The following is a 59,153-nucleotide window of genomic DNA, read 5'->3' as shown; positions in this document are numbered from 1 at the left end:
GTGCGGTGCGGTGGCGCTGCCCGCGGCAGCGCCATGGCCACGCCGGCCGGCAGAGCACAGCGCAGGGAGCCCAGGCCTCAGGCGTCCAGAGCTCCTCCAGACCGCACGATTCAATGGTCCGGCGCAGCGGCGCCTGACGTGCGCGCAGCGGCGCAGGCATGCCGCTGATGCTGATGCATGCGCCACTCGCTCCACGCCCGCTGTTACGCTGCACGGTTACTGTTTCGCTGCAGAAAGAGAGCGGCCGTCTACGCACGCGGTGGGCCTGCTCTCACTGAGCTAGTATGATCTACTGCATCTACCGTGATAACTGCCTGTATTTTGCATGTTTGAGCACCGGCCTGGTGCGTGTGGTACTGTACATTCTGCTGGATTGGTTTGGCAAAGTAGGCGTTTTAATTTAATCCCTCAGTTTTGTCCCGAGATCAAATCTGTTTCTCAACTTTCAGCGCGATCAATCTAGTTTCTTAAATTTTTTTCAAGCTCATCCTTGTATTAATGCAGCGCTCCATGTTAACATTGGACTAATTTTATATATTTGAATGTTGCCGCCTCCTCCTCCTCAATTTTCACCGTCAGGAATATAATCTAAAATGAGTATAAGCATATGTACAGTATGAATACGAGTATGTGAGCATATGTCAATTTTAGAGTATTTATGCGTACATCGACTTGTATACTCCCTCCATCCTTTAATATATGATGTTGGCTAACTTAAAAATGAACTAACCAATGTCATATATTAGCGGACGGAGGTAGTACGTACTAAAAGAGCTTGAGTACCCTCTTAGTTTGACAGCACATGCATGATTTTTAAGGAGTACTTGTGCATATATATTTTAGAAAAAACATGTTTTCTGTGTATATTTCAAGAGAGTATGAGCACGTAGATATTTGAACCACATTAGTCTCGAAAGAAACTTTTCATGTCAGTCCGAAAGAAACTTTTCATGTTAGTCCGTACCGTACCATCATGGAGCAGTATTAGGATAAGAATGAGGTCGATCTAAAATTAAAAATTGAGAAACTTTTCATGTTAGTCCGTACCATCATGGAGCAGCATCAGGATAAGAATAAGTGGCGTTTGATTCTCTTTACTTATTTTTAGTACGTGTCACATCGAATGTTAGCACGTGTCACATCGAATGTTTAGATACTAATTAGGAGTATTAAACGTAGATTATTTATAAAACTCATTACATAAGTGGAGGCTAAACGGCGAGACGAATCTATTAAGCTTAATTAATCTATCATTAGTAAATGTTTACTGTAGCAACACGTTGTCAAATCATGGACTAATTAGGTTTAATAGATTCGTCTCGTCGTTTATCCTCCACTTATGTAATTAGTTTTGTAAATAGTCTACATTTAATACTTCTAATTAGTATCTAAACATTCGATGTGACGGATGCTTAAATTTAAGTTAGTGAACCAAACCAGGCCTAAGGTCGATCTAAAAATAAAAGTTGAGAGACTAAGTTAACAATCTAATATAAAGTGATGAACTTGATTCGAGGGTAAAGTTCAGAATCAAAACGCTATTTTACCGATTGGTCATGACTGAATGCCATCCTTCAGAGTTCAGATACAAGCAATCACAAACACATCGATTAAAAAAAAAACTCATCTATGAACGAGCTGAATCTTCGAACGTCATCCATTTCCACACAGAACACACAGTAGCAAGCGAGGAACAACCGGCTGTCCGGCTCAGCCGGGGGGACCGGATGTCGCTGGATAATATAAATATAATAAATATAAAAAAATAAACAGACTAGATTCTACCACTACCACCGTGACACTGATGGACAAGAGAGAGAGGGAGAGGCAGGCCGGGACGGTGAACTGGTGACGGTGACGAGCAGCGCGACAAGAAAGGACGGGACAAAATCAAAGGCGGGCATGTGACTCGCCAGTGCCCAGCAAAGCCTTTTTTACCTTCATCCCCCCCTCTCCGCTCGCCCTTTTCTATATTCCCCATCATTCTCTTCTTTATATTACCTAGATAGCCGTGCGCGCAGTACGCCTCGGCTTCGTAGACTAGTTCATGACAAACATGCGCCCTGTCATTACCGCTGTCGTTGCGCAGATGATGACAACCAGAGAGAACACCGGTGAAAGATTGATGAAATCCTATGCTAACAGGCAGGCAGATGGGGGGGTTTATCTTTGCTAAACGCGCACAGCTGCCGGTAACATGCACTAACTCCTAGTACCGGTATATAGTACGAGTAAATTTTAGCATATTGCTAGCAGCAGCGGTACATTATGATTCCCGATGAGAGTGCATTAGCACTACTGCTTGTTCGCCTCTCGAATTGCAGGCGTTGGAGCATCTGCCGTCTTTTCTTGAACACAAGGCCGTCCATGCCCTTGGAAAGCTGTGAAAAATACCAAATTCACGGAGTTCAAGTGTCCAACCAAACAAAAAGATGAAAAGAGATTAACAAAGATTCTAGGGAGATGGCAAATCCAGCAAGAACATTTTTTTGGAAACTTAAGCAAGAACATTTCCTTTTTTCTGAAAACGTATGCACCTTTTTCGGAAAATCTAGGGGATGGAAAGGAACACACCATTTTGGTCCCGCAACTTTAACGTCCCTCAACATTTAGATAGGCCAATTTGATCCCTCAACTTCTGTTTTTAATCAAACTCGTCCTTGTGCTGACATGGTGCACTTTGTTGGTACGAGACTAATGTGAAAATTCCTTTTTACCCTTGGCTCATGTAGGCTAAGCATGTATGTGTTATTATGCTCATATTCTCTTGACATATACACGCAAAAATATATTGGTTAACTAACACATAATACGGTTTTAAAAAAATGTATGTACCAAAACTCTTTAAAGTCATGCATGTGCTCGTACGAATTAAATATGAAAAATTTATGTACCCAAACAAATATTTATTCATACTCTTTTGGTATACAACTCAATATATGTACTCATACTTTAAAATCTAAAATCAACATGTGCTCACATAGGTATATGTATTCATACTTTCTCAGTAAATATGTATAAATATTTATGTGCTCGTACTTGATTTGGATCATACTGTTATTGTACTTAATGACGGAAATTGAGGATAAATATTTATGTGCTCGTACTTGATTTGGATCATACTGTTATTGTACTTAATGACGGAAATTGAGGAGAGGAAGAAAGAGCTAAGGGTAAAAATGACCTTTTGTATTAGTTTTGTATTAAAATGGGACTCTCACAAGACGAGTTTTAAGAAATAAAAGATGAGGGACCGACCGATTTTAAAGTTGAGGGACGAATTTGATCCTTAAAAGAAAGTTGAGGGACCAAAATGGACATTTTGCCGGAAAGGAAGGAGGAGGTCAGGAGCATGCGCGCCCGTGGCAGGTCAGGCCGGTTTGGGGGAAAAGCGCTTGTCGGTTTGCAGCGGCGTGGAGCGGGTGGGGAGCATCAGCGGCGTCAGCGGACAGCGGCCGCGGCAGCCAGCCAGCACCAGCAGCATGGTGGTGGATTGATAGGTGGGGAAGGGGCCTGCCGCTGCTGCTGCTGCCGCTGCCGCTGCTCGTTGGCGTTTCCCTTCCCCTCTTGCCCCCACTACCCACCCCCACCATCTTCCTCTCGGGCGGTCGCGTGAACTCCCCCTCTCCCCTCGCTTTCGCGCTGCGTGCGCGGTGGCATCATTGGCTATCTGGATTGGTCCGGGTTGGGTAGTAGAGAGGCCGGCCTTCTTCTGCTTCTTCCCTGCTGCTGGCGGCGGCGGAGCGGAATTGTGGTGTGGAGCTGTGGGGGGACTGGCGTGCAGCGTGCTCCTCCTCTTCTTGCAGATCATCGTTTGCCGAATTGAATCTGCGGGGCTGTGCGGGCGATGTGGGTGCCGGTGGCGCCGATGTGGATGCGGTGGTGGGTGGTGGTTGCTGGCCTGCTCGCCGTGATCCTGCCGCCATCCACCGCCACGCTCTCCCCGGCCGGCATCAACTACGAAGGTACCTAACATTCTCTCCTCCCATGTCTTCTCGAAAATCTTAACAAAAGGCCATGGCCGACCTTTTCCTATTTTGGAAAAATAAAAGGACGAAAGGCCAACTTTTTCCATTCAGCCAACAGAGGATTTTCAGGAATTTGTTGAAAACATTCCCCTCCTGCAATCAATCGCTGGTTTGAAGTGGGGGTAAAAGATCTCATTTTGGTGAAGGACACTAAAGGAAATGCAGCTGCTGTACCTATACTTCCTCATCAGTCCTCTACTCATCTTGCTTGTCGAGTTCTAGCTGTTTCTTGGCATTACGAATTTGGCGAAGTTGAACCTGCCTGCCTGTGGCTGTACTGCAGTGGTGGCTCTGATGGCCATCAAGACGGAGCTGGAGGACCCCCATAACGTGCTTGACAACTGGGATATCAACTCCGTCGACCCCTGCAGCTGGAGGATGGTCACCTGCTCCTCCGACGGCTACGTCTCCGCCTTGTACGTTATGCTACCTTGTTCATGCCCATTCCCCGGAGCACCAACGGGCTCTGCTTTGGGCTGATCTTCTTACATGTTCTTCTTCACTTGCAGAGGATTGCCCAGCCAGAGCTTGTCCGGGAAATTGTCACCCGGCATCGGCAACCTCACCAGGCTGCAATCTGTGTAAGTTTACTGATCCCCTGTTGTTTACCTCTGGCACTTCAAAATTCAAATTTGAGGTTTCTTGAGTGGACCAATCTGGTTGAAGAAATGACTGAAAGTACTCGGCTTTGCGGATCAACAGGCTGTTACAGAACAATGCGATTTCTGGCTCCATTCCCGGCACCATAGGAAGGTTGGGGATGCTAAAGACTCTTGACATGTCAGATAACCAGCTCACGGGGAGCATCCCAAGTTCACTTGGGAATCTCAGGAACCTGAACTATCTGTAAGATTTTTCCTTCCCCATTCTTGATTTTCAACAGCGTTGTCATTGTACACGGTGATTTCATTTTTGCTCATTGTCTAGTTCTCTTGTTGCCGCCAGGAAATTGAATAATAATAGCTTGTCTGGAGTTCTACCTGATTCACTTGCCACCATTGATGGCCTCGCTCTCGTGTATGCTCTGCAATCCCTTTTTGTTGTTCGTTTTTCTCTTCCCCTACTTTTGTACTAATTCCCGAAGTGTTTTGTTTTATAGAGACCTTTCATTTAATAACCTTAGTGGTCCATTGCCCAAGATCTCTGCAAGAACTTTCATGTAAGTAATTTCAACTTATTCCTTTTCATGGGTATTTTTATTTCGGCCCGAACACTACCACTACTGTAACTACATGTTATGCCATGGACTAATGTTCACTTAATCAAGCTTTCATTTTTACTGTTTGTTCATACAGCATTGCTGGAAATCCAATGATTTGCGGTCCTAAGTCAGGAGATAACTGCTCTTCTGTGTCACTTGACCCACTCTCTTACCCACCAGATGATCTGAAGAGTGAGTTGTTTTTCTCATCATTCATTTTCGGGAAATATGCATTTATTACAGAGGAATTGGCTTGCCTTTTCTTCTGCGTGACACTCACATATGTCTCCTTTTCCTCAGCTCAGCCACAACAAGGCATTGTAAAAGGCCGCCGTATTGCTACAATATGTGGAGCAACTGTAGGGTCAGTAGCTTTTGCCACTATTGTAGTTGGTATGCTTCTATGGTGGCGTCATAGGAGAAATCAGCAGATCTTCTTTGATGTAAACGGTAATATTCTATTCAAACCCGTTCTTATGTGATCATGATATTAACCACCTAGATATGAATTGTATTAGATCAATGTAGTAATTGTAGCAATGGCTATGGCTAGCAGTTTATAATTTATGATCTTAGAGCTTTTTCCTTCTGATCTTCCACAGTAAATTTACATGGATGTAAAGATATGCATACTGTCTAAGTGTTCTATGTCAGTTTGAGCTACTGAGGTTTCAATAAGCAGGCTAATTAGGCTTTGACATGTTTCCTCAATAGCAATTAAGCATTGCTCTAATATTCTGCCATATGATCTCCGTTAGGAGTTTTGAAACCACTGATGAATTTGAAGATACAATAGACGCATCTCTCAACATTAGTTCTATGTGGTTACCATCAATAATGCGAGTATACAACAAAAAAACTTTTTGTTTCTTTTAAGTTTTTTTACTAGTATGATCTTCCAATTACTTTTGGTATGTGGGTTATTTCACAATCATGATGTCCCCGTTACTTTCTGTGCTTTTCTTAGCCTTCCAACAATCATGAGCTATTCTTTTTACCCTTCTAGGACTTTCTTCGATATCTTTAGCATGCTTTTTTACTTTCTTTCTCTTGCGTGCTATGGTAATTGAACCTGATACATTCTTCAATGTGCAGACCAATATGACCCAGAAGTTTGTTTAGGTCATCTGAAGCGGTATGCCTTCAAGGAGCTCCGTGCAGCTACTAACAACTTTAACTCAAAGAACATCTTAGGTGAAGGTGGATATGGGATAGTATACAAAGGTTATTTGCGTGATGGCTCTGTTGTTGCTGTTAAAAGGCTGAAGGATTATAATGCTGTTGGTGGGGAAGTTCAATTCCAAACTGAAGTTGAAGTCATAAGCTTGGCTGTTCATCGGAATCTCCTCCGTCTTATTGGATTCTGCACAACAGAATGCGAGAGATTACTTGTTTACCCTTATATGCCAAATGGAAGCGTTGCTTCTCAATTGCGGGGTTTGTCTCTCTCTTCTTGCTCGTGACTTCCATGTGCATATTTTGCTGCCAGTTGACCCAATTTCTTTGAAGCACACAAGTCCCGCTTCTTTTTTTTTTTAAAAAAGAAGCACTTTGTTACAAGAGGGAAAAAATGACTATCAACGTTGATCAAAATTTTGTATGCGTAAAATATTAACACCTTGGCATTTTTGCTCAATCCAATATGAAATATTTACCCTATTTTTCGATGTATCATAGTTGATGTGAAATGTCTGTGTTCCAACATTTGATTAGTGTTGCTGCACAGAGTTACTGAATGTAGTTTTATGTTGTCTGACATACCTTAGGTTTAGTGCAAACGGGCAAGCTAGCATGTTTTCTTGTATTGTAGCTGATCTTGTTGCACTGCACAGACAGTCACCACACGCTCAATTTACTGTTGAAATCATAATAAGTACATGTGGTTCTGTGCGTGGTCTAATGTGAAAAATCAGATGAGTGATCTGGATATTGCAGTCTAAAAATCTATTAGCCTTATTTAGTTATTTATACACTGATTTGAATACCCGGCTGCTTTCAGTCATATTATGCCAGGCAAACAGCTTGGCTTCTCCATTCTGGTGTCCTTTTATTGAAAACATAATGGTGGTGTTAACTGTTGAGTTATGTTGGTCAAATTAAATCCTACTCCCATACTTGTTGTGGAATTCTGCAGTAATATGGCCATGCTATATATTGCATTCAAGCCTAGTTTTGGAATATAAACTGAAGAAATTCAAACATCACATATCCAGCTATCTTTAACTCATAACATGGGGGTATCAATAACAGCAAACACCATATGAGCATCGTCCAAGTATATTATCCACTATGCATGCAAATTAACTTTCTTTCGCTTTTCTTCAGAACATGTAAATGGCAAGCCAGCTCTAGATTGGTCGAGGAGAAAGAGAATAGCACTAGGCACAGCACGAGGTCTGCTGTACCTGCATGAGCAGTGCGATCCAAAAATAATCCATCGTGACGTAAAAGCCTCCAATGTGCTTCTTGATGAATATTTCGAAGCAATTGTGGGAGATTTTGGATTGGCAAAACTTTTGGATCACCAGGAATCTCATGTTACCACTGCAGTGCGTGGGACTGTTGGACATATAGCACCGGAGTATCTGTCAACTGGCCAGTCATCAGAGAAGACTGATGTGTTTGGATTTGGAGTTCTCTTAGTTGAGTTGATCACTGGTCAGAAGGCATTGGATTTTGGAAGAGTAGCAAATCAGAAGGGTGGCGTGCTGGATTGGGTAAGTGTGCGTCTTATGGTTTACTATTCTGATTTGCATATTTGATTCAAAGCTTTAAACAAAAAGAAGTCTACCTTTGCTTTTATACCTTCTTTGGCTCTGCCCTTCAGTTCAGTCTTGCAGAGTTTTTTTTCGTTATTACAGGCTCATTTGTTTGTATTTCCATGAACATATTTCCTCTTTACTTTTGTCTGGTTACAGGTTAAGAAACTTCATCAAGAAAAGCAGCTAAGCATGATGGTGGACAAAGACCTGGGTAGCAACTACGACAGGGTTGAGTTGGAGGAAATGGTCCAGGTGGCTTTGTTATGCACACAATACTACCCATCTCACCGCCCTCGAATGTCTGAGGTAATCAGGATGCTGGAAGGTGACGGGCTCGCAGAGAAATGGGAAGCATCACAGAATGTGGACACGCCAAAGTCCGTCTCATCGGAGCTCCTGCCTCCAAAGTACATGGATTTCGCCGCGGACGAGTCCTCGCTCGGCCTAGAAGCCATGGAGCTCTCGGGACCGAGGTGACAGCCCGATCGGTCATCATAGACTTGCCATATGAAGCACGTTGCTGTATTACATTGGATTTGTTTAGGTGTAGAGCCCCTCAGGCCCCCCACAGGGGGAGGCGAAAATTTTTTCCGGTCGATGTAGGGCGTGTGATGTGTTCCTGTGTGTCTATAGCTGTGGTGGAATTCATTTGTACATACAGCAGGATTGTGTGAGGTGAGCCCATCCTTGTTGCGCATCCACTTGGTAGCAAAAGAGATGAGATGAATGAGAGTATATATAGAAATGAAAATTTTCCAGTGCAGTCTGTGCCTGCGTGTGGTTTTGCCTGCTGAAAGTCCTCTGCAGTTGATATGCTGATACTTCTCCGTTTCACCCATCAGTTCATCAGCTGCTTGACATACTGATACTTCTCTGTCAAACGGAACATATGTTTTTTTCAGAGAGAGTGACATATAGACAGAGAGTTGTAACAGGGATATGTTACACCAGAAAGAATATTTGTTACAGACATACGGTGACCGAGTCTGTGTGCACCTGCGAAATGTCGATCTAGCATTGCTGGTGGCATGTGCTTGCACAGTAGATGGGGGAACAGGGAAGAGGGAACTATGATGGGAGAATGTGTAGTGGAAACCATTTGCTACCACCATAGACCGTCAGATTGAAGATGTGTGGTGCATCGTGAAACAACCAGTCATGTAATCCATTTTGCATTTTAACGCCCGCACACTGTTCAAATTAACAACTCATGGTCGTAGTAGGTGGCATACAATATTTGCAACTCGGAGTGTAGATCGATTGCAACTCGAATGATTGGTTGATTGCAACTCTAGTTGCAACCACGCGGGTCGTATTTATTAAACTGAGATAGAAATAGCCCAATTTAATGTGACCAAAGAAGGGGTGGCCTACAGTATTTGCAACTGCAAGGTTGAATTTATTACACTGAGATAGTACTGTCAAAAAGTAGGTGACGTACAGTATAACATGGGGTCATGTGAAAAATGATACGAGGGACTGTACCTAGTAGATGATGGTGGGAGTTTTCAGTGTGTTTTCCACTGCAGCGTGCCAAGCGTCGGTGCAGAGCCGCTGCAAGCCTGCCAAACTAGGCAGCGGCAGCTACATGGAGTAGGGACTAGGATGTGCGTGCGGCGAGCGTCAACAAAAAATGTGATGCGATGGAACCGGTCGATGAAAGTGTTGCTGCTGCTGTATACTAGGGGGTAGCCGCAGCCAGCAGATCAGCACCATCGCCATCGCACAAACTGTTCTCAAGTCTCTGAACTTGTGATGACTCACTGGACGATGAGCGGTCACACAGACGCAGCGCATGCCTTACAATCACCGAAGCAAGCGGATGCAGTTTTGGGCGGATCGGGTGGGTAAAGGTTGGTTTTATAGTAGTAGCAAATGGAACAGATCTTTAGCGATCCCGATGGGCGATAACGGCGCGCCCTGGAGGCCTGGACTGGACTGTCTCAGACCAAAAGGCTCGTCGAGTTTCAGAGTAGCGTTTGAGGCGTTGTCTTGCCTTGGGAACGCTCTGACAAACAGAGTGGATGGCTGCGTAGGATCAGCCCAAAACGTCCGTCAGATATGACAAGATCCTGCGTGCACCTCACATGCCCGTGGGACACGGCCCGGGTCGCACTCGCTACTCAGACGATGCCCTTGCGACGAGCGAGCGCGCGGCACGGCGGCAGGCGGCGTCATGGGCGGGAGCGGCCGGCCGGCAGCCGCTGGAGGCGGTCAAGCGGTGGCATCATGGGGCTCCCCTGCCTCGCCCGGTCAAATCGATGCCGAGCGCGCGCGCGCGCGGCACGGCTCGGTGGCCACACCCACACGCCGTGGCTGCGGCCCTTTCGACAGGCTGACAGGCAAGCGAACAAGTCGACAGCGACGCGGACAGACGCCGGCAGGCAGAGGCAGCCAGGCGACGGAACGACGAGCGAGCCCATCACTCATTGCGCCTTTGTCCGCCTCCCGCGCACGTCAAATCGCCCCGCCCTCGGCCCTCCTCCCGTTTCGTCTCGCTCGCGTCGTTACCTCGCATCATTGCCGGCGGCGATCATTGCACGTCGCCGTCCTTCTCCAGACACCGCGCGTCCACTCTACTACATCTTGGAGCCCATCATCTCCCCCTCGCTCGCAGCCAGCCTAGTGCCGTTATCTCCTCACACCCGTGGTCAGCGCGCGTCCTGTCTGTCACCCGTGGTCCTCGTCGTGGCCAAGAGGGAGCTTAGATATGAGCGCCAGCAGGTGCGTCAAGCTCCTGCTGCTGGTGACGCTGCTCCCGCTGGCGCTCAGGGCCGCCTCGCTGCTCCTCGCAGGCCACGCCGTGCCGGCGTCGTCGTCGTCCCACCGGCACTCCTCGATCAGGAGCAGCGCCACCGGCGACGCTCCCACCACCGCCTCGGCTGCTGGTTCGGCGCGCGGCCGGCCGATTCGCCAGCCGCGGCACCGGCGGAGGACCGAGGGCGCCCTCGCCGCCCTCAACGGCGCGAGGCGGCTCCGGCAGGCCGACGCCGACGGCGGCGGCGTGTGGTTCGAGGACGACAAGAGGCTGGCGCCCACGGGGTCCAACCCGCTGCACAACCTTCGATGACGCCGGCCGGTCGGCCGGGGATGCCGTCGCCCGTCGCTTACTCGCTTCTCTCGGCTCGTGGATGAATCTTATTGCGGGAGGGCAGGAATGGCGACCAGATTTTGCTCCCGGTAACGCCTACGATCTCAGTCCGTGATTATTTCTTTGATCGATACCAGCGTGCATACTTACTCTTGAGGCTCCTCCATGTACATACGACTTTGAATACTTGAATTGAATTGGTGTGAAGAAATCTTTTGCGTTCTGCATTTCCTTCCATTAGTTCGCATATATGCTCCAACCATTATTGCGTATCTAGGTACACTACGAAATTCATCAAATCCTCATGGACAAAAATGTTAAGACAGCTTTGCATGTTCAGCACTTCTGCACACTCTGAATTTCCAGCTCCCTCGGAAAGTGCGCTTAGGCTATGATTTCAGGAGCCAACCATAATTTCGCAGAGACATTGAACCTCTCCAGTTTTCCCACATACTAGTAACTTTTGCGAAGTAAAGATAAATAAAAGAATATCAAGCACTCACTCCAGGCGTTTGAGTCATTGAGTGCATAGACGTACATGCCATGATCACAGGCTTGGGACGAAGCTTCATAGTAGCCTGTAGACTCGACTATTCAGTTTTACTCTGGCACAGAGACGTCCATGGAGTCACTGTTACCGGACGGGTTCCCTTGGTTCTTACGCATTGCACATTTTTTCCTTTCTCCAAAAGAGAAGAAATGAAACAGAGAAAAAAAAAACCCGGCACCAATGAAGAAATTAAACAAGGAAGGTCACATCCTTGGCTGTGTACTAGTAACTCAGATTCTCCAAATTTAGCAGCCTCTCCTGCAATCATGGTGTCCCTGAATCATGCCGGCACGGCATGCGGAGACCGAGACCGAGACCGAATTGATGTGAAGGGAAGGAACCTAATCTCTGCAACTAGAGACAAGCGCCGCAGTACAGCACTAATCACAGTGCTTGCTTTGCTAATCTATCCATTCCAACCTGGAATTCTAGAAGCATTATATATATATTTTTTTCTTTTCTGAACCTGTCCTCTTTGGAGAAATTAAAAGAGCAGACAGATCGTAAAACCTTCATCGTACGAAGCAGATTCACCATCATGATTCATGAGTGGCAATAGCATACTGTCAACAAGTGACATGATCAGAGGTGACGACAAAGCAAACTACTGACGAGAGTGCACTGAACTGATGAATAAAGTGGCATGCCAAATTAAACAACATGCATTCTGGAGGTCAGCTAGCACGGCGATGAGCTACCGAACTGCTGAAGCGTGCGCACCGTCAGTCGTCGGCTCCGGTGCGCGGCGGCTCGTCGGCGACGACGGTGATCTTGCCCTGGTCGAGCAGGCTGTAGAACTCGCGGGTGCGGCGCTGGTTGCTCCAGTGGTGCAGCTTCCACAGGTAACCCGCGAAGAGGCCCAGGCCCATGCCGTACGCGATCTCCCTCAGCACGCTCGGCGGCCGCCTCCCCGCCGTCTTCGTCCTCGCCGCCGCGTGCGTCGCCACCTTGTGCGCCGTCGTCGACATGGCTGGTAGCTGGTTGTCCCTTCTTCTTGGTAGCTATCCCTGCGCGCACAGATGGTGTCAGATAGCAAGCTGTGCCTGTGCGTCAAGACGAAGACTATGCAGTGATGGAGGTGGGCGCCGGTAAGATTACCCGTCCGAGGTTGAGGATGGAATGGGAACGGAGAGGAATGCCAGACGATAGATGACGGTGAGATCCGAGTGAGATACGAGTTGTGAGAGAACTCCGGTTACACTCCGTAGGGTGAAGAAGCTGGAGGTAAACAAGCAACGGTAGGCGGCATGCGGTGGAGCGCACCGTGTCAGCTTCGACGGCGACGCGTGGCCGTGTCGTGGCAGCCACGCGCGTGAGTGGCAAACGGCCTGCGTCGATCTGCGTGTCTTGGTGGCGGGCTGGCGGCCACCGTGCCACTTTGGACTACACGTTTCAACGTTGGGGCCTGTTTAGCTCCCACCTGTTAAAGTTTAACACCCGTCACATCGGATGTTTGGATGCTAATTAGAAATATTAAATATAGATTAATTACAAAACTAATTGCACAGTTGGAGTGTAATTCGCGAGACGAATCTATTAAGCCTAATTAGTCCATGATTTGACAATGTGGTGCTACAGTCCCCATTTGCTAAGGGTGGATTAATTAGGCTTAATAGATTCGTCTCGCGAATTAGCATAGGATTCTGCAATTAATTTTATAATTAGCTCATGTTTAGTTCTCCTAATTAGCATCTGAACATCCGATATGACACTGTTAAAGTTTAGCACCTCGTATCCAAACACCCCAAGTGTTCTTTGTAACAGCGTGGCCTGTCCTCTGTGCATCCATGAACGATTCAGGGCACTGCATCTGTTCTGTACTTCGGTGGTCTGTGGCTGTAAATTGGGAAGCGTTAAACCCTTTGGGGGCCGCACTTTGTTAATATAGTCGGGAAGAACCCACGGCGTGGTTTACAATCCAAGCAATCTCAAGATATCTTAAGCCTAACTAATCTCCTAAATATAATCTGAATTTGTTACGACAGAAGCTATCTATATCTACAACATGGCTGAGTTATCTTGAGTTGCACGGTTGAACTGATTTACATCATATCTTAACATTCCTCCTCAATCACAACTTTCTAGATTGAGATTGACATTTCTAACTGATGAATAGGAGGTGGCTTTGTGAAACCATTAGCTATCTGATCTCCAGTAGATATGAATCGAATGGACAGCAGCTTTTGTGCTACTTTTTCACGAACAAAATGGTAATCTACCTCAATATATTTTGTTCTTGCAACATGATTTGCCAAAAGATATGTCGTCCCAATATTATCACACCACAGTTGCACAGCCTTTGGAGATGTGATCTCAAGTTCTTCAAGAAGTTTCTGAACCCACATGACCTCAGCAGTAGCATTGGCTAATGATTTATACTTTGCTTCAGTAGAAGATCTTGAAACCGTGGCTTGTTTCCTTGCACTCCATGATATGAGATTGGACCCTAGAAATACAGCAAAACCCACCTGTGGATCGCCTGTCTTCTAGACTTCCTGCCCAATCAGCATCTAAGAAAGCACCGACAAGAGTTGACAAAGACCGGTTTAGCTTTAACCCAATGCAACTAGTATAACTTAGATACCTCAAAATTCGTTTTACTACTGTCATGTGAATTGTGGTTGGCGAATTCAGATATTGACAAACTTTATTGACAGAGAAGGAGATGTCAGGTCGCGTGAGGGTAACACAATGAAGTGCTCCAACGATACTTCTGTATTTTGTTGAGTCATCAGGTCCAAGAATATCTCCCTCATAGGCTGACAACTTCTCTGACGTGGACATGGGTGTGTTTACTGGCTTGCAGTTCATCATCCCAGCCCTCTTCAGGAGATTAGATATATACTTCTTTTGTGACAGTAAAATACCATCCTTGATCTTTTTAACTTCAATACCTAGGAAATAATGCAGCTCGTCTAAATCTTTTAATGCAAATTCTGCTTTTAAATCTGAAAGTAAAGCATGTGTTGCTTTCTCTGAAGAATTGACAATGTTTTTCAACTATAATGTCATCAACATATATAAGAAAAAATATTGTAATGTTTCCTCTATGAAAGTAAAACAATGAGATATCAGCTTTAGAGGATCGAAAACCAAGAGACTGCAACTTTGTACTTAACTTCAAATACCAGGCTCGTGGTGCTTGTTTCAGACCATATATAGCTTTATCCAATTTACAAATGAACTGAGGTTTAGAGTGATCCTCGTATCCTGGCGGCTGCCTCATATACACTTCTTCCCCAAGAACATCATGAAAAAATGCGTACTGAACGTCCAGTTGGCGTAGATACCACCCTTTTGATACTGCAAGTGACAGAACCAATCTGATAGTTGTAGCTTTAACAACAGGACTAAATGTGTCCTCATAATCAATGCCATAACTTTGCTTGAAACCCTTTGCAACTAAACGAGCCTTGTACCTATCAATTGAACCATCTGGTTTCCTTTTGATTTTGTATACCCATTTGTAGCCAATGATATTCTTGCTATGAGTAGGAGGTACTAAGTGCCAAGTTTTGTTTTTGAGCAATGCTGTAAACTCATGATCCATAGCTTGTTTCCGATCTTCATTAGTAGCAAGGGCATCATCTAAATTATTTGGTTCTCCATTAGCATCCAGAAAACTGTACCTGACAGTACCATCAGTGTAGGTCTTTAGCTTGCAAATTCCATGTTGTGATCGTGCTGTCGGATGAACAACAAGAGCTACAGCTGCAGCGGCTGGATCAGTCACAACTGCGTCGGCCATATCTGATCCTGCACCCAATCCCAAGGTGGATCCGACGGCAGGTTTCTCAATGGAGGTGTGAACCGGTGCGATTGTCATCTGGTTGCCAGCAGCGCCCCCGGCAGATGGATTCTCCCTTGGTTCACGCAGAGGAGTCCCGGACGGACGCGTGGAGGAGACTGGCTTGGGTGGAGATGGCGCGTGGCCGACAAGCGGTGGCGTGACCGCGCTGGACTGGCCAGTAGCGAATCCCGGAGTTGCTGCATCTGGGACGTCTGTGCCGCCCACAGGCAAATCTTCCTTAGGAGCCGCGCTCGGGGATACCTACATGAAATCATGTCCAAACTATCTATGTTGTGCACCATTGGACTCCAAATTTTCTGCAGATGACGATGGAACATTAGTAGCATCTGTATGAGAATTAGCCACATGATCAAGTAAAGTAAATGAGAAGGAAGAAGCAACAGCTCAGATCGAAACCATGCACCAGCATTATCATGCAATTCAGCAAAGGAAAGACAGTCTCATCAAATACGACATCACGAGAGATGAATAAGTGGCCAGTAGCTATGTCAAGGCACATATATCCTTTGTGCAGATTGCTATAGATAGAAAAAACCACATCTTTTGGATCGAAATTCTAGTTTTCTAGAATTGTAGGGGCGAAGGTTGGGCCAGCATGCACAACCAAAGGTTCTCAACACTGAATAATCTGGTTTCACCTTGAACAAGGTCTCATAAGGCGTGCTAAATTGGAGGATTTTGGTGGTAGTGTGGTTAATGAGGTGAGTGGCAGTAAGAAAAGCCTCGTCCCAATATTTCGGAGGCATGTGTGCATGAGCGAGAAGCGATAGGCCAACTTCTACTATATGTCTATGCTTGCGCTCGGCATCACTGTTTTGTTAATGAGCATGGGGGCATGAGACTAGATAGGTAATGCCAATTTGGCAAAAGAAAGAATTCAAGCGCACATATTCCCCACCCGAGTCAGATTGAACTGAAATAATCTTTCAATTGAAGAGACGCTCGACTAAGGTTTGAAATTCATGGAAACATTTGAAAACTTCAAATTTGTACCGCAGCAAGTATATCCAAGTAAACTTGCTAAAATCATCTATAAAGCTCACATAGTAATTCTTCATGCCAAAAGAATCAAGCGTTGGGCCCCATACATCAGAAAAAATAAGATCCAAAGGTGCTTTGGAGACACTTGTAGACACAGAATAAGGAAGTTGATGACTTTTAGCTTACTGGCAAGCATCACATATGGTCTCAGCATTATTATTACTTGAAACAGGCAAATTGTTTTGACTAAGAACATGATGAACAATTTGAAAAGAAGGATGTCCTAATCTTACATGCCTGAAAATTGCTTTATTGCACCTAGCGCTTGTCTTCTGGAACTATGTGCTGCGACAGGAAGTGGATAGAGACCTCCTCTACATCTGCCGTGAAGGAGGGTTTTCTTCGTTGCCTGATCCTTGATTAAGAAAAAATTAGGATGAAACTCAAGGTAAGCATTATTATCTGAGGCAAGGCGATGAAGAGAAACCATGTTTTTGCAAGTATCAGGTACACGAAGGACATTCTTAAGATGTAGATTATGACATGGGGTAGGAACAATAGCTTAACCAATGTGGTTAGTAATCATACCTGCACCATTTGTTGTTTTGATCTGGTCATTGCCGTTGTAGAGATCATGCACGGCCAGCTTGTTCAAGTCCCCAGTGATGTGATCAGTCGCGTCCATGTCGGTGTACCAGTTGGAGTCAGCACCATAGTTGTACGCAGCAGAGGCACTCTTGTTTTTTGACACATAGCCTTCATCAAATCTATACCAGCAATCTAAGGCGGTATGGCCTACCTTCAAGCACACTTAACATCTAGGTTTAGATGTACCGCCATTGTTGGTGTAGTTGCCCTTGTTCCCATTTCCGGCAGGAGGACCGCGGCCACGGTCTGGATTGCCATTACCGCCACCGCCACGATTCCCTCCATGCCCTCGAAAATTGCCCCACCTACCACCGCGGCCACCACGGGAGGCAGAGTTCACCGAGGAGTGTGCGCCACCAGATTGGGTGCCGCCATGGAGCAGATCAAGACAATGATCAAAGGAGAGGCATTGTGTGTAGAGCTCACCAACGGTGATGGGTTTGACTCGTGCAGCGACAGCCGTGACCAGTGGGTTGTAGTCAAGGGTAGACCAGTGAGGATGTGACCAACCAGCTCCTCGTCATCGAGCGGCTTGCTAGCAGCCACCATATCGTCTGCAAGCAACTTCATCTTGGTGAGGTAGTCCGCCATGGACATGTTGCCCTTCTTCATCGTTGCGAGGGCAATGCGCGTGTTGATGGAACACGCACGGGTCTAGGATGTTAGCATCTCTTGGATGCCCTTCCAAATGTTGGTTGTCGTCTCCTTGTCGGCGACCTGGGTGAGAACGTCCTTTGAGATGGACGTGAGGAGGTAACTCATGACCTGCTGGTCACGAGCAACCCACTTGCCGTACTCCTCGTTGGGCTTGCTAACAATTTTCGCATCAACAATGGCGGCGATCTCCTTCGGTGGCATGACGTCTGTTCCATCAAGGAGGCCTTCAAGTTGGTCTCCTCGGATGGCCAGCATCACCTATGCCTTCCAAAAGTTGAAGTTATTCCTGGTGAGCTTCTTCGTGATAGGAAGCACCAGGGGTGCAGCGAAGGGATTAGATGAGCTCGCCATGGATGTGTTTGAGGGATGCTCTAGGTACCATGTAAATTGTGAAGCGTTGAACCCCTTTGGGGGGCCGCACCTTTGTTAATATAGCCGGGAAGAGCCCCACGGCGTGGCTTACAATCCAAGAAATCTCAAGATATCTCAAGCCAAACTAATCTCCTAGATACAATCTAAGTTTGTTACAATAGAAGCTATCTATATCTACAACATGACTGAGTTATATTGAGTTGCATGGTTGAACTGATTTACATCATATCTTAACAGTGGTAGCGTGGCCTGACCTCTGTGGAGTGTGACTTCTCCACGATGTGTTTTGCCCTGCGACCGCTTGTCTGACGACCTTCGCACCCGGCCATGTCAAAGGACAATTGCCAACGATGCGCGCGCCACCACAACGCCGTGCTCCAGCAGACGTTGCAGTTGCAGGTGTTCTGAGCCAAAGTACCCACCCACAGGCCATGATCATGCAGGCCGGGAGACCTGAGCATTTGTCAGGTTAGGCTGGGCTTGGGCCACGCCGAAAAAAGCCCGATTCATTTCGGGCTGGAAAATCGTGCTCATGACCGCTCCATGAATGTTGCCGGGCTCGACTAGACCGTTCTTTTTTAGTTGAAAAATAAATCAAAATTGTTTGGGCGGGCTCGGGCCGGTCTGATTTTTTTCGAGCTTGATTTTCGTTGACCACGCCTAGTCCCACAGCAAGTTGGGCACGACAAATCCCAGCGAGCTCAGGTTGGGCCCGCGTGCCTTTTTAGTTGAAAATAAATCAAATTAATTGTTTGGGCGGGTTCGGGCCAGTCCGTTTTTTTCGAGCTTGGTTTTTGCTGACCACGCCTAATCCCCCAACAAGTATGGGCGAGCCAAATCCCAACGAGCTCAGCTAGCTACTACTGTGCCCGTGCGCAGCCACGCCCTTTCCAAGAATCCTCAAGGTCAAAGGCCTCAACATTAGTTCAGTGCGTATTCTGCGACTGCTGAGGAAACCGATGGTAAGCTAAGCAATCTAGGATGACATAAATTTGTTCATCAACCTTTTTTTAGGTAAATCTATTCATCAACAAATCAGCAAGACTGGAACTGACAAGAGAATGGACACTATACTTGAACATGGATTTTTCACACACATGTGGCGACATAAGCCATACAAGCCATTCATTTTTAAATCAATGGTAAGATGGATCGGGGAAGAAGTACATGAATAGGTAATGGATCAAGAGTTGGATGGAGAGAAATTAATGGTTGAGATAAGCCATGTGGTCACATATACATATGTTTTTGCATTTTCCTACTGTACTTAGCTAGAGAGCGGCGGCCTGCCATTCGAATTGGGCCAAAACATACTCCCTCCACATTTCAATATAGAGCATATATATTAGGATTAGTTCCTCAAAAAAATATATTAGGATTAAAATAGAAACAATCCTATTAAGGAGAACTAAGTAAGTGCCTGACTGTAAAAGTGAATTAATCCAACTGATCTACCTAGTGGAAAAATCCTCATGATGCAACACTTGTAGAATCACTTATCTTAACAAAGATATTTTCAAAATCAAGCTTTAGAGTCACTATTTCTCGTTTAAATTGATGACAGATGTGTACAAACTAGAAAATTCATGCCAAGCAGTCATGTATAAATATCCCCTTAGTAAACTAGTATCCACTACCTATTAAAACAGTTTGGTAATATAAGAGCTTGATTGAATAACTCAAAAGAGAAATTGGCCTTTAGTCATTTATAGTTTGTGGATTATCCTATTTAGGGATGAGGGTAGTCAAAAGACCCATTTTCCTAATTTGTGAGATCCAGATTACCACAATGTCTCAGCACAACCTAAAAAATCATCTTTGATGACAGACTAACACTTCTTATTGAATAAGCCATAAAAACTATCTGGAATAGGAGCATGATCTGCATGCATATCTTTAAGTACATTTTGTTGAATCAAAGATCCTAATTCATATGAAATTATGTAAAATCAGATATCCAAACCTTTCTTTGTAGGAAGTGTAGAGCTCCTGCCTTCTACTCATGATCTGTTAAACATGTGCCATTATGCAAGTATAATTGAGATATAAATATTTTTCTATAGGAATAGGTAGTCGTATCCTGAAATAGACTAATATTTTCATCCTCATTTTTTATGCATCTTACTGTGTTTTTATGTTTCCAATAATTCATTTTGTCATCTAAGGTCATTTATAATGTGTCTATAAGTTGAACCGTGACCGATTCAAACCAGATTGAACACATTATAGTGGTTACCAACCGCTTGTCGAGTTAAAATTAAACTCCAAACAAAATGTGGATCACGCGTGTCCAGGAGAATAAAATATTATATTCACCAGAGAGTACGGGGCAAAGTATAACCCCTTACTACTCCACCTACCAATGATGGTGCAATGTACATCTTTTTTATTGAGCTCAAACAATCGAGCACAACACTACATATTTTGAATGTAACTCATCGTCAATAATCTTTCAATCGAAAATTGATAGCACACTACAGATCCTTAATAGCTTGGCCAAATGAAATTGGACAATTATTCCTATTTTTTGCATTTATTAGTAATGTATGAAACTTTTTGTGCTATATCTTGTGCTAAAAACTTAATCGGTTATATGTGCTTTTTGAAGGAAGGAAGAAAGTATATGTGCTTTCATGTGATATTGTTTCATGTATATTGAAACAAGAAAGGGTAGAACAAAGCCATGCAACAAACTAAGTGGGACTTTGTACTTCAGTATTTTTATGTTGAGTTTTGTCCGCCTTTTATTTTTTGGAGCACGCACAGTTATAAAAAACTTTACTAATAATAATTTAATATTTCATAGATTAAAAATGTTAACAAAAATGATCAACAAGCAGCACACACTTGGAGCTCATAATGTATATCAATAAGCACGCAATCGCATCCGCGTAGCACAAAAATAATGATGTTCAAAATAAGAAGATTATAAATGAAACTTCCAATTATTTAGGCTAAAAAAATAAGTAATGTTGATGGAAATAAAGCTCATACCGTTGATGACACCCTAAGTCATAGATCATGGATGAATGCAATGGCCATGGGCTACCTAAGCTTTGCTTCGACCTTATTGTTGGAGAGAATTGCAGCCACCGGCCGATTGACAGGTGATCCAGTTGATGGACGATCACCATGAGCACGGTCGAGGACATGACAACAAATGACCTGACCCACCACCAAGACACGTGCAAGCAAATGATGATGGTTCATATCAACAAATCGAAAAAAGGCAACCTAATCTCTTGTGAATAAACAATCAAGTGAGAAAAAAGAAAGAAAATAGACGACCAAGTGTGTAAAAGAAAGGTGGGAAATAAACATTTTAAGAAAACTTGTGGTTTATAGTATATAGATATTGGTAGTTGTTTATCAACAATGATGGATGCAACGCGAAAGAGCAATGATGCTTTTTCTTTTTGTTCTTCTTCATTAACCATGTTTTTTCTTACTCCTTTCTTTACCTCCAATCCATCAGCATCTACACTGTAGGGGGGCACGAGCCCCCTCTCTTGCATCCACAACTCTTTTATTAGTCACTAAACCATTGACACATAGTGTTTTACTATTTGCTATAATAAGTATTTGTGTTTGCAAGATGGATACGGCAAGTATTGGGGTTTGCAAGAGGCGCAGACATCGCTACACTCTTCCATCATTTTATGGCAATACTATTCCGATATCTGTTTAGGCCACAACAACAAAGATCATAGAGTTTGTTTGGTTAGGACCTTGAACCACGCAGCACATCTGGTTGGGTCCGAAATCCAACACTTGGGTGTGATAGCTCCGGCAAGAGTGGAATCAAATACTTCCATAGTGAAGAGTAAAGTACTTGCACTGTATCAGGAAGCAAAAGATCAAGGAGTAGGAGACCATTCTTCCAAAGTATTTGCACTGTATCACGAAGCAAAAGAAGGAGTAGGAGACCGTTCTTCCATCTAATGGCATAGGGTTGACGGCAGGATCGGTAGAAGTCTTGGCATCCAGTAGTTGAGGACTACATGCCGTGGTTTCATGTTCATCAATGACACTAAGGTATATATAATAATTTAATTATAAAGAATATACATTGTGATGCTTTTTGTTGGGATCTTGTATGGCTTTTTCCAGTTCGAATACGCGTGATGCTCAGATATTGTAAAGATTTGCGTTACCCTTGTCTCCGTGTCTCATCTAGAATAAAGCAGAGGAGACCTTTCGATCTAAAAAAAGGGGACACCATATACTTTGGGTGAACATGAAATACTGAAGATCCACCGACAAAGAACCCAGTAGCTACTCCCTCCGTCCATACTATCCGTTTTGTTTCTAGATACATAATTTTTATTATGCACCTAGATATATATTATATCTAGATACGTAGCAAATACTATATACCTATAAAAGCCAAAACGAATAGTAATTTGGGACGGAGGGAGTATGTCGTTTAAAAAGTTAATACTCCCTCGATTAAAAATTACAAGCCATTTTAGTTTTGTCATATCAAACTTGTTTAACTTTTGATCAAATTTATATAAAATATATTAACATCTACAATATTAAAAAAAGTATGGTCTATCTAGTGCTAGTTTGATGTTGTATATATTTATGCATTTTTTATAAACTTAATCAAAACTAGAAAAGTTTAACTTGTGGCAAAACTAAAAAAAAGACCTATAAAAAGACTTATAGTTTAGAGTGGAGGGAATAGAAATTAAAAATAATTATAGTTATTGAACCACCATCTAAATTACACCAATGCGTTCCTTACAATAAGAGCTCTAAAACGAGACCTCCTCTTAAGAGTAAATTAGAATGATATTTTCTTAAAGAATATTTTGATTGAGCAAAACAATATTCTAGGTTAAAAAACATATTCTAGGTTTAGGGTAAAATAGTTCCCGCTAAAAGGAGAGTTGTTCCATAAGAAGAATGATACGATTTCAACTAAAACAAAAACTTGTTCAAGCGAAACAAAATTATATACATATAAACTCACGGCACAAAAAGATTTGTATATCTTGTTTGAGAAGAATTACTGAGATGTAAGTGAAACATAATGTATAGGAATCGAACAGTAAAACTCGTGTGAAAAAACAATCAGGTTGTATTATTTGAATGTAAGTGAGGAGTGGAGAATTGGGCCTATATCCAGCCTACCTAGGCTTTGTTTGATTAATTCCTTTTCGAAAGGGATTGAAGAGGAGTAGAAGGATTAATTCTCATATAAGTCTATAGGGAATTAATCCCTCTCAATCCAGGATTAACCGAACATGACCCTAACAATCCGATGCTTGGGTTGATGCTCGACGTTATTTGGTCGGTTGTAAAGGGAATCCTCCACCGAAAGCCCGACCATGCGTACTGGCCGAGGCCGTTGGTGCTCGAACGAACTGTGGGAGGCCACATCGAATTACCCCTCGTTGTGTGGGGAGTGCAAGGCTGGCATGAACTGAGCCAGCTGAGCCCAGCCAGTGATCTGCCCAGAATGCCGTGACAGGCAAGACCTCACCATCGGGGCCTCCAGCTGTCCAGTTTGGGCTTCAGGGGTATAGCACTGTGACAAATGTTGCAAAATGAAGAAATGGATCATAGTCTCATAGAAAGTAGAAATATATCGTGACCACCAATGCTACCAGAATTAAAAACTTCTACAAAAAATAACCCTCTTATTGTTGTAGACACAAATGAAGGCACAGGATGCGGATAATAAAACATGGCCTGAAGTTACTTATACTGCAGGTCATGTCATGTCTTTACTTCTCATTATGAGTAAACGGAACTGCATAACAGAGGTTTGTAACGGTAACAAGCCAAAATGCAAATGCCCTCTAGAAAAGAACAGAATATTTGCCACCCCGCAACAGGAATTTCAATGTGTTTCAGTTACTGACACAAATACTAGGCATGGAATATGAGAGTTCCTAACATGGTAATGGTATGGGAGGTAGATTTCACCCCTCTATCCCTATGCGATCTCACCCCCCCCCCCCCCCACCCCCCCCAAAGATTAAGGCACCACAATGTAAAATCCATAGTGAATTGTTCTCTTGTCTAAAGAATTCAAAAGAATGCAATGATAAAGGCATGTTCTGCCTGACTTTAGCTCCAAACTCATTCCATATTAGAAGAGAAACGATGTTTAATAGTTACCTTTTCTTATATCCCTTTAAGCTTTCCCGGCGTCCTCCAGTGATCTAATGACATGGTCAGTTATTTGGGGGATAATAATTCTTTACTTTGATGACTCTCCTCACCAACATCATAAAAGAGTCAGCAGAGGGGACAAGCTTCTCATTCTCTGCGATCATCATATCGTAGAACCAAAGTGCTCTTTTAGTGTTGCCCTTCTCACTGTAGCTGCTGATTAACAAGTCGTACAAGTCACTAGTTGGAGCCACTGCTTTCTTCTTCATCACCACCAAAAACTTCTCAGCTTCCTTCAGATTACCACACTGGCAAAGGCCCCTGATCAAGGTGGTAAAAACATCAACACCAGGATGAAGCCCTCTGTGCTCCATCTCGTGGTAGATCTTCACAATGCCTTCTGCATCACCAGCCTTGCCATATCCATCAATAAGTCTCTGGTATGTGTCCCTGTCAGGAACAAGTCCTTTGTCCATCAGTGCCGTCAGCAGGTCATTCGCCTTGCGAACCTCTCCTGCGTTGCTGAGACCCCCTAACATATCGTTGCAATTGCTGATATCCGGCACAAAACCTTCATGGAGCATGGTTTCGAAGTAGGCCAAGCCTTCCTCTACCATGCCTTGTCTGAAACACCCGGCAATGAGATGGCTGTACGTAGCATCATACGGCTTCAATCCCATGGATAGCATTTCCTGGAGCAACTGGACAGCCTTGTCGACACTGCGTCGACAGCAATGCGCTCTGATGAGGGAAGTATACACAAACGCATTCAGGTGACAACCTCTGCGGACCATGTCATCCCGTTGCTCGAATGCGGCCTTCAGATCACCAATACGGCAGTAAGCGTCCACGATCAGTGAGTAAGCGATGTCGTCAAGCAGAATGTTCCTCTGCAGCATCCTCTTCAGCAGCAATATCACCTGCTCCACCTTCTCTTCCTCGATCATCCTCAGCGTGAGTGCCACGTGCGCCACGATGCTGGGAGCACACTTCTTGCCGTGAATCCTCTCCACGAGCGCCGCGGTCCTGGCGAGCTCGCCTTCCCGACTCAGGACGCCGATGACGAGCTCGACGGTGCTCTGGTTCGCATACACCCTCTTCTGCGTCATAAGCTCGAACACCTCCCATGCGACACCGAACGCCCCGGCGCGCTGCGCCGACTGAAGCGCGGCGTTGAAGGCAGAGAGGGAGGGGATGATGCCGCGCTGCGCGAGGTAGCGGCAGGCCTCGAGGGCCTCCCCCGGGAGGCGCAGCCGCGCATAGGCGTGCACCAGGAGGTGGAGGCCGCGGGTCGTGGCCCCCGTGCCGCTGTCCTCATAGGCGGCGAAGAAGGCGTCGAGGAAGGACGAGGCGGGGACCGAAGAGGACGAGGAGTGCTTGGCGATGGCGGCCTCGAGCAGCACGGACGCGTCGCGGAAGAGCGCGGCGCGGGAGAGGAGGTGGACGAGGAGGCAGTAGGAGCGGAGGGAGTGGGAGGAGGACGGCAAGGAGGCGACGGCGGCAGCGGCGGACCAGTGAAAGAAGGTGAGGGCGTTCTTGGCGACGGGCTCGGGGGAGGCGTGGGGGTGCCTGGCGAGGGAGAGGAGCACGGCGTCGACCTGGCCGTGCGGCACCGCGCCGCCGGCGGCGGCGGGGAAGGTGGCGGAGAGCGCCTCCCAGGTCGCCCGCGGCTGGTGCGTTAGGTAGTGGGAGATGCGCTGAGGCGTCGTGGCGGTCGTGCACAGCAGCGCGGAAGCAAGAGCGCGGCCAAGGCCGCGCCGCGCCACCACGCGGCCGCCGCAGTTGGCGGCGTGCAAGGCCATGGAAAGACCCCACCAGCTACGAACAGTCATCTATTTGATCCCAGGGTTCGTCTCCAGCCGTCCGATCAGAGAACGGACGTCAGAGGAACGGCAGCATGGTTCCCCTGTGCTATCAGCCTCACTGCAAATTCAGCATCTCAGCGACTGGAGTTTTTAACGGATTCTACAAGCAATTATTTTACGATTACACCTGGCTTAATACATCTTAAGATATACAGGGAGTAACAGGAGCAAGATCCACCGGATCAGTGCATGTCCAGCACACTTATTTGTTCTGACTACTATCATTCATAGAATCATAGACGTGTTGTTCTTGCAGTGACTGAGCTTGTAAACAGCAGCGTTCAACGGGCTGACTGCCGCTACATGTCTACATGTTCTCCTTCACAACCGTCACGGGGCAGGCCGCGTGGTTGACGATATAGGTGCTCACGCTGCCCATCAGAGCCCTGAGTGAAGCAGCAACCATGGTGGAAGTAAATATTCAGTCAGTAATTTCATTACCCAGAAATCTCAAGGCAGGAAGGTTTAGATCATCAGATTCTTCTGAAAATAGAAGCCTGCAAGCTTACCTCTTGAGCGTGCTCAACCCTCTACTCCCGATAACCATGCAGCTGAGGGGAACCAGGTCGACTGCTTCATACAGCTTCTTTGCAGGGTCGCCGTAGAATACTTTCGCAAAAACTTCAATCTGTGGCCATGCAGTTCCAAGTTCCAACAGCTCAGGAATCAGCTCACGAATAGAAACTTCCAGGGGGAAAAACAAGAACTGAGTGCTGAATATGTGCAAAAGAAACAGGAATGACCCGTACCCCTCTCTGATGTGCCACTTGAGTGAGGATCTCAATTGTCTCCTTGTCTGGAGACACACCGTAAGTCTTGGTGACATCTGAGAACTCAGCCAGAGGGATGAGTGCTGAAATCACCAGGATACACAAAGCATGGTAAATCAATGTGGCTTCATGAGGCGCATCAGATCAAACTTCAAACCAAACAAGAACGGAGAAGAAGAGATGTGATTACTCACGCGAACCACTCTGTTCCCAGAGATGAACTGCGCCTTGTTCATTCTGATAGGAGCTGTTCACATGGATAAGTATGAGTTTATCACCGCTCCTGGTAAGGTTCGTTGATGCCCATCTCAGGGCTGCTTTGCTGCATGATGAGAAGTCCACCGCGACGCCAATGATCCTCCCAGCCATGTCTATACCAAGTGATCAGAAACAGGTTTGGTTTTCCAAACCGTTATGGCTAACAAAAAAGGCAATGAAGTTTCAGCTATGGTATTCCCTACTGCTGGGCAGGTCGTTAAATAGACGATTGCAAGTTGGAAATACCAAACAAAAGGAGGAAGAGAGAAAAACACCGACGTTACCTTTCTTTTTTCCAAAATTCCTATCCCATGTCGAACAAATGGTCTTTATGCCTCAGTTTCCTTTATCCGATTCCTTATCATCATTTACCTTCCTAGAAAACATGTTAGAATGGTTGCTCTGTGAATGAATGAAGCTGATAAGGGCCGTGCAAAGTAAAGATTCATGATGCAAAGCAAAAGATGGCAAAGAGCACATTGTTCCAATTTTTTCATCCAAGTGTCACTGAAATCCCAGATTCCTTCATATCAGTTCACTGTAGAAATATCACCTGAAAGAGGGAAGTAGTGACCAAGAGCATAATTCTGATGTATACTGATATTGACCAAAAGAGGGAGCATCTCAAAAGCCAGTTTAATCAGAATAAACTAAAATGAAATGCTTGAAACCTTCAATTGATTCTTCTTTGGAATAATTCTGTTTCACTTGGATAACAGTAATAATGCTTGTCCATCGCAACAGAAGATGCTTTAAAAGTTCAAATCAACTTATAAGTTATAACCATGTCCGTTTTTACGGACAAGAGGAACTTCGAGAAGCAAATATAATGCAGTTGATGCTATTCAGTACTCACTTGGCCATCGCCAATTGCACTGCAAACACACGCAGGTCAAAAATACACTACATGGCAAGAAGAAACAGAATCTCCCAAGTGGACTTGCATTGTGGAAGTACAGCCTATGAGAAATAGCACTGGATTGCATTATATTCTTGCAAATACCTTTTTGACAGCATTGGATATCAGTGCTTATAGAAAACTTACATTTATAGTTCACCTACGAAAATGTCAATTTTCTAAATAGCAACAGTCAGTTAGAATTGATTCAAAATATCCGCTGCTCAGCACCAGCTGGTTAACTCTCTGTACAGAACTAAAATATATTCTACACCCACTCTTTTCACTTGACATAAGACACATGGTGGATCCACCAGCTGCCCAGCATTCCAATGAGATGCAGCACCCTTCCATCTGGTAATTCAACGGTTCCAATAGAAAAGAACTTGTAATCTTGAACGTCAACATTTCTTGTATGCACAAGCTGCACACAAATACACAAGGTTTAATTCAAAAAGTTAGCACATAAAGGAGCATACTGAAGAGTAAAGAGAATAGACAGTTGAATATTTATGTGCATGTATGTCGCTCTGTTGATAATAGGCATTACTTCACCAATTAAATCTATATTCAAAATTCGTGACTGCAAGTAGTAAGCAAATAGTGTTCATGGCTGTGATATTGACAAACTTGATAGGGGGCATGGGGCGATCTTACTAATTTGGTTTTGAGAAAGTTATCACATAGTGAAATGAGTTTGTCAAACTTTCATAATTCTGAGGGCTAATGGGACGTTTCAGGGTCATGTAAACAGTACATGAAGGCTATGCATATGAGGTTACCTTATGGAAAGCAAGTCAGAATCTGAATAAGATGAGACCAGTGTAGAACCCCAATATAAATTTGCAGGCATCCACTAGATCACTACACCCCACTAAGGTTAAGGGGAAAAAAATAAATAAGCATAAAACTCACCTCCTCTTTCCACATAGCATTATTTTGGCCCATCTCCCTATGACGAAGCTGAAAGAGTTAATTGTATATTAGTTCAACAGAAAAGCATAGAGTAAGCCCTCGTGAGTTAACTGTGTCGCACAGCATAATGAAATCTAAAACATCATTCCATTTTGAGCACCACAAATCTGTAGTTGCAAACATATTTGCTTATAAAATAACATAAACATTTGACCAACCTCCTGAAGAAACAGGTATATTGAATAGCGGCTAGGTCTCGAGCAGTAGATGAGAAGCAAGATATTGATGGTGAGACCTAATGGGTACTGCCAACCAGTCAAAATCAGAAACATCAATCCAATTGGCAGCTGAAGTTTCCTAACCAAAGGCCAGAAGGAACCAAGCTCATTTTTCAAAGATCCCGGGGGTGGCCTAGTAACAGCGTTTGATGGTAGATCTGTGAAGCCAAAATTAGAAAAATAAGCACCATTCATTAGTAAAAAATCGAGAACATTAACACTCAGGTTCTCTACCAATGCTTAACAGAAAAGGCTTTAAAGATCTGAATGAAAGCAATCAGCAGCAAGCTAGGGATAAGTCTGTACAACAGAAATAAACCAGCCTAAAGGGCCAGTCAACATAAACAAATTGACCCTTAAGTTTTTATTTGATCCAGGTTTTATCTATGGCAGCTGGTGCACTTTGAAATATGTTTAAGAAACCGGTTGCTTTGCCCAAATGTTGCAACTTGAATTTTGCACAACATTTACCGGCTAGCATTTTGACCATGTGTTTCAGAAAAATGCTGTTGTTCCGAGTCCACGAGCCTTTGTATGCCATTGACCTCACATTGAGCTACAACATTTAATGTTTTTCCTGTGGGGCGCTGAAAAGAAAACCTTATTTCATTTTTTTACCCCCGATGCATCTAGGGGCAGAATTTTCACCTCTTGTGGTAGCAGTAACCTTTCCTTGATGAAGTGCCATCCCCAGTGCGGTACAGGTCCCAAATCCTTTGAGCAGGTTGAGGCCTGGAATTGAATACAGAAAATAAGTAAAAGTGAGCCCGTGTAATCGTTACTTGCTCTATGCTGAAACCTGGCTCTTGACAAGCGAAGCTTAAATTGGTAAGCCAATTCACTCAATGGACAAGTAATAAAACCACATAATTCCCGTCCCGATTCCTAATCAACAGTAAACGGAAGAGGAGGAGAGAAGCACCGGCGGAACGACCATAGGGTTACCTGACAGCTGCGGCCGGAGTCCAAGGGCCACTCTCGCGGCGAGCGAAGGCCCGAGCTCGGCAGCGCGAGGTTGGAAAACGGGGCTCGAATAGCGCGCGAGGAATTGACGAACAGGGCTGGCGGCAACCGGAGCGCGGGAGGTGCAGTAGGCGGCGGCGGCGGCGGAAAAGGAGGCGCGAGCGTGGGCGATGGGCGCGGTGGCGGCGCCCCGCCGGAGCGAGGCCGCGACGGCCTCCCTCGCCAGCCGCCGACACGCCATCATCGTCGCCTCTGTCGCCTAGTCCCTCGCCGTCGGGTGTTGTGTCCTCTCGTGCGGAGGGGGAAGAGGAAGTAGAGCGGCTCGGCGGAGTCGGAGACGGAGACGGAGACGAAGACGAAGAGGAGGTTGGGTGGGTCGTTTGGGCTCAAGCCGACAGCGTCTCGCTCACGTGGGCTGGTGCTCCTTAATGGGCCGATTTAGCTGGGTTGGACTCTTAGATGATGAATAGGCCCATGTTAGCGCAGGCCGTATGGAGAGATTGGGCCCATTTCCAGGGGGAAACGAAAAGGATTCCACAACGCTGGTGGTGCTTCGCTGAGAGGCTGAGACAGTGCTTGTGTGTATCGCCTTCATGATCAAGGAGCTATTGGGGGGCGCTCTGGAGAGACCGAGAGAGAGGAAGAAAGATGATTAGTGATCTGGCCCACGTTGCCTCAGGATAAAAGGAGACAGATTTGACCGTCGATCACTTTTTACAGGCGCGAGCGACATGTTCTGAAGATCTGGGTCGAGGTGCAGAGATGAATGATGACGCAGCTTGCAGCCCGACGAATGTTACCGCCGACGGCGATGATGATGTGTCCACCCACTGCTCTGCACCTCGTAGCACTGACGTGTACGGCCTGGCTCCATCATGCGTCTACGTACGGTACCGTCCCTTCCTTCAAGGAAAATACAGTACCTCGGATGGTAACAATAGCTGGAACAGGAGTGTACTACGATATTAGGTATCAGTCACCTGTATTGCACCAGGTACAGACGTACGGTGACTCGGTGAGCACAGCAGTCAGTACTCAGTACCGTAGGAGTACATGCTGGCATCGGATGGTTGTCGTCGTTGCTGCCAGCGGAGCAGTTCCGCTGACGTGGGCACCCGTGCCACTGCCACCTCAGCTCTTTCCCACCGTGTAAGACCGTTTCGGTTTAGCTGGGGCTGCCTGCCTGAAAGCGAAATGCATGCTCCATTCTCAGTACAGTGCGGCAACACGGCTGCATGCCGTGGCGCTGTCTGCTGGTCGTCCTCGACTCCTCGTCCTCCCCGGAGCAGCTTCACCTGACCTGCCTCCTATTCGCCTGGCTGCCTTGTCAATGAATAGGTTGCCATGGCTTTCCAATCGCCATGCGGGTGTGCACTGCCTCGCACGGTCGTCGGCTACAACCACGTCAGGACAGCGGATGGCATGGAACTGTGCTGGTCGTGGCGTGCGAGTTGTTGAGCTGGTGATGTTGATGGTTTCTAGTTCTTTCCGATGTGTTGGGACGTCTTCAGTGCTCACCGCTGTGGCCCGTGTTCAGTAGTCTGCCATGGTAATCTTAAATCTTTATCCTTTTAGCGACGATATTATGGGGATCTGTTTTTTTTTTTTGTTACCTTGTTTTGTAACCTTGTTCAGAGTTGGGAGGAAAGAACAGAGCAGGTTGCCACCGACAGCCCCATTTCCCAGCGGCAGGAAATCTGATGAATTTTAATCTGAACTGCTCCACGCACCATGTGTAGCTGGACCTGGAGCAGACCCATGCCTATTCAAGTCGCAACATGGATAGGAAGACAAGTGTATACCGAACCACCGATAGAGACTGGTCAGTACTAGGATCCCAGCTCCAAGAGCGAAAATGATGCGGGCGCACGAACGCAAGAGGTATATTGCTCGGTTCGAGCCTCTCTGTGCACTGTTCATGTTGCAAGCACTGTGTGTTCTTCACTGTACAGAAAATGCATCAGTTTTTTTTTTTTTCATGTCCCTGCCTCTGGCAAGGCACGAAGGAAGAGCAGAAGAGGAGGACTGGCCTCATTTACCTTTCGTGGTAAAATCTCAGGAGGCGTCAGATTAAAACAGCGGCTGTACTGAACTGATCAGATACTCGGATTTAACTCCCAGATCTTTGCACAGACTGACAGGCAGGCCGTGGAACATATGCGGTCAGTCAGTGTATTAAAGTACGCTCAAATCACCACGTCAAGTCCCGTCGCCTGACGAGCGGATCTCTCCTTAACTCCTGCTGTTTTAATATGAACTTTGCCGCCATATGCCATCCAAACTGTTAGATTTAGTCTCAAATCGAAAATTGAGAGCATAACATATAGGTGGGACAACCCTCACCCAACAGACTAGTCTTTTGACTTGAGTTAGGTTGAGTTAGGTATGAGATCTTGTTGCTGTGAACTCCCATGGATCTTGGTTTGACGAGACGTCGATGCCTGGGTATAGCAGGTCGTGCCGGGATCCACCTCACCTCTGCATGCATCGATCGTACTGGTGGAGACTGGAGACTGGAGCCTGCGGGCAAGCGCGCGGTTGGGGACGATCACCCGTCTCTGCTCAGAGCCTCATATCTGGGGGTGTTTGGATACGAGGTGCTAAACTTTAACAGTGTCACATCGGATGTTCGGATGCTAATTAGGAGAACTAAACATGAGCTAATTATAAAATTAATTGCAGAACCCTGTGCTAATTCGCGAGACGAATCTATTAAGCCTAATTAATCCACCATTAGAAAAGGGTTACTGTAGCACCACATTGTCAAATCATGGACTAATTAGCTTAATAGATTCGTCTTGCGAATTACACTCCAATTGTGCAATTAGTTTTGTAATTAGTCTATATTTAATACTTCTAATTAGCATCCAAACATCCGATGTAACGGGTGTTAAACTTTAACAGGGTGGAGCCAAACAGGCCCTCAAGAGTTTACCAGGGCTACCAGCGTTGTTATTATATCTCTGGTCCTCTGCTTCCATCTTTGCCCCCAGGGAGAGAATGTGACTGCATGTGCTGCCGAACTTGTTCTCCGGCTATCAACTATGCATTGTTTGCACTTACAGTCAGCATACCACGGGGGGGAGGTGAAGCTATACGGAGGAACAAAATGAATCAGCTCGCAGCCCTAGTCATCACAGCCTGCAAAAGTGAGTACTTGTTTACTAGTAGGACTAGTAATCAGACAGGCTAATCTTGGTCAGTGGTGGCGTCATGGTGCGTGGTGTACTGGTGCGCATGGAAATTGTAGGGGAGAAGGGGACACGCATGCCATCCTCCGATCCATGAGCAAAAAAAGGTGAGGCCAAGCATGCCGGTACGCCATGAAAGTGCTCTGCTGGTTCGTCGACCCATTTGAGAGGCCATGGAAAGCAGTGTAGTCATTCTAAAAGAGCACGGATTAGACAGTAGGATGGCACTGGAACCGAAACCATCGATTTCCCAAGATCTCACTCTCCCCTGTGCCGGAACGCAATCCGCTGCAGGCGCAATGCAATGCAAGCCGAGGCAGCCCCCACAGCTGGCACAGCCGGCAGCCACCATTGCTTTGCTCCTCCGGTCCTCCCGCTCCCAGGTCCCATCCGGCCAGCCCACCACTGACTGAGATATCCTACTCTTTCCCCCACACCCTGCGTGGCCTGGCCTGCAGCGCAAAAGGTAGCAGCAAGGCCAGCACCCAGCAGGCGGCGGCCCCCATCACACTCTTGTGGTTGTGGCCCTGAACAAGCAATCTTTATGAACGAACGCCATGCACTGCAGTGTTGGGTGGTGCAGCCTCCTGTGGGTTAGGTGTGCGAGAGAGAGATGCCAAAAGATTAGGATGCAGCCTGTTGGTGTTGCCATGAATGGGGAGAGTACTGGAGAATTGAAGGCAAGAGATCGGCTGCCCATGGCGCTCCCTCTCTAGTCTCTAGCCACACCGGTTGCAGACTTGCAGTGGACCTGACCTTGCCGGGCTTCGCTCATAACACCTGCCCCCCTCCCCTGTTGCAGCCAGTGAGATCCCATTCAGGATCATCATAAGATGTAGGCCATACACACGGTACTGCAGGTATGCATTGCCATTGATGATCGATCGATCCCTTGGCTATGATCCTTGTGGTGGTACAGTGCAGGGACTTTGCATTGAGCAGGCCAGACCAGGCAGCCAGCCAATGATGCAACGTGTTTCCAGGGTGCAGGGGGCGATGAAGAACTGTCTGTGGAGGTTGCTATGATGCGGCCGTTGCGTGGCATAATGGCGTTGTTGCCTTTGTTTTTCTGCCTTTTGTTGAGGAAAGAAAAGGAGGGGAAAGTGAGATCAAAGGATGGCGAAAGAGAGGTCGGGCAGCATGTGCAGCCTTGTACTAGGTTGTGGCTTACAGCGCAGGGTATAGTCTACGGACTACTGCAGCTTCTAGATGCCAGCAGTGTACGCCGGATCATCAGCAAATTGCTACCAATAGACAGCAGTATCACAGTAAGTTGACCACCAACCAACACCAACCAGTGGCGAACAGCTGAAACAGTCAAGCTTCGTGTAATCCAGAGTTAGTTCTTTTTAGAAATATTCAGAGCTAATTATTAGTTAGTCTAACTCCTATGGGTGGCACTGTTGATTTGACCGGAATTAAATCTCCAACAAAAGCTGCATGAGCAACCGAAAGAAAGGAACCAGCCCCTTTGATTTGGGCAAGAAAGCGAGTGATGTGTGACAAGCAAAGCAAAGCAAAGGGCGCATCTCATTCTCTCGTCTGGGAGCTCGATCAGATTCAGATGTGATCTCAACTCAACTGTCGAAAGGAATGAAGCGGCCCAAAACGCAGGCGCGGAAGCGGAGAACCAAGAGTTGCTCCAGGCCTCCCGGGAGGAACGGAAGCGATTTTTGAGCATGATTGCACGCACCGGCTGATCGATCGATCGGACGAACTCCACTGCCGTGCCTTTAAAATTCCTCCTCCTGGCACATGCCCGCCACCACGCCCTGCCTCCTCTCTCTCTCTCTCTCTCTCTCTCTCTCTCTCTCTCTCTCTCTCTCTCTCTCTCTCTCTCTCTCTCTCTCTCTCTCTCATCTGCAGCAAAAGCAAAGCAAAAGAAAGCCAGACAGCAATGCTCTCTCTCTCTCTCTCTCTCATCTTGGTTCCTTTCTTTATTTATTCGCTCGTGCCCTGATCAAGCAAAGTTGTGCCACTGCAACCTCCACAGCGTGCGGCCACACTCCATTCAGCCCCACTATCTATCTCTACCGGCAGGACCAGCCCGACCCCCTTGATGACGATGATGAGAGAGGTCTAGAGAGAGAAAGCAGAGATGGCAAGAGACGAGAGAGGAGGGGGAATGTGGTTATGTGGAGACGGAGACAGCGGCAGGATATAAAAACGAAAAACAAAAATGATCCACCCATGGAGAGAGCTGCAAGCCTGCAAAGCACGGGGTGGGGGCGTACTCGGAAAAAGCGCGGCCGGGCGGGCAGGCTTGCGAGCCCAAACAGCAAGCAACAGGCAGCTGAATGAATCCCGCGTTCGAATTCATCATCAATTCGGCATTGCTTCCCCTGCTCCCCAAGCCTACCAACCAACTCGCACGGAGAGAGCTTTGACCTCCGAGAGCTTCAGCTCAGCTCTTCTCCGCGCCTCCACGCCACGCGGCTGTATTTATAGCGCTCTTCCTCCTCTTCCTCCAGGAAGGAGGGCGAGAGGGGAAGAGGACAAGCAGGTCAATGTGCAAGCATACCGACAGCTCCAGAGGAGGAAGAAGAAGGAGGAGGAGAGGCAGCATACAGACAACAAGGAGAGCGACGACGACGGCCACGGCAGCTTCCCGTGATCCTGTCCTACTCCAAAGGAATAATCCGAGGTCGGTCCATGGCTTCTAGGAAGGTCCCAATCATTGCCTCCCTTGTCCCCTTCCTGCTCCTCCTCCTCCTCGTCGGATTGGCTTCCGCGAGGAAGGACGGCGGCGGCGGCAGGGCGCGGGCGCGGGTGCCCTTCCGCGCCGGGGATGAGCGGGACGCGTACAGGAGGATCATGGCCCGGATGGCCAGGATGGAGAAGGACTGCAACAAGACAATCCAGGCAAATCTTCCTCGATTCATTCCTTTCCCTACCTGCTCTCTCTTTTGTTTGTGTCTCCGTGCTGACGTGACGACGTTACTCGCATCACGCACGCAAGCAAATCTAGCTCTCCCTGGCGTGTCGTCGTCGTCTTCTTCTTGGGAGTAATCGTCAATCTTGGCTCGTTGCTTGTGCTTTGTGCCATGCAGAGCCCCGACGGCGACGTCATCCACTGCGTGCCGTCGCACCGGCAGCCGGCGTTCGACCACCCCAAGCTCAGAGGGCAGAAGCCCGAGGTGCCTCCTCTACACTGCACTTGCTTCACATTGCAGTTTCTGTTTCTACCGTTAGCAAGATGTTGCTCTCGGATATTTAGATATATATAAATATGTTGTGGTTGTGTTTGGGTTTGAAGGATGAGCCTGCGGTGAGGCCCATGACCAAGGGCGGCGGCGGCGCCGCCGGTGAGGAGGAGGAGGAGTCCGTGTTCTTCCGGCAGGCGTGGAGCGACGGCGGCGAGCGGTGCCCCGAGGGGACGGTGCCGATACGGCGGACGACGGCGCAGGACGTGCTGCGCTCCGGCTCCGCCCGCCGGTTCGGGATGAAGCCCCGCGCCAGCAACGTCCGCCGCGACTCCACCAGCAGCGGCCACGAGGTCAGTACGTTCAGTTCACCCACCTCGCCATGGCTTCAGTTCACTTCACCATTTTGCTGGGTTTAGCACTGCACAAAAAAAACGCATCAGGACGCACACTATCCTCGAAAGAGCTGTCGCATCAGTACTGCTGCTGCGTTAAAGCTGATTAGTTGGGGGAAAACACAGGTGTATTAGCATCAGTAATTGCGTGATTTATTACCCAACCATAATCGTGTCTCACGGTTTGTCGTCCGGCCCGTCCATGCTCCTACTCCTCTCCTAGTACACGTACGCCACCACGCAGCTCAGCTCAGCTCAGCTAGCTGGTGCAGTAGCGCACAGTACGTTGATTGTACTGGTAGGGATAGCAATTGCCATGGTAGCAGTGTGGAGCAATGCCTAGCACTTTTTATCTTAATCTTAGTAGCTCGATCAGCTCTGATGGATGCTTATGATCGACGGCGCAGCACGCGGTGGGGTACGTGACCGGGGACCAGTTCTACGGCGCCAAGGCGAGCCTGAACGTGTGGTCGGCCAAGGTGGCGTCGGCGGCGGAGTTCAGCCTCTCCCAGATCTGGGTCATCTCCGGCTCCTTCGGCAACGACCTCAACACCATCGAGGCCGGATGGCAGGTACTCATCTCACTAGTTACTACTCACCATCACCAAAGGGCAAAGGCCTCTTCAATACAAATGCACCCTACCCACACATCTGTGTACTCCTTGCATTCTTGCATACATGATGATCATGCTGTCCGTTCAAAAAAATTCGGCAAATCTCTAACCGTCCGTTCAAAAAAAAAAAGAAGAGAGAGAAGATGATCATGCTGTCCTTGTTCCTACTTCCTAGCATAGTTGCATATCTATGCATGAACATTGGCGTATCATCAGGGTTCAGGGACTCAGTTTCTTCAGATTTATTTCTGCTCTGAAAATGTACAAAATACATGCGTGTCTTTAATAAGCCAAGCAGTATGGATCGAGGTGCGGTTGAGGAAATTGAAGAAGAAATTAAGGAGCTAGCTAGCTGCTGCCGGTACTGCTACAGAAGTTGTTCCCTTTAGACTGGTCATTGGCGCGTCCGGATTGTCTTTTCCAGAGGGAGAGCACTAGTATAAAGGCCTTGCTTGTTCCTGCAGTGCTTTCGCGTCAGTCCTGAGCCTGAAAAAAGGCCATTCATACGTCCAGTTTAGTAAATGTGAACCTGACTCGCAGTAGTTCTTCAGGCTGCCCGGTTGGTGACACCAGTAAATGTGGCTGGCTTCCTTCAGCCACGCAGATGTGAATGAACTTTGCAGGTCTTGCATGCATGTTTGCTTCACCGTAGTTCTGGTGTTCGTATAGTATCGCTGAGCAAAAGCATTTGTACTGAAAGACAGTGTACAGAAACCTTTCTGTAACCTGGAACTGGAAACCACTTACTCCTAACCAGCAGCATGGTATTTAGGTCAGAACTCATCTTGTGCTAGATCGAGCTTAAGATCAAACGTTATGGTAGTGCAATTTTTGTAGGGTAAGTTTCAATGCTTTGTAGATGTTAGTGGTCAAAGTTCAGAATTAGGCCCCATGTGTTGCTTGTAACAATACCGAAACACATTTGAGATATGAGGTGGTGGTTTTCTTTTCTCAGAGCTCTAAGAAGATGGAATGGTAGACAGCGTATTTGGATCCTTTCTCTGCAGCATGCATGTGGTTGTATGTTGACTTGGTAGTATATTAATTAGAACTGGTGCTCATTAATTAGATTCCATCACTGTGATCTCGATTGGAGTTGTGTGCCCATTGACCTGTAATGCTGGTGGTTGCATTGCATGAGTCAGTCAAACAGATTCTGCTGGAGACAGTGCTAACTTCCTGCTTTCATTGTTTAACTCAGGTCAGCCCTGAACTGTATGGAGATAGCAACCCAAGGTTCTTCACGTACTGGACGGTAAGTTCCCGAAATTTACTGCTGCCTCCGTTCCAAAATGCAGTTCGTTTTAACTTTTCTAAATACATAGACTTTGGACATAATCTTATCCTTAGGTGTATAGCAAAATCTATGTATCTAAAAAAGCTAAAACGACCTATATTTTGGAAATGACAGTAAACGATAGTTTCAGAATTCTACAGCCTATATTCAGATTTCAGAATGCCAGTACTCCTATATGGCTGTATAGAGTATACTGACCGTTGCACCATTGCGTTGCAGACCGACGCATACCAGGCGACTGGGTGCTACAACCTGCACTGCTCCGGCTTCGTCCAGACCAACAGCCGGATCGCCATCGGAGCCGCCATCTCGCCCACCTCCGTCTACAACGGCCGCCAGTTCGACATCAGCCTGCTCATATGGAAGGTATTTGTCTATTTATAAATGTACACCACCACTTCAATTTCAAATTCAAACACAAACTCACATGCTCAAACACACATGGCGATGGCGCATGCAGGACCCACACCGCGGGAACTGGTGGCTGCAGCTGGGGTCGGGCCCGCTGGTGGGGTACTGGCCGTCGTTCCTGTTTACGCACCTGGGCGGGCACGCCAACATGGTGCAGTTCGGCGGCGAGGTTGTGAACTCGCGCCCGTCGGGCTCGCACACGCCCACGCAGATGGGGAGCGGCCACTTCCCGCGGGAAGGCTTCAACCGCGCCGCCTACTTCCGCAACGTGCAGGTGGTGGACGGCGACAACAGCCTCGTCCCCGCCGCCACGCTCCGGCTCGTCGCCGACCACCCCGGCTGCTACGACATCCGGGGAGGGTACAACCGCGCATGGGGGAACTACTTCTACTACGGCGGGCCTGGCAGGAACGTGCACTGCCCCTAGTAGCTGAAGCTCATAACCATGCATGAAGAAGAGACTAAAGCAAATACTACATAGATACATAGAAGGAGGAGGAGGAGGGATCGCCGGTGATGCCGCCGGAGTTCGACCGCCGATCAACGCCGCCACCGGAAAATGGTTGTAGCATTCGGTGCTAAGCTAGCAAGATGATTATTACTAGTGATAGTTTTGAGCCCAGCTACACGCGGGCGGGTAGTAGTAGAGCCAAAATGTTTCGAGTGGTGGTGTATGTGATGAGCGGCTTCGTTGCTTGTTCTGATTTTGTTTTTGTTTTCTTGAGTTATGTATACATGACGGATTTCACATAGAGTGCTTTCTCCATATGTATAGCACGACCCATATGTCCATTTCACAGTGTGTTTTCGATAGAGTGCCCAAATCTTCATTAGAAATAAGCGTCCATTGTGAACTACTATCTACTTCGATCTTTCTTATTGAAACAGCTGTCTTGTGACCGTGGTGTTGTTGAAATTTGAATAGCTGAAGAATTAACAGGAAATAAAGAAGAATAGCCCTATGGAACCTTTTTCGAAGTGTAGCAAGCGAGGCAAATGTTTGGGCAGCAAGAAAGTTCACGTCCCATCCATGAAGAATTGCATTCTGAACCTTTCAGACTGAAGCATCAGGTAAACCAGGAGATTCGGATAAGTCAGGCGTCGGCCATAACCTCTGACCTGAAAACATAGATAAGTCAAGGATGTTGAAATTAAAAAAAAACATGAGATCAGTGTATGGAAGATCAATGAAGCCAAAGGCCTTGACAAGCATCAGATTAAAAGGCTTATTATCGGAGAGATTTTGGTTAAGTATCAAAAACAAAAGAATGAGCAAGGTGCTAATTAACCTAGTAGTTCCAAGTAATCAAAACCACCTTCAAGACAGCAGTTTGATGGTTAGAATCGGCAAAGGAACGAATAATCCTACACACCAATGAAATTTGCATCATATAGACTATATACTTCCTCCGTTCCAAACTGTAGGTTGTTTTGACTTTTCTAGGTTTACGAATTTAAAAAAGCCAAAACGACCTGCAATTTGGAATGGACGGACTGTTCCTATGCCCTGGGGATCTTAATGCCGCATGCATATTCTTATTCACCATCATGGATGTCATCTCCTCTTATGTATTTTTTTATCCCGATTTGATTATAGAGACCATAGAGCCACATTAATAAGTTGTAGCCTACAAATAGTGACAGATTTGATCAAAGAAATCGATTTATGGATAAAAAATCGCAAGATGATCAAATATGTTAGCAAGTCAGGAGAGAGAGAAATTTGAACAAAAAAAATCATAATCAGCATAGTGAGAAGAATTCGACTATTGAGATATCAACTAGCATCGTTGAACAAATTGTCCCATACTCCCATAGGCCATAGATAAACAAGTGGGCAATTCCGAAAAAAATAGAACATTTGATTTGAGCAACACTTTTGCATCCGATTTGACAAGTTCGGTTTGGTTGGCAAGATAATGACAAGAGCTATAGTACTATGTTTGACCACTCATACTATATCCTCCATTACGAAATTCAGTAACATAACAGAATTGTGGCATAGTATACTAAAATTTCTGCATGGTGTTGGAAATTGCAGTATTATGATGATCTTATTTCATTTTACTTTAGATAAAAGTTGAACTTAGAAAACAAATAAACCTTTCTTTAATTTTTTTAACATCGTACTCCCTTCCGGCCTTCCGTTTCAAAACTTTGAACCAGTAATCTTGCACCGTGGACCGACCAGCCTTTTGCACTCACCGTATGGATGGACCAGCTGGGCCGAAGCCCGCATATGGCCACGAAGGAGGCCGGCCAGCCCATATAAGGTGCAGTTTCAACGCCACAGGGAGCAGCAAACCACGGAGCAACTCCCACCCGAATTCCCGAAATCGAAAACTGTTGAGAAATCCCTAAACCTAAGAATAATTATGGGATGTACACTCCTGGAAGGTCAAGGTTATATAAAGAAACATATACCCATCTATTATGATAAGAGAGAATAACTTCCACCTACATTATCTACTGTGTGCTTATCTCGAGTGCTACTTGGAAGGGATACGGGTGATCTTCTACATCTTGCTCACGTCTCATCTGCTATCAGAAGGGAAGGGAACCGGATTAGGGATCCATGACTGCGCCGTTACTTAATACGTTATCAGCACGCTCTACCACTGCTCGTCAACAACACACAGAGCCGTACTTTCCTATGATGGAGGCTGAAGAAGAACATTATCTAGTTGATAACGCTGCCACAAACTCAATACTCCGAGAGATGAAATATTTTCAGGCACTACGGAAAAAGACTAAAAATATTACCATGATTGCCGGTAGCAACGGCCATATCGTAGGCTCCGGCAGAGCGGTTGTGGTGCTGTGCTCCCTAATAATACTAGCATCTCATAGAAGAAGCGTTTTTGTATCCAGGAGCTATACGTACTCTCCTCACATTTAAAGATATTCATCGTAGTGGCTACCACGTTACAACTGCTTGTGAAAATGGTGCTGAATACCTTTATATCACAACATCAGACGAATGTGAGATAAAAGTGGTAGAAAAAGCGCCGGACAGCTCCTCTAGACTGTACTACACAAAAATTAAGCCAACTCGAGAATACATTGCGATGCCAACTATATTTAAAAACTCCGAGTCATTTACAATATGGCACGAAAGACTCGGACACCCTGGATTAAGGATGATGCGAAACATCATAAATAGCCCTGCTGGTCATGGCATTAAAACCACACAAATTCCTAAAGACTTTCTATGCGTGTCTTATGCTAAAGGAAAACTAATAACTAAACCCGCTTACCTAAAGATAAAGATCAAGTCATTGGATTTCCTAGAGACAATCCAAGGTGACATATGTGGTCCTATTCACCCCCTGTCGGGGCCGTTTAGGTACTTTATGGTCCTTATAGATACTGCTACTAGGTGGAGCCTCGTATGCCTGCTGTCTATAAGGAACCACGCTTTTGCAAAACTTATTGCCCAGATCATCCGATTGCGTGTCAGCTTCCCGGAGAACAGCATAAGAGCAATTAGGATGGATAATGCTGGAGAGTTTACCTCAAAAGCATTTAATGACTTTTGTCTTGTCCTGGGCATCAATGTAGAGCATTCTGTGCCTCATATGCACACACAAAATGGACTTGCTGAATCCTTAATAAAAAGAATAAAATTAATTGCCAGACCACTTCTACAAGATAGTAGACTTCCTACCAACAGTTGGGGACATGCAGTGCTGCACGCTGCTACCTTAATCCAATACAGGCCATCTGCATATCACTCTACTTCCACTCATCAATTAGCGTGTGGACAACAACCAATGATTTTTCATCTGCGAAAGTTCGATTGTGCTGTATATGTGCCAATATCACCACCCCAGCGTACAACTATGGGACCTCACCGGAAGCTGGGGATATATGTAGGTTATGAAAATATGTCCATAATCAAATATTTAGAGCCTAAAATTGGGGATCTGTTTACGGCTCGATACGCTGATAGTATCTTCGATGAAGAGCATTTCCCGGCATTAGGGGGAGGATTGTACCTTAATAAAAAAAATACCAAGAAATAGAATGGAGTGCTAGTAGCATTCAATCGCTTGATCTACGCACTAAAGATACTAAACTTGAAGTTCAAAGAATAATAAACCTGCAACAATTAGCAAATAATTTGCCAGACGTATTTACTGAGAGGAGTATCAAAATCGCATATTCCCACGATTAATGCACCAGAGAGAGTGGAAATACCCATGGAGGGCATGAACTCTATCCAACTCCCTAATCCTAGAAAAAGGGGGAGAGATCCAGATGACTCGGTACGAGCCAAGCGGGGATGCCCGCAGAGGCAAGTTGCTAGAGAGAATGCATTACGCTCCCATTCAGTGGTGGTCCCGGCAGAGATACACCCTGAAGGTGAAAGTTCTAGTGCAACTGTGCGCACAAATACAAATAATAGCACAAGGACAATGGAACAACCAGGCTCAAGTGATTTGGGAAATCATGATGAGCCAGATGATTCAGTTGAAGAAATTTCCATAAACTATGCTGAATTTGGAGAACTATATAACAGAAAGACTACAAATGTCGACATTAATTTCATCTCTAAGATCGCTAACGCGATTGAGGATCCTGAACCAAAGTCCATGGCAGAGTGTCGGAAGCGCTCAGATTGGGTCAAATGGAAAGAAGCAATAGAGACTGAATTGTGCTCACTTTCTAAGAGGCAAGTATTCGGGCCAGTCGCCCGCACGCCCCCCAAAATATTCCTAGTAGGATACAAATGGGTATTTATCCGAAACAGGGATGAAAACAATGTGGTGGTGAGATACAAAGCAAGGCTCGTAGCACAAGGGTTCACGCAGAGACCCGACATCGATTACAATGAAACATATTCTCCAGTTATGACTGGTATAACATTCTGATATTTAATATCTATAGCAGCAGGTTTAAACTTGAAAATGTAGATGATAGACGTAGTGACTGCATACCTGTATGGGTCCTTGGATTCGGATATATATATGAAAGTTCTAGATGGATTGAAAATTCCAAATTCTAAAACAAATCGCAACATGTACAGCATTAAGTTGGAGAGGGCGTTGTACGGGCTTAAATAGTCTGGTCGGATGCGGTACAACCGGCTAAGTGACTTCCTCCTGAAGAAGGGATACATTAATAATATTGATTCTCCCTGTGTATTTATTAGGAAATCCTAGAAGGGTTTTTGTATCATCTCAGTCTATGATGATGACTTAAACATAATAGGCTGCGCATAGGATATTGAGGAGGCGAGCACCTACCTCAAGGCGGAGTTTGAAATGAAAGACTTGTGTAAAACCAAGTTTTTCTTAGGCCTGCAAATCGAGCATCTCCCCGAAGGAATTTTTGTACACTAATCAACCTACACGAAAAAGGTCCCGGAGAGATTTAATATGTCAAAGGCTCATCCTCTAAAGGCCCCGATGGTTATCAGATCACTTGAGAAGGACAAGGACCCATTTAGACCGAAAAGTGGATGATGAGGAACCTTTAGAACCTGAAGTTCCCTATTTCAATGCAATTGGAGCGCTGATGTATATTGCAAATTGCACAAGGCCTAACATTGGTTTCGCAGTAAACTTGCTAGCTCGTCATAGTGCAAACCCAACCAGAAGACATTGGGTAGGTGTTAAGACAATACTTAGGTACGTCAAGGGCACTGAAGATCTTGGTCTGTTTTTCCGGAAGAATCAAGACCTAAGCTTGGTAGGCTATGCAAATGCTGGATATCTATTCGATCCACATGATGCAAGCTCACAAACTGGTTTCGTGTTTCTTTGTGGAGGCGCTGCCGTATCTTGACGATCGTGCAAACAAACTTTAGTAGAACATCTACAAACCACGCTGAGATTATTGCATTATATGAAGCCACACGTGAATGTGCTTGGCTGCGACGAATGACTAACCATATCCAGAAGTCATGTGATCTTAATACTACTAAAACTCCCACCATTATCTATGAAGATAATGCAGCACGTGTTGCACAAATGCAAACGTATATTAAGAGTAATATGACCAAACACATATCTCCTTAATTTTTCTACGCTCACGAACTCCATAAGAAGGGTGAGGTGAGTGTTTTGCAAGTCCAGTCATGTGACAATCTTGCTGATTTGTTCACTAAATCTTTACCAACTGCTACATTCACAAAGTGTACCCGCAGTATTGGCATGAGACGACTAAGAGACCTGCAGGATTCAGGGGGAGATTACCCCTGAGTATTTGCCCTTATTCACGGATCCAGAAGATCTTGATTTCGGTAATCCTGAAGATTATAAATTGTCCTGAAGACATCTGTTGCACTCTTTTTCCCATAAATGAGTTTTACAGAAGTTTCTCACAAATGTTTTTTAACGATGCAACATGTGCAATACATCTAGCGACACCATGCACTCTTTCTTCATATTTTTTCCACTAGATTTTTTGGAGTTTTAATAAAGTATAGTTGATCGTGGTATTCGCCCAAGGGAAGTGTTGAGAAATCCCTAAAACTAGGGATAATTGTGGGCTCATACCAAATATACCCCTGGAGGGTCAAGGCTATATAAACGAACATGTACCCATCTATTATGATAAGACAGAATAAGTTCCACCTACATTATCTCATGTGTGCTTATCTCGGATGCTATTGGGAAGGGATACGAGTGATCTTCTACATCTTCCTCACGTCTCATCTGCTATCGGGAGGGAAGGAAACCGGATCAGGGATCCATGACTGCACCGTTACTCAGTAAAAACGTTCTCTCTCCGACTCTCCCACTGCCAAGGACTTCCTCCTAGATACTACGGACTTGTTTGGATGCGGCCCTCAACCAGCTGTTGCCAGGCAGCGATCGTGGCCTCACGCCAACGAAATCAAGCGCCTGGATGCGTTGCCTGGCACAGGTTTCTCAGGACTCAATCCAAACAAGTCCTACCATACTGTTTACCCAACCTCGCAATGAACATGTTGAATTCGCTTCTCCTCGCCCGCGTTAGCCAGGAACGGAAGTGCGTGCCTGTAACTCCAGCTCAAGGAGGGCTAAAGAGTGGGTAAGAGGGGGAGCCTGCTTGAGCCCATGTCAAAACTAGCCTGCCGAAAGGCATGTTGTGGTGCCCGGTACACCGGACGTCCAAGAGGCGCGGATTTTTTTATTTTTTATTTTATTTTATTTTATGAATTTGCAGAAATAAATAGGCGATTCAAAAATTTGCAGAAATGGATCTCTACCGCTGGATCAAACGGCGGTAGCGCCTTTTGAAATGGCGGTTGGAGCGGTGAACGTAGCTACCGCCGTTTGAAATGACGGTTGGAGCGCTGAACGTAGCTACCACCGTTTGAATCAGCGGTAGCCTATTACCGCTGATTGAAAGGGCAATAAACGGCGGTAGCTAGCTCCCCCCTCCAACGGCTGGTTTTGTTGTGTGTTGGCAGCTATAGCCGGTTCAAACGGCTATAGCCATTTGAAACGGCTATAACTTGGATTTTTTTATTTTGTTTTCGTGTAATTTTTTCTCCTAGTAGAAAAAATATCAAGTAACATTGGCAGCACTAAATATTCAGATACATCACTTTTGGTTGCAATATGAAACTTCGTAATTTGAGAGAGGTAGAGCGCTTTGAGGAAATAATTGAAAATAAATTAACTCCCTGCCATTAGATACATAGCTATTTCCAGCCAAATTACAACAGATAGAAACGAAATGCATGCATAACATACGAACAACAATGACTCTAGAATGAACAATTAATTATAGATTGCAGTGGCATGTGCGGCACGGATGCTATCCTAAACATGTGTCGTCGCTAAACCTAACATGCCTTAGGTAATTGAAAATGCTGGGGATAAAGTCATATCTACTTTCTAGTAGAACTAGCTTTGGGAGAGCTGGGAGGGTCCAGCCTCATAGTAGTCAGCACCTCCAGAGGATGGCGGAGATGGGGGCGATCCTTGTTGTGGTGGTAGGGGCACTTGCACCATGGATCGATACAAATCAAGTCACCTGCGATGTTAATAGGTGAAGATCCGAGCTTCAATCTCCATCCTACTCCCCTCCCCTCCTTCATCTCCTCCCTCCCTCCCTCCCTCCCTTTCTTTCTCTTCTCCTCCCTCCCTTTCTTCCTCTTCTCTCCCGGACGCTCCCTCCCTTCCTCTTCTCTCCCGGCCGCTCCCTCAGCTCCCTCCCTTCTCTCATTTCTGGGCGTCCAGAAACAGGCGTGTGTGCGCCCGGGGCGGCCGCTCCGCAGCTTTTAAAGATGCGGGACAACTCCCGCCAAATCAAGCGGCGGTAACGATCCCGTTTCTGCCGTTTGAATCGGCGGGGCCTGTTACCGCCCCTTGATCCATCGGAAACCGGATACTTCCAGATGCCACGGTGAAAACTGCCTCATCCCACGCGTCGCTGCAACCCATGTGCCACCTACTGGGTCAGAGGGTGGTAAGCGGATTTGGCAGCTGACGTGGCGGACGCGCGAAGCTACCACCGTTTCACCTGGTGGTATCTTCTCTTACCGCCGGTTGAGACGGCAGTTGCTGTTTACCGCCGTTTCATCCGGTGGCGTATGTCTATTTCTACAAATTTTAGGATCGCCTATTTATTTCTGCAAATTCGTAAAATAAAAAAAATTCAAGAGGCGCGGCGCAACAGACACCCAGCTATGTTGGAAGATACCCTGGCCCGCCGGCCACGTTGCGCTCGTTGGGTGCAGACCTGAACCAGGCTGACCTGTTGAGAAGAGGCCCGATAAAATGGGGTGCTCTGTGTTGGGCCGTTGTACTGCGAAACGCAGGCGGTCGCTGAAGGCACGCACTTGGGCCGTTGTTGAGGCAGGCCACCAGACTGGTGTTGTGAAAGTTTGCGCGCGCTCCGCTGGTGGGTGATTCGGGCTTGTGCTGATTAGGGGGCTGGCTTTGGTGGCCCACGAGGCCGGACGATGTGCCGGCAGGAATTAAGTCGAAGGTTGTGGGCTTCGGGCCCCAGCCGGAGCCCGTATACGCCGTGCAAGGTTTCCACGGAGTTCAGGCGGCTGGTGGTGCCGAACGAATCGTTCGAGTGCGGTCGCTCGGGCTGTGGGCGCCACACGCGCAGCCCGCTTCGTGGTGCGTGGGCTCGCAGACTATCCCCTCCTACCCACTCTTGTGTTCTCCTCTTTCTTTTTTTTCTTTTTTTTTTCACCTCTTCTGCCATGTCTTTAAAAGTATAGACTAGTATACTACTATAGCTAACACGATGAAATTTTAGTTTTCGGAGTATAGCTTTATGTTGTCAGTAAAAATGTACAGTTCTTGAAGATTATTTCTACAAAATGTGTGTTTTTCAGGTGTAGACCCGAATTTCGCACGGCACGGCGCAGCGTCAGCTTGCCGGCTTATCATGTCGTACCATCAAATCATTCGTGGATCCAGATCGTTGTACAGTGGGCGTTTGATCACGGGATTAATTTTATAATTCGATCACAAATGTTTGATACCAATTAGAAGGAGTAAACCTGAACTAATTATAAAACTAATTGCATAAGTCGTGGCTAATTCACGAGATGAATATATTAAACCTAATTAATCTATGATTAGCACATATTTACTATAGCATCACATGATTAAATCATAGACTAATTAAGTTTAATAGATTCGTCTCGCAGTTTTCATTTATACAATTAATTTTGTAATTAATCTATATTTAGAACTTCTAATTAGTATCAATGTGATAATGACTGACTTTAATCTCAGTCTCCAAACCTCGGCTGCTAGCCCCTGCTGCCATTCTGCCGCTTCCTCCACTGTTCGCAAGCACGGCGCGGTACGAGGCACCTACGGGATCACGACGCGCCGCTCATCCATCCATGATCCATGCCATCATGCGCCCCAACGGCAGGCATTGTCTGGCCCAGACAACTCCCCAGCGCCCAGCGCCAGAGTGCCCTGGCATCCCCGCCGATTCGTTCCTGGGCATGCGACAGTGGAGGAGAGGCCGAGTTTCGCCCTGTGCCAACAGCTGCCTTACGCAGCAGCTGTGCGCTGTACCCCGAGACCAGATGATTGGCACCAGTACGTAGCCATGGCGATGCCGCCGCTCTGGCCTCTGGGACCGGGGCTTCTTCACTGTGCACCAAATGGTGACTCCTTTTTGGTCGTGCCCGTACACGAGTGAGGAGGCGAGTGTTCGACTGATCATCGAAATCTGACGAGACGCTTGAGGCGACGATCAACAACGACGGCTGCTTGCACTGTCTGTCCTGCATGGCCGCATTACTCGACAAGAGCAGAGCTGTCAGGCAAGCTAGCTCGTGTAAAAGGAAGGCCGGGAGAGGAGGGAAGCGAAGCGACAAACCGCCGCAATGTACCCGTCACTGGCATGCTCCCTTTCAGTGTTGCCTGCCCGGCCGGGTCAGTGGATTTCGATTCAGGGTTGTTTGGATACTGTGCTAAATTTTAGCAGTGTCACATCGGACGGATGCTAATTAGGAGAACTAAACATAAGCTAATTATAAAACTAATTGCAGAACCCTATGCTAATTCACGAGATGAATCTATTAAGCCTAATTAATCGGTCATTAGCAAATGGTTATTGTAGCTCGAGACGAATCTATTAAGCCTAATTAATCCGTCATTAGTAAATGGTTACTGTAGCACCACATTGTCAAATCATGGATTAATTAGGTTTAATATATTCGTCTCGCGAATTAGACTCCATCTGTGCAATTAGTTTGTAATTAGCCTATATTTAATACTCCTAATTAGGATCAAATATCCGATGTGATAGGTACTAGTGAGCCCAGTGAGTATAACAGAAATTGCAGGCCTATTGTTCCTGGAGCTCAGCTTCAAGCCTGAAAGCGCAGAGGATGGACTGAAGGAGTAGTTCACCATGGGCGCAGCTAGCTACCTGCTGTCTGCTAGAGGTTATGATGCTACGGTCCTACGGCCGAGCCCCGCTACTGTTCTGTCTGCTGGACATTCTTCTCAGCTTGGCCCAGACAGCTCCAACAGCAACACTCCTCGCCCAAAAAGCCAAAAGGGACCTCCCTGTCTCGGCAATCAGCACACCATTCAGTAGGCTCTCGGCCACAGAAAGTAGCTACCGGGTTTTCAGGCGGCTGCGTTGAAATGGAATCAGAGATGGAGATGAGAGAAATGCTTCACTCTGTCTATTCGGATCGGCAGTCGCTGGCGCGTCCCTTTCCGTCCAGGCAACTTCGAAACGCGCACGACCCGCCGTGCAGTGCATGATCGGACCGGAGCAACATCATCAGCTACAGCCTGCCTGCCGGGTCTACAACTTCAACTGCATTCAGCTTGGGCCCCATGTGGATGCGGGCAGGAAGGAAGACCAGGGCAGCCTCTCCTGCGGCAGTGACGGCAGATAGATGCGGGACATGATCATGCCATGCCTCATCAGAATCAGATTACCAATGCAATTGACTGGGTAACTTCGGTACAAGGTACTACAGCTATGTGTATGGTACAATGGGACAAGGAATTATTGCTTTGCTTGGTCGATTCATGGTGGAGTCTTCTTCTTCGTTCCCCCACCCTGCCTCCTGACATTCCTCACGATCATGGTGGCGGTGACCATCCGCCGCTCCTCCTCCTTGGCGGCGAGCGGCAGTCCGGCGGCGCACCGACGGTTCATAGGCTCGCCGACGTCCTGTCAACGCTACCATGTTAGTCGTCGCACACCTCCGAGCACTCGAGCAGCGTGGGTTGGCGGTTGGCGCCATTGGTTCCTCCTCTTTTGTGAGCTAGGCCATGGCCACGCGCCCTTCGTTACATTGAGTAGGCCAACGAGCTGGACTGGGACTGCGACTGGGCTTGGGCCGGGCGGGGGAGGGCCGTGGGTTTGGTCGGCGAGGGGGCGTCGGCGGCCCACTTCGCCGAGTCCAGCCTCGCTCCCCCGGATCCGCCGCCGCTGACCTTGCGCGCCTCGGCGCCGTCGTCGTTCCGGAGGCCCCGCAGCAGCGCCGCCACGTCCTTCATGGTGGGCCGGTCCTCGGGCCGCGCGCTGGCGCAGAGCAGCGCGATCCCGAGCGCCTGCAGCATCTCCTGCACCTGCGCGTCCGGCCGGCCCTGCAGCCGCGGGTCCACCACGCCGGCAGGGTCCCGCTTCTGGTGCAGGTGCTCCCGCACCCACTGCACCACGCTCCGCCCCTCCCCGAACGCCGCCTCCACCGGCCGCCGCCCCGTGATCACCTCCAGCAGCACCACCCCGAAGCTGTACACGTCGCTCTTCGTCGTGATCTTGCTCATGCACCCGTACTCTGCGCGAGGGATCGGCATCAAATCATCACAACCGTCAGATCCTTCACTGTGCCGATCGCAATTTGTAACGAACGGCCGGGATTGTTGTACGGAAGGAAGCAAGCAAGCGGCGGCGTACCGGGGGCGATGTAGCCGTAGGACCCGGCGAAGGGCGGGGGCGACGAGTTGGCGCCGTCGTCGGCGACCCTGGCGAGGCCGAAGTCGGCGAGGCACGCCTCGTAGCGCTCGCCGAGGAGGATGTTGTCGGCCTTGACGTCGCGGTGGAGGATCGCCGGCACGCAGTCGTGGTGGAGGTACGCGAGACCCTCGGCCACGCCCACGGCGATCGCCAGCCGCACCTCCCACTCCGCCACGGCGCCGCCGCCGTGCAGCAGGCCGCCGAGGGTGCCGTTCGGGAGGTAGTCGTAGAAGAGGAGGCGCGTCCGGCGGTTGGCCGCCCAGCCCAGGAGCCGCACGATGTTGCGGTGGCGCACCCGGGGCAGCACGCCGACCTCGCACGCGAACGCCTCCGCCGACGCCTCGTCGCACGACCGGAACTTCTTCACGGCGATGGTCACGCCGCCCGTCGACGGCACGGCCGCGCGGTACACCGACCCGGACCACCCCTTCCCGATGACGTTCGCCGGCGTCAGGCTGCGTGCCACGTCGCCCACGCTGATCTCCACCTTCTGGTACAGGGTCACGTCCCACGGCGGCAGCATCTCGGCGTCCTTGTCGTCGCCGTCGCCGGCGCCGCGCGCGGAGCCCCTGCGCCGGCCTACGAGGAGGAACGCCGCCGCGGCGAGGAGCGCCACGAGGGCGGAGAGCAGCACGGCGGTGGCGACCTTCGCGGCGCGGCGCGACGCGCGCTCGCGGTCGCTGGCGTCGCCGGGGCAGCGCGTCAGGCACAGCCCCGGGTTGCCCTCCACGTCGCTCGTCGGAAGCTTCGCGAAGAACGCCGTCGCCGGCGCGCGGCCGGCGAAGCTGTTGAAGGAGATGTTGAGCGCGACAAGGTTCTGGAGCGCGGACAGCGGCTGGAGATCGCCGGAGAGCTGGTTGTGCGACACGTCGAGGACACCGAGCCGCACGAGCCCGGCGAACTCCTTGGGTATTGCGCCAGACAGGCCGTTGCAGCTCAGATTGAGGGCAATCTCCAGCCCCGGAATCTTGCCGATGCTCGCAGGAATCGCGCCGGAGAGCGCGTTGCCGCCGAGGTCCAGGAGCTGGAGCCGCGAGCACGAGCCGATCTCCGGCGGTATCTGACCCGTGAGCCTGTTCCCGCCGAGAACGAGCTTCGTGAGCGAACCGAGCCTGCCGATGTCCGACGGGATCACTCCGCTGATGGAGTTGTACGAGAGGTCCAGGTACTGCAGCGACGGCATATCGTGGAACAGCCCCGGCGGCAGGACGCCGGTGATGGCATTGCCGTGGAGGTCGACGAACGTGAGGTTCCGGCAGCCGGCGATGTCGGCCGGGATGGCGCCGGAAAGCCTGTTGGAGCTGAGGTCCAAGAAGCTGAGGTTGCCAAGCTTACCGACCTCCGGAGGAATGGCGCCGGCGAGGTGGTTGCCACTGGCCCGGAACCGGACGAGCGACGTGCAGTTGCCGATCTCCGGTGGTATCTCGCCGGATAAGGTGTTGTCGATCATGAGCAGCTTGGACAGCCGCGGCAGCTGGAACAGGGAGCGCGGGATGGGCCCGGTGAGCGCGTTCTGCGACAGGTCGAGCGACTCGAGGCTCACGCAGCCGCCGATCGCCGGCGGGATGCTCCCGGTGAGCTGGTTGGCCCAGAGGTAGAGCATGCGCAGCGCCGTGAGCTTGCCGATCTCGGCGGGGATGCCGCCGGATATCTGGTTGTTGTCGAGTTCCAGGTCGGTGAGGTTGATGCAGCGCGCGAGCTCGGCGGGGATGGGGCCCGACACCTTGTTCACGCTGAGCTGGAGTTCCTGCAACGACGTCAGATTCCCCAGTGACGCCGGGATGTGGCCGATGAGACCGTTCATGGAGAGGTCCAGCACGGTGAGCCCCGTGCACGCCCCGAGCTCCGGCGGGATGACGCCGACGAGGTTGTTCTGCCACAGCAGCAGGTTCTTGAGGTTTCTGAGCTTGCCGAGCTGCGGCGGGATGGAGCCGGAGAGCGCGTTCTCGTAGAGGTAGATGTTGGTCAGGCTGCTGCAGTCGCCGAGCTCCGGCGGGATCGGGCCGGAGAGGAGGGCGGTGTAGATGGCGATGGTGTCGAGGCTCTTGAGCTTGCCGAGGCTCGCCGGGAGAGGGCCGGAGATGCTGGTCTCGGCGAGGCCGAGCATGGTGAGGTTGGAGCAGTCGCCGATCTCCGGCGGGAGCGCGCCCTGGAGGTTCTTGTTGCCGCCGCCGCGGATGACCTCGAGGCTGGCCATCTGGCCGATGGACGCCGGTATGGTGCCCTCGAGCTGGTTGTCGTAGAAGATGAGCTCCCGCAGCGCCGTGAGGTTGCCGATGGCGTCCGGGATGGCGCCCTCGAGGCGGTTCGAGTTCACGTACAGGCTCTCCAGCTTGCTCCCGGGCCGGCACAGGCTCACTGGGATGGGCCCCGTGAGGGCATTGTTGCTGAGGTCGAGGTGCGTGAGCACCGGCAGCTGGTCCCCGAGCCCCGGCGGGATGGGCCCCGTCAGGTTGGTGCCCGTGAGCACCAGCCGCGACAGCGTGGCGCCCACCGCGGAGAGGTCCGCCGGCGCGCCGCCGTGGAGGTCGACGAACTGCAGGCTGAGCCCCGTGACCCGGCCCGCGGCGTCGCACGACACGCCCGTCCACCGGCACGGCGACGCGTCCGAGTCCCTCCAGTCCCCGAGCGCCTCCTCCGCGTCGCCACGCAGCGTGCGCTTCCACGCCAGCAGCGCCGCGCCCTGCGCGTCCACGGCGAGCGCGCAGCCCACCCACGCCATGGCGAGCGCGCACCACAGCAGCAGCGGCGGCGGCGCCGCCCACGCGCTCCTCCACCTGCCTCGTCTCCTACCGCCCATCACGCCGGGAGGCATTCCCTCAGGAGGTAGCTCAGCTTACCAATCCAACTGCCAGGACTGCACTCCAGAGCTACGCTTCTTCGAAAGCATATATCCAGACCAGATTACGATGAAATCGACGAGGAGATGAGGTGAGCTGATGCTGTAGGATCGGCTGCAGCTGGTGTCACTTGCAAATCCGTGTTCTTGCTTGTGCCGGAAGCACCAGAGGAAAGTGGCCTGCAACTTTGTTGCAAAGCCAGGAAGTAGGTGTACTGGTGGTGAGGTTTAAGCTAAGCCTCCCTGACAGGTTTAGTACCAGAGGGAGAAGAAGAGAGAGAGAGGCACCCCATGGCCAAGGCTGAGATTTTTATATGCCAAGGTAGAAGGAGGGAAAAAAAAAGAGGTCAGCTGTGAGAAAAGAGAGAGGGGGAGGGAGGGATGGAGCAGGAAACCAGCGAGAAATGGCGGATTAGGTGGCGGCAAGCTGAGCGGAGCTGGGGTTCAGGCCTGAGTGAGTGAGAGCTGCTGGGATTGTAAAGTGCAGGGAGTGGAGCGAGAGGGTGTGGCAGGCACTCATGTGTGTCTGCAGAATCTCCGGATCCGAGGCCACCGGTTGGGTCAGGCAGGCCGTCACCCCTGTCCCTCCCCCTCGTCCTCTACTTGTTTATGCCTGCCGGCCCGCAAGTGCACCGTCAAATTAACTACTATGTTATTTGTCTATGTGATCACAGGATTAGGGGCTTTGATTTGGTTTCAAATTTCAGAGAGGAGTCGCCAGGCAACGACTATTAGTGGTGTGCGCCTTTTTTGTTTTGGCGAATTTGAGTTCGATGCTTGAAACAAGAGATGCAGAGGGGAAAAAAAAGTATGAGGTGTGGATGCTCTAATTTAACCTAGCAAATTTAAAGATCGGATTATAAGATTATATTATTTTAAACTAAAAATAGATAGGACTAAGTTATATTTTTAACAGAAGACGCAACAGCTTCGCTCCTCCCAGGGAAAGATGGTGAGCCACTGTCACTCGAGCTGTTGCATCTCATCGCATCAGTCAGGTTTCAGGTCAGGTAAACCCTCGTCGCCATGGAAAGGCTGTGAACCTGCGACATGGCTGATACGGTTAGAAATAGCATCAGCTGGATGATGCCTTCAGGCAGGGTTGGTTTCACCAATTATGCACGCCAGCAAACAGGTTTTTCACCCTTTCTGCGAAAGAAAACAGGTGCTTGCAATTGGCAATGCAAATCCCTTTCATCGGGCACGCCGCGGCGTCGCTGCCGCAACAGCAAAAGCGGCGGCAGCGGGCAAAGAATATCTCGGGAACGTAACAGCTCGCCTAGAATAAACATGAGCGTGAGAGCAATGGACACATGGCAAGTAACTACTCCCTCCCATTGCTTGCAATTTCAAAGCCTCTGTCAGCTCCTCCCTTCAATTTCTAGCCCAATTTGTTGCTCTTGTAATCAATCAAAGAACAAACAGGGCATTTTCTTAGGCCAATTCATTTTATATTTTTTTTAAAAAGAAATCCTTAGTAAGAGAATTGTGAAGCAAACGGGTCATTTCATAATTCATGTCTCCTTGATTCTCATGCACAATTCTAAAACGACTAACATTTCCACGGTCCTTCTGCCATTGTGTAGCTAGCTGTAAAAGAGATCGGCGAGCCCTGCGTAGTGATTACCGGCAGTGGAGGATGGCAAGCTGCTGAAGCAAGAATCTCTCAAGAGTTGAAACACGAAAGGTGAAAGGGGGTAAAAGAAAACAAAGTAAAAGGAGGCACCGCACCACAGCTGGCCTCTTAGTGGGGTGAACTGGTAGTAACACACGACACGCACAAACAGCTCCTTCATGCAGTAACAAATAAACAAACTGAAACCCCCAGCTCTTTCTTACAGCGGCTGTCTGCTCTGCACTGAAGCCTGCAGGTTAAACTAAAGGGTTAGATCTACACTTGATGAAGGGCAGCACATGTCCTTGGTTAGATGAGATCTACTGCTGTTACCACCACCACCTAGCGGTAATAAACTAATGGCGTCACCCTGTCTTTCTCGTAATTCGTGCTAATCGCGAGGAAGCCGCCATCAGCCGCGGTTAAAAAAGCCGCTGCCAACGTACTGAAAGTTTTGCAGGCTCAGAGATCTAGATCTACCCTCCCCTCCAAATTCCCATTGGTAAAAGAGCAGTCCTAATTAACCGGGACACAGGGCCTCTAATCCCGTGGAAGATAGTAATTCCAATGAGTAGAACTTGCAGAGTATTTACATGGGAACTAGGGCTTCTATTTGGGACAGGCAACCAACCATGGCATTTGCATTGTAAGTTGTTTCACCCCATAAAAGACAGCACGCTTTCCGGTTCTTCTCTTACAGGGAACAACAGATTTGAGCCACCATTGCTGTGGAGTCTTTGCTGGTAAAGTTGTAAAAACATCTGGTTACCACAGTTAATCTAAGTTATCTTACCAGCACAAAAAAAAAAGTTATTACCATGAGTAAGCTTAGTTCACAAGTATGTTGGCAGATGAAATGTAATGTGTTGAGCAATGATACACCAGCATGCAGGGAGGCTCAAAGCTGGCATCCGGTGTGAAAAGCTGGTCAGTTTTTACATGGATGATGAAAGATAATGGAGAAAGAAAGCAAAGATAGCAGTAGAGTAGCATGGTTATGTGCTGTCCCAGCATATTAGTTAAGGGACTGATGATTTACCCATGCACAGTACTAGCTGTCAAAGTTTTCACTGCATTATGATCTAGATCTAGCATCAGACTATCAGGCTCTGCGCCTACCATCCACCAGTTAGTCTACTTCTGCTTTTCTGAATACTAGCATATAGTACATGCATATTTTTGACCAAATGAAGTTTTTGGCATGCAACTGGCAGCTGTAATTAAGAATGGTAATTAATACCAGTTTAAAACAAGTTGATCTGCAGACACTGATATTATCTTTGATGAAAGGAATCGTAATATGATCTTTGCTCATAGAAAAATGGATAGCAGAGGAGAGCAAAAGTGATCGGTGGATCACGTGAAGCAGTCGACTCTTGAGTCTTGACTTGAGAGGTGCTTGCCGCGTGACAGAATCAACTCGATCAACAGTTTTCTATTCCAGTATGTTATGGCCAATTCATATGTTTGTAAAACTTGTGGAGTAGGTATGATACTTGGGATCCTTTTCAGGATTAGTCCAAACGGAGCGGAAAAAAGTGAAGATAGAGATTGACATGTACTTGGTATTAAAAGGGACAATCACATACAGCCCTACAAAATCTGGACTCCGAATAAGACGTGCATTAAGTTATAGTACTATGATGAACCAACTTTAGAAAATGCAGATAATCCCAGGAAATTGTGGCACTAATTATGTTCTCAAAGGTACCAATGTGATTTTAAACAGAAACTGTGTTCTACTCTATCTACATATAAAAAAATAGTAGCTTTTTGAAGCTGGTTAGTGGTCCTTCTAGAATAAGCAAAATCATTCACAAAACTCTAAACAACAGTGATCTACAAGCATTTCATAGACATAATCAGGTGTAAGTTAAGGAGACAATATGTGAGACGGTCGAGCTACAAGACTAGTAATAAATGGTGTTAAAGTAACGGCAATGTTGGAGGAAACTAGCAAAACCACAATTATATATAGGAGCAAAGATTGCTTTGTTAAATTAGTGTCGGCAAGAGATTGAAATTGAAGTTGAAGCAGTGAGAGTGAGAGAGATGGGGGGCAAGGGGAGAATCTAGGCATGAGGGGTGGGGGGTGGTAGGGGCACATGCATGGGCTAAAGACAAGAAGAAAACAAGTCTCACAAGGACAGGGAAAGGCCCCATGTGAGTGAGGGGATATGAGATGGTGCTGCTAATCTTATCACTACCTCACTGCTAATCCTAGGTGTCCAATTGTTTTAGCCCCCCAGGTCATTAAGAGCAGGGGGTGTGCATGCATTAGCCATAAACAACCATGATCAATTCCCTAATCCATTATGAGCAAGCAACAAAAAGAGCTTAGAGTGGGGCAGCTACCACCTGGTGTGGTGTGCAATATACTGCACATCCTTGGTTGCTCACTGTTGATGATGGTGAGGTCAAGGCATCCATGGAGACCAAAAAACCACACATCAAAAGGAGAGAAGCCACCACAATTCCAGAGGCTCACAAAGAGTTACACTTGCACACTGCAGCAACGGCCAATGGCTTGCATCAAGATGGGGGTTTGGACTGGATTGGGAGTTCCAGCCCTCGATCACAGGTTCTTTACTGGTTTCTCCCTTGCAGGGCACAGACAACGCCACGTCCATTAATTTCTGATCGATCGGTACTTGCGCCACCTCGACCGCAGCAATCGGGAAGGGCTTGCTTTCTTCCCTGCAAGGACAACAAGGGCGTGATGGTTCTCGTTTCACCTCAGCCTGGCTTCCACCACGCATCCAGGCCCGTGCCGGCCAGGCCTGCTAGATGCAGCAGGCTTTTTGTTTGCTTACCTACGCCCGGACAGCCAAACCCTATAGGTTACCTGCACCTAGCCATTAGCCGATCCTTTTTCCCTCCCTGCAGCGCGCGAGCCAGGCCCGATAGAAACGGCCGCTCCTCTCGTTTCCCTCGAGCCTGACCGCGGGCCTCTTACAGCCTGACTCGGAGATTGGACCAGGCAACCAAACCGATGCCCCCTGCATGCCATTAGCCTGGCTCAGCCCCGCGGGGGACACGCCCCAAGAAGCTGTCGTCGTTTCAACACTGAGA

At 47.8% G+C, this 59,153-nt stretch overlaps 8 protein-coding genes across 8 annotated transcripts; 3 read left to right on the top strand and 5 right to left on the bottom strand.

Moving 5' to 3' along the window:
• Positions 1 to 3,395: 3,395 nt before the first annotated feature.
• LOC117857396 (protein NSP-INTERACTING KINASE 3) lies at positions 3,396 to 8,754 on the top strand. Its single transcript, XM_034740042.2, has 11 exons — positions 3,396 to 3,965; positions 4,312 to 4,444; positions 4,538 to 4,609; positions 4,731 to 4,874; positions 4,974 to 5,045; positions 5,128 to 5,187; positions 5,324 to 5,421; positions 5,530 to 5,679; positions 6,325 to 6,666; positions 7,555 to 7,946; positions 8,148 to 8,754. Exons 1-11 carry the CDS (start codon positions 3,848 to 3,850, stop codon positions 8,466 to 8,468), a joined length of 1,902 nt encoding a protein of 633 aa, XP_034595933.1. The 5' UTR covers positions 3,396 to 3,847; the 3' UTR covers positions 8,469 to 8,754.
• A 1,255-nt stretch (positions 8,755 to 10,009) lies between these two features.
• LOC117855723 (uncharacterized) lies at positions 10,010 to 11,309 on the top strand. The gene has a single exon (XM_034738102.2). The coding sequence runs from the start codon at positions 10,702 to 10,704 to the stop codon at positions 11,059 to 11,061; it is 360 nt and encodes a 119-aa protein (XP_034593993.1). The 5' UTR covers positions 10,010 to 10,701; the 3' UTR covers positions 11,062 to 11,309.
• A 760-nt stretch (positions 11,310 to 12,069) lies between these two features.
• LOC117855724 (cytochrome c oxidase subunit 5C) lies at positions 12,070 to 13,203 on the bottom strand. Its single transcript, XM_034738103.2, has 2 exons — positions 12,731 to 13,203; positions 12,070 to 12,639 (listed from the first exon to the last, which is right to left on the bottom strand). The coding sequence occupies exon 2, from the start codon at positions 12,598 to 12,600 to the stop codon at positions 12,355 to 12,357; it is 246 nt and encodes an 81-aa protein (XP_034593994.1). The 5' UTR covers positions 12,601 to 12,639; positions 12,731 to 13,203; the 3' UTR covers positions 12,070 to 12,354.
• A 9,966-nt stretch (positions 13,204 to 23,169) lies between these two features.
• Positions 23,170 to 26,059, bottom strand: LOC117857488 (uncharacterized). The gene is made up of 2 exons (XM_034740173.2): positions 24,234 to 26,059; positions 23,170 to 23,637 (listed from the first exon to the last, which is right to left on the bottom strand). Exon 1 carries the CDS (start codon positions 26,057 to 26,059, stop codon positions 24,290 to 24,292), a length of 1,770 nt encoding a protein of 589 aa, XP_034596064.1. The 3' UTR covers positions 23,170 to 23,637; positions 24,234 to 24,289.
• A 115-nt stretch (positions 26,060 to 26,174) lies between these two features.
• Positions 26,175 to 27,325, bottom strand: LOC117857490 (universal stress protein PHOS32). Its single transcript, XM_034740175.2, has 4 exons — positions 27,057 to 27,325; positions 26,842 to 26,945; positions 26,602 to 26,720; positions 26,175 to 26,478 (listed from the first exon to the last, which is right to left on the bottom strand). Exons 1-4 carry the CDS (start codon positions 27,229 to 27,231, stop codon positions 26,400 to 26,402), a joined length of 477 nt encoding a protein of 158 aa, XP_034596066.1. The 5' UTR covers positions 27,232 to 27,325; the 3' UTR covers positions 26,175 to 26,399.
• Positions 27,326 to 28,083: 758 nt separating this feature from the next.
• Positions 28,084 to 30,515, bottom strand: LOC117857489 (uncharacterized). The gene is made up of 5 exons (XM_034740174.2): positions 30,157 to 30,515; positions 29,860 to 29,943; positions 29,152 to 29,369; positions 28,934 to 28,981; positions 28,084 to 28,442 (listed from the first exon to the last, which is right to left on the bottom strand). The coding sequence occupies exons 1-5, from the start codon at positions 30,416 to 30,418 to the stop codon at positions 28,302 to 28,304; spliced, it is 753 nt and encodes a 250-aa protein (XP_034596065.1). The 5' UTR covers positions 30,419 to 30,515; the 3' UTR covers positions 28,084 to 28,301.
• Positions 30,516 to 35,345: 4,830 nt separating this feature from the next.
• LOC117858191 (protein neprosin) lies at positions 35,346 to 40,022 on the top strand. The gene is made up of 7 exons (XM_034741212.2): positions 35,346 to 36,227; positions 36,416 to 36,502; positions 36,622 to 36,861; positions 37,311 to 37,475; positions 38,719 to 38,772; positions 39,034 to 39,180; positions 39,275 to 40,022. The coding sequence occupies exons 1-7, from the start codon at positions 36,018 to 36,020 to the stop codon at positions 39,650 to 39,652; spliced, it is 1,281 nt and encodes a 426-aa protein (XP_034597103.1). The 5' UTR covers positions 35,346 to 36,017; the 3' UTR covers positions 39,653 to 40,022.
• A 10,532-nt stretch (positions 40,023 to 50,554) lies between these two features.
• Positions 50,555 to 55,097, bottom strand: LOC117859225 (uncharacterized). The gene is made up of 2 exons (XM_034742428.2): positions 51,568 to 55,097; positions 50,555 to 51,448 (listed from the first exon to the last, which is right to left on the bottom strand). Exons 1-2 carry the CDS (start codon positions 54,440 to 54,442, stop codon positions 50,958 to 50,960), a joined length of 3,366 nt encoding a protein of 1,121 aa, XP_034598319.1. The 5' UTR covers positions 54,443 to 55,097; the 3' UTR covers positions 50,555 to 50,957.
• Between the last annotated feature and the right edge of the window lie 4,056 nt (positions 55,098 to 59,153).

Source organism: Setaria viridis, chromosome 5, assembly GCF_005286985.2.
Source record: "Setaria viridis chromosome 5, Setaria_viridis_v4.0, whole genome shotgun sequence".
NCBI classification, from domain to species: Eukaryota; Viridiplantae; Streptophyta; class Magnoliopsida; order Poales; family Poaceae; genus Setaria; species Setaria viridis.
The sequence above is the reverse complement of the archived record's forward strand: the minus strand, read 5'-3'. Positions and strand labels throughout refer to the sequence as shown.

Bases quoted from the DNA above. Each gene is read 5' to 3' on its own strand.
- LOC117857489 (XM_034740174.2), bottom strand. From the start codon at position 30,418: ATGATGGCGTGTCGGCGGCTGGCGAGGGAGGCCGTCGCGGCCTCGCTC. The intron at 28,982-29,151 runs GTTGGTCAAATG...TAACTCTTTCAG, and splicing joins TATACCTGTTTCTTCAGGAG to CTTCGTCATAGGGAGATGGG. The intron at 28,443-28,933 runs GTGAGTTTTATG...ATTTGTGTGCAG, and splicing joins ATGCTATGTGGAAAGAGGAG to CTTGTGCATACAAGAAATGT.
- LOC117855724 (XM_034738103.2), bottom strand. From the start codon at position 12,600: ATGTCGACGACGGCGCACAAGGTGGCGACGCACGCGGCGGCGAGGACG.
- LOC117858191 (XM_034741212.2), top strand. From the start codon at position 36,018: ATGGCTTCTAGGAAGGTCCCAATCATTGCCTCCCTTGTCCCCTTCCTG. The intron at 36,503-36,621 runs GTGCCTCCTCTA...TTGGGTTTGAAG, and splicing joins TCAGAGGGCAGAAGCCCGAG to GATGAGCCTGCGGTGAGGCC. The intron at 39,181-39,274 runs GTATTTGTCTAT...TGGCGCATGCAG, and splicing joins TCAGCCTGCTCATATGGAAG to GACCCACACCGCGGGAACTG.
- LOC117857488 (XM_034740173.2), bottom strand. From the start codon at position 26,059: ATGACTGTTCGTAGCTGGTGGGGTCTTTCCATGGCCTTGCACGCCGCC.
- LOC117855723 (XM_034738102.2), top strand. From the start codon at position 10,702: ATGAGCGCCAGCAGGTGCGTCAAGCTCCTGCTGCTGGTGACGCTGCTC.
- LOC117857396 (XM_034740042.2), top strand. From the start codon at position 3,848: ATGTGGGTGCCGGTGGCGCCGATGTGGATGCGGTGGTGGGTGGTGGTT. The intron at 3,966-4,311 runs GTACCTAACATT...GCTGTACTGCAG, and splicing joins GGCCGGCATCAACTACGAAG to TGGTGGCTCTGATGGCCATC. The intron at 5,680-6,324 runs GTAATATTCTAT...TTCAATGTGCAG, and splicing joins GATCTTCTTTGATGTAAACG to ACCAATATGACCCAGAAGTT.
- LOC117859225 (XM_034742428.2), bottom strand. From the start codon at position 54,442: ATGCCTCCCGGCGTGATGGGCGGTAGGAGACGAGGCAGGTGGAGGAGC. The intron at 51,449-51,567 runs GTACGCCGCCGC...TCCCTCGCGCAG, and splicing joins CTACGGCTACATCGCCCCCG to AGTACGGGTGCATGAGCAAG.
- LOC117857490 (XM_034740175.2), bottom strand. From the start codon at position 27,231: ATGGCTGGGAGGATCATTGGCGTCGCGGTGGACTTCTCATCATGCAGC. The intron at 26,946-27,056 runs GTGAGTAATCAC...TGGTGATTTCAG, and splicing joins CTGGGAACAGAGTGGTTCGC to CACTCATCCCTCTGGCTGAG. The intron at 26,721-26,841 runs GTACGGGTCATT...GCATGGCCACAG, and splicing joins AAGTGGCACATCAGAGAGGG to ATTGAAGTTTTTGCGAAAGT.